Source organism: Rhinatrema bivittatum, chromosome 16 (assembly GCF_901001135.1).
Source record: "Rhinatrema bivittatum chromosome 16, aRhiBiv1.1, whole genome shotgun sequence".
Classification (NCBI taxonomy): Eukaryota; Metazoa; Chordata; class Amphibia; order Gymnophiona; family Rhinatrematidae; genus Rhinatrema; species Rhinatrema bivittatum.
Window position 1 is genome coordinate 27,871,021 of NC_042630.1, and position 71,068 is coordinate 27,942,088.

The 71,068-nt window shown below is 51.0% G+C and overlaps 2 protein-coding genes across 6 annotated transcripts in view; one reads left to right on the forward strand and one right to left on the reverse strand.

Moving 5' to 3' along the window:
• Nucleotides 1-4,794: 4,794 nt before the first annotated feature.
• TRIM46 (tripartite motif containing 46) lies at nucleotides 4,795-18,861 on the forward strand. 5 transcript variants are annotated; one of them, XM_029580972.1, is made up of 10 exons: nucleotides 4,795-4,951; nucleotides 10,512-10,767; nucleotides 10,963-11,306; nucleotides 11,888-12,031; nucleotides 12,276-12,371; nucleotides 12,535-12,788; nucleotides 12,933-13,054; nucleotides 14,990-15,289; nucleotides 15,602-15,899; nucleotides 16,441-18,861. In XM_029580972.1, the coding sequence occupies exons 1-10, from the start codon at nucleotides 4,886-4,888 to the stop codon at nucleotides 16,814-16,816; spliced, it is 2,256 nt and encodes a 751-aa protein (XP_029436832.1). In that variant the 5' UTR covers nucleotides 4,795-4,885; the 3' UTR covers nucleotides 16,817-18,861. The 5 variants fall into 5 exon arrangements, with proteins under 5 accessions (XP_029436832.1, XP_029436837.1, XP_029436833.1 ...); XM_029580973.1 differs by lacking the exon at nucleotides 4,795-4,951 and adding an exon at nucleotides 5,118-5,281; XM_029580974.1 differs by lacking the exon at nucleotides 4,795-4,951 and adding an exon at nucleotides 10,080-10,215.
• A 37,435-nt stretch (nucleotides 18,862-56,296) lies between these two features.
• The window catches only part of MUC1 (mucin 1, cell surface associated), an 18,839-nt gene continuing 4,067 nt past the window's right edge, over nucleotides 56,297-71,068 (reverse strand). The window contains exons 4-7 of the mRNA XM_029579772.1: nucleotides 67,410-67,552; nucleotides 66,825-66,967; nucleotides 66,500-66,646; nucleotides 56,297-56,498 (exon numbers count right to left, since the gene is read on the reverse strand). Of these exons, the coding sequence (XP_029435632.1) occupies nucleotides 56,430-56,498; nucleotides 66,500-66,646; nucleotides 66,825-66,967; nucleotides 67,410-67,552 (502 nt within the window). The 3' untranslated portion in view covers nucleotides 56,297-56,429. The remainder of the gene's footprint in view (nucleotides 56,499-66,499; nucleotides 66,647-66,824; nucleotides 66,968-67,409; nucleotides 67,553-71,068) is intronic.

Genomic DNA, 71,068 nt, shown 5'->3' on the forward strand with positions numbered 1-71,068 from the left:
CAAGCACCATGAGAAACACTAAATATACCCTATCTACCCAGCACCATCACCTCTACCCAAGCACCATGAGAAACACTAAATATACCCTATCTACCCAGCACCATCACCCCAACCTAGGACCATGAGAAACACTAAATATACCCTATCTACCCAGCACCATCACCCCAACCTAGCACCATGAGAAACACTAAATATACCCTATCTACCTAGCACCATCACCTCTACCCAAGCACCATGAGAAACACTAAATATACCCTATCTACCCAGCACCATCACCCCAACCTAGCACCATGAGAAACACTAAATATACCCTATCTACCTAGCACCATCACCTCTACCCAAGCACCATGAGAAACACTAAATATACCCTATCTACCCAGCACCATCACCCCAACCTAGCACCATGAGAAACACTAAATATACCCTATCTACCCAGCACCATCACCTCTACCCAAGCACCATGAGAAACACTAAATATACCCTATCTACCCAGCACCATCACCCCAACCTAGCACCATGAGAAACACTAAATATACCCTATCTACCTAGCACCATCACCTCTACCCAAGCACCATGAGAAACACTAAATATACCCTATCTACCCAGCACCATCACCCCAACCTAGCACCATGAGAAACACTAAATATACCCTATCTACCCAGCACCACCACCCCAACCTAGTACCATGAGAAAAAATGAATATATCCCACCCACACCAGCAGCATAATTTTCTCTAACCCATCATCATCACCCCCACCCCAGCACCAGGAGAAACCCTAAATATACCCCTATGCTATCACCATCACCTCTAATCCAGCACTATCACCCCTAATTCCTCATGGTGAGAAACACCAAGGATACCCCACCCCAGCACCACGAGAAACTAAATATACTTCATCCACCCACTATCTTCACCCCAATCCTGCCCCATCACTCCCAAGCCAGCACCCTGAGAAACACTAAATATACTTCATCCACTCACTATCTTCACCCCAATCCTGCCCCATCACTCCCAAGCCAGCACCCTGAGAAACACTAAATATACTTCATCCACTCACTATCTTCACCCCAATCCTGCCCCATCACTCCCAAGCCAGCACCCTGAGAAACACTAAATATACTTCATCCACTCACTATCTTCACCCCAATCCTGCCCCATCACTCCCAAGCCAGCACCCTGAGAAACACTAAATATACCCCAACAGCCTTGAAGCATCACCTCCGCTCCATCCCCATGAGGAACACCAAATGAGTGGAGAAGTAGCCTAGTGATTAGAGCAGCGGCCTTGAACCAGGGAAACCAGGGCTCAGATCTCACAGTTGATCCTTGTGACCTTGGGCAAGTCACTTTACCCTCTGTTGCCTCAGGTACAAAGTTAGATTGTAAGCCCTCTGGGGATAGGGAAATACCTACAGTACCTGAATGTAATCCACTTTGAAGTGCCGAAAAGCAGAATATAAGAAATCTTAAAAAAAAGAAAATAAATAAAATTGTGCCATCATCCCCACCCCCGAACTATGAGAAATACCTAATACACCCAGCACCCAGGAGAATCACCAAGTGTACCCCACCCACCCACCAACAACATCCAACCCCAGCACCGTGAGAAAAACTATGTGTGCCCCTCCCTCCCACTCACGCCCAATCCCTCACCATCATCCCCAGTCCTGCCTCATGAAAAACAATAAATATTTCCCACCCATCCAGGACCACGAGGAACACTAAAACTACCTCATCCACCCGTCACCCCCACACCAGCACTATGAGAAACACTACATCTACCCCACCTACCCAGCATCATCACCCCACACCAGCACTATGAGAAACACTACATCTACCCCACCTACCCAGCATCATCAACCCACACCAGCACTATGAGAAACACTACATCTACCCCACCCACCCAGCATCATCACCCCACACCAGCACTATGAGAAACACTACATCTACCCCACCTACCCAGCATCATCAACCCACACCAGCACTATGAGAAACACTACATCTACCCCACCCACCCAGCATCATCACCCCCACACCAGCACTATGAGAAACACTACATCTACCCCACCTACCCAGCATCATCACCCCCACACCAGCACTATGAGAAACACTACATCTACCCCACCTACCCAGCATCATCAACCCACACCAGCACATGAAAAACACTACATCTACCCCACGTACCCAGCATCATCACCCCCACACCAGCACTATGAGAAACACTACATCTACCCCACCTACCCAGCATCATCACCCCCCACACCAGCACTATGAGAAACACTACATCTACCCCACCTACCCAGCATCATCACCCCCACACCAGCACTATGAGAAACACTACATCTACCCCACCTACCCAGCATCATCACCCCCACACCAGCACTATGAGAAACACTACATCACCCCCACACCAGCACTATGAGAAACACTACATCTATCCCACCTACCCAGCATCATCACCCCCACACCAGCACTATGAGAAACACTACATCTACCCCACCTACCCAGCATCATCACCCCCACACCAGCACTATGAGAAACACTATATCTACCCCACCTACCCAGCATCATCACCCCCACACCAGCACTATGAGAAACACTACATCACCCCCACACCAGCACTATGAGAAACAATACATCTACCTCACCTACCCAGCATCATCACCTCCACACCAGTGCATGAGAAACACTACATCTACCCCACCTACCCAGCATCATCACCCCCACACCAGCACTATGAGAAACACTATATCTACCCCACCTACCCAGCATCATCACCCCCACACCAGCACTATGAGAAACACTACATCTACCCCACCTACCCAGCATCATCACCCCCACACCAGCACTATGAGAAACATTACATCTACCCCACCTACATCACCCCACACCAGCACTATGAGAAACAATACATCTACCCCACCTACCCAGCATCATCACCCCCACACCTGCACATGAGAAACACTATATCTACCCCACCTACCCAGCATCATCACCCCCACACCAGCACTATGAGAAACACCAAGTGTACGCCACCCACCCAGCAGTATCACCCCCACACCAGCACTATGAGAAACACTACATCTACCCCACCTACCCAGCATCATCACCCCCACACCAGCACTATGAGAAACACCAAGTGTACTCCACCCACCCAGCACCAGCACCACCACACCAGCACATGAGAAACACCAAGTGTACTCCACCCACCCAGCAGTATCACCCCCAAACCAGCACTATGAGAAACACTACATCTACCCCACCTACCCAGCATCATCACCCCCACACCAGCACTACGAGAAACACTACATCTACCCCACCTACCCAGCATCATCACCCCTACACCAGCACTATGAGAAACATTACATCTACCCCACCCACCCAGCATCATCACCCCCACACCAGCACTATGATAAACACTACATCTACCCCACCCACCCAGCATCATCACCCCCACACCAGCACTACGAGAAACACTACATCTACCCCACCTACCCAGCATCATCACCCCCACACCAGCACTACAAGAAACACTACATCTACCCCACCCACCCAGCATCATCACCCCCAAACCAGCACATGAGAAACACCAAGTGTACTCCACCCACCCAGCACCATCACCCCGACAGCAGCACTATGAGAACACTAGATACATCACACCCACCCAGCACCCAGGAGAAACACAAAGTGTTCCCCACCCATCCACCCTGAGAAATATTAAATGCACCATCACCCCCACCCCAGCACTATGAGAAACACCAAATATAGCCCCCTCACACACTCACCCAGCACCATCATGCTCAACCGAGCACCATGAGAAACACCAAGTGGACCCCACCCAGCCAGTATCAGAGCCCCCACCCCAGCACTCCCGAGAAACAAATGAGAAAAAAAAAAACGAGCAGGAAAAACTGTGTCTGATTCTGGAGGGAACAGCGGCCAGGAAGAATACTGACTGGCATCAGAGCCCCAGGAATTACCCTTGGGATTGTAGTATGGCTATATTTACCCTATCATCCCCGCAGCACCCCGAGAAACAACAACTGTATCCCCAACCCAGGCCCACAATAAACAGCAGTTATACCTATAGCCATGGGAAGGAGCAGGCAAGGCAGAGCTGCCTGGGGTGTCAGGATCAGGGGGGGGGGGGGAGAGGTGGGCACCTCCAGAACACGTCAGAATGACCCCCTCCCCAGCTCAGGGACCCCCCTCTAGGGCTGCCCAGGGTATCGTTTAGCCTGGCGAGGCTCCCGACTATACCCCTACCCAGCACCCGTGAGAGAAACCACTGCACCCCCACCTAGCACCCACCACCACTCATGAGAAATGTCCCCTGTAGTAGCCCACCCACCCAGCACCCCTGAGGAGCACCAACTGTACCCCCACCTCCTGAACCATAGCAAACACCAATTATACCCCCCTCCCAGTGGCACGGTACCCCACACGGCACCCATGACAAATAGCACCTCTATCACCCCCCCCCCCCTACCCAGCACCACGAGATACAATCCCCACACCCCCAACCCGGCACCCAAGAGAAGCATCAAGTGTGCACCCCCCCCCCCGAGGATCCACAACGCCCATCCATCACCCTGGAGGACCCACATCATCCACCCACCCGAAAGGACTTGACTGTAATGAACTTAAAGATCTTCAGCGCCGGCTCTGCCCGCGCGTTTCCGTCTTTGCGCGGATAGATTCTAGCTGGTCCGGATTTCACGCCATCCAAGCCTCTGAGCATGCTCGGCGAGCTCCCCTCCCCATCCCCCCACCCCCTTAATTGCACAAGCCTCTCCCTGCACCGTGGCCCCCCTCCCGTTTCCCAGCGCCGTAAAGAGAGGGCTTTCCAGCTGTTGCGGCAGGATCGGCGGTCCGGGGCCAGCCATGGCAGAAGGGGAGGAGGACCTGCAGACCTTCACCTCCATCATGGACGCCCTTGTCAGGATCAGCGTGAGTGGGGCTGCCCGGTGGGCGGGGGTGCCCGCCGCCGCCGCCGCTGGATGCGGAGGGCGCACATCTGGCCGGCTCCTTTCCTTTGTCTCCGGCCGCTGGATGCGAGGAGGAGGAGGGGGAGGACTGGAGCTAGGGACTGAGGCTGCTGCAGCTTTCGGGGGGGAGGGGTGCACAGACCGATTCCCCCCCCCCCCCAGCTGCAGGTGCTGCCCACCCCGGCCCCTCTTCGTCTGTGATGAAAAGCTCCCGTCATCCACCTCCCGCTTCTTAAATACCCCCCAGGTGGGAGGGGAGAGGGAAGCCATGGCAGCTAAGAAAGGCAGCAAGGTGAGTGCTCACCCCGGGGAGGGCAGACAATGAGCGCGACCCTGCAGAGCCCGGAGGGCAGATACACAATAGAGGGGGGAGAGGGCTGACTGCCAGGCTGAGGCTGCTTATCCTCCACCCCCTTCCTCTTTAAGCACTGGGGTGGGGGGAGTTGAAAGCCAGTGGTGTCCGTCTCCCCCCCACCGCCAGGCCCAGGACCTGCCCCGCAACCTTCCCTGTGCTCGGTGGGGGAGGGGGACTGATGCCTACGGTGCTGACTGCAGGACATTTCTCCCTACCCTGCAAATATTCACCAAAGTTTTGCTGGAGGAATTCTAAAAAAACCCCCCTGAAATCTTGGGGGGAGCAGAGCACGAACACCCCCCAATCCTGGCGGCCAGGGCGCTCAGACCTTCTCTGTAGCCTACACTTAAGGACTAGGGAACAAAGGGTGCAGCTCGGGATTTGCTGGGTTGAGCACCGGAGGTGGCAGCAGATTGACGCTGCCAAGGGAGGGGGGTGCTAGGTTGGCCTGCATTTTAGGTGACTGCTTTGTTATTTGTCAGGATTGCTTGGGATCTCTGCCTGTATTGCCCGATTGTTGTTGGATTGGGTTGTCCTTTGCTGAGAGCGTCTTTGGTTATTTTAGGTGAATATTATATGGAAGTAACATTAATCTACCATGGGTGGGCCTGGAATCCAGGCCTGGTATTAAATCTGCAGCAGGGGCCTGGTGCGCAGGGATTTTGGCGTGGTGGGTGGGGGGGGGGGAGAGCCTCGCTCACCTGCACAAAGCCGGGTTCACATGTGATGCGTCACACTCTGTGTCCCTGGAGGCGTCCGCGGCCCTGTCCTACTTCCATATGGGGGAGGGGGAAGTGTAGGGCGATGTCAGAGCTGAGCAAGAGAGGGTGTCCGATGATGAATATGTCCACGGGTTCCTGCCTTGTCAGCTTCCGCTGGCCCATTTCACGGTACAAACCAGCCCCTGCTCTGCAGACAATGAATAAACTGGGGTGTGATGGGAGGATGAGAACGGGGAAGCTTCTGTGAAGAAAGCAAAGGATGGAAAGAGGAGGTTCATGTGGACTAGGAAAATGCTTCACAAACCTGAACCTGTATCTGTCTCTGCTTGCCAACTCCATGACATCTATCCCATGGGAGATCCACAGGCTATACACAGAGGAAGTAATTGCACCGGGGTCACTGTGTCACCTGTACAAGGACACAGGGTATGGGATCTATTCCAAGGGAAATCCATAGGGTATACGCACAGGGAGTCATTGCACCAGGGTCACTGTGTCACCTGTACAAGGACACAGGGTATGGGATCTATTCCAAGGGAAATCCATAGGGTATACACACAGGGAGTCATTGCACCAGGGTCACTGTGTCACCTGTTCACAGGACACAGGATATGGGATCTATTCTAAGAGAAATCCATAGGGTATAAGCACAGGGAGTCATTGCACCAGGGTCACTGTTTCACCTGTTCACAGGACACAGGATATGGGATCTATTCTAAGAGAAATCCATAGGGTATACGCACAGGGAGTCATTGCACCAGGGTCACTGTTTCACCTGTACAAGGACACAGGGTATGGGATCTATTCCAAGGGAAATCCATAGGGTATACGCACAGGGAGTCATTGCACCAGGGTCACTGTGTCACCTGTTCACAGGACACAGGATATGGGATCTATTCCAAGAGAAATCCATAGGGTATACGCACAGGGAGTCATTGCACCAGGGTCACTGTTTCACCTGTACAAGGACACAGGGTATGGGATCTATTCCAAGGGAAATCCATAGGGTATACACACAGGGAGTCATTGCACCAGGGTCACTGTGTCACCTATTCACAGGACACAGGATATGGGATCTATTTCAAGGGAGATCCATAGGCTAAACACAGAGGAAGTTATTGCATCGGGGTCACTGTGTCATCTGTTCACAGGACACAGGATATGGGATCTATTCTAAGGGAAATCCATAGGGTATACGCACAGGGAGTCATTGCACCAGGGTCACTGTGTCATCTGTTCACAGGACACAGGGTATGGGATCTATTCCAAGAGAGATCCATAGGGTATACACACCAAGGAATCACCTCACCAGGGACATAGTATCACCTGTACATAAGTCCAGGGTGTGGGATCAGTTCCATGAGAGATCCATAGAGTGTCATTGCACCAGGGTCACTGTGTCACCTGTACACAGTACACAGGGTATGGGATCTATCCCATGGGAGATCCATAGGGTATACCCACCAGAGTCACCTCACTAGGGTTACAGTGTTGCCTACACACAGGCCCAGAGTATGGGACCTGTCCCGGGAGATCCATAGGTTATGTACACCAAAGAATCACCTCACCCGGGTCACTGTGTCACCTGTACACAGGACACAGGGTGTGGGATCTATCCCATGGGAGATCCATAGGTTATACACACAGGGAGTCATTGCGCCAGGATCACTGTGTCACCTGTACACAGGACACAGGGTATGGGATCTATCCCATGGGAGATCATAGGGTATACCCACCAGAGTCACCTCATTAGGGTCACAGTGTTGCCTACACTCAGGCCCAGAGTATGGGACCTGTCCCGGGAGATCCATAGGTTATATACACCAAAGAATCACCTCACCAGGGGCATTTTGTCACCTGTACACAGGACTCACGGTCTGGGATCTATCTCATGGGTGATCCATAGAGTATACATACCGAGGAATCCCCTCATCAAGGTCACTATTCCAGCTTTATAATGAAAGTCTGACCTGATGCCTATCCCCCAGAAAAGTGATTAATTTTCCCACCATTTGAAAGCCCTGTGCAGACATGCCAGATTTGGGAGCTTCAGCTCTTCCTGCCATCCATTCAGTGATCCGAGCTCCCACAAGTATCTGGTCTCCACATCCAGGCTGCAGACAGGAAGATGTGTGCAGGGCTGTCAGGGAGCTGTGAGCTCAGACAGACACTCTTCCTCTTGAGAAGGGTTTTACTCCATGTGGAAGATTTGAATGGCAGGGGTATTACAGACTAGGTAACAAGTTGGGGGAAGGGGGGCTAGAAGCTGGGTGAAACAGTACCAATTAATTCCCTTAAACAGCCACTAGATGCCACTGCTGCTCCACACTAGTGCACGTATGTGCAGCACTATGCCAATGACAGAGAGATTTGAGCTGCGGGTGGAAGATAATGGGCCTAGACATGTTAGGGTGTATTCTGGTCCTCCAAGCTCCCCTCTTTCTGACTCTGCACCGCCAATGAAACCACTTACTTATTTATTTATAACTTTTCTATACCGAAGTTCAAATAACAGAGTTAATTATCACTCCGGTTTACATTGCAACCATAAAACAGTGACAAAGTTGTCTTACATAGAACAGGGGGAGAGAAAAACCACTCCTACAATCTATAAAAGTGCTCCTGCTCTGGGCTACTCTGGTATGTCCCTTTAGGCTCACCCCTCTTCCCCTACCCCAAAACTCTGAATGATGCCGCAGCAGGAGGCTAGGAGTGCAGCAGCAGGGTCCTGCTGAGACAATTTGCCATGTTCCAGTAGGATAAGATCTCCCCAGTGTGTCAGACAGAAACATGACCCCCCCCCCCCCCCCCCCCACACACACACACACACTATAGTTACGCCTTCACGACAATAGCGGTAGAAGATATGCCTGCTCAGGTATCTGAGGTGGACCGAAAGTTTGAGAAGACCCACCATAAAAACATAAGATGTGCCAGGCTGGATCAGACCAAAGGTCCATGGAGACCAGCATCCTGTCTCAGACAGTGATCAGTCCGGGTCACGCGTTCCCATAAAGAAGAGATCCATTTCCTGTTGCCCACTCCCAGGAATTTATTTGGAAAGGAATGGAGAATAAAACAGAAGATCTCATAATGCCCGCTGCATAGATCTAGGCTATTGCACCTGGAGTATTGTGCCCAGCTGTGGTGCGCCCCATCTCCGGAAAGGCAGAGCAGAATACCTACAGTGCCTGAATGTAATCCGCTTTGAAGTGCCGAAAAAAAGAAAAAGTGCAAAAAGCGGAATATAAAGATCTAAATAAATAAAAAAAATAAAAACTAGAAAAAAGTGCAGAGGAGGGCGACAAAGAAATGATAAAGGGGTTGATACGGCTCCCTTATAAATGAGAGGCTAAACAGGTTAGGACCCTTCCGCTTGGAGAAGAGACGTCTGAGAGGGGATATGATGGACGTTTATAAAATTATGAGTGGGGTGGAATGGGTCAGTAAAGGATGAGTTACCTTTTCAAATAATGCTAAAACGAGGGGGCAGCCCATGAAACTTAACTTAACCAGCAGATTCAGAACGAATCGTAGGAATTACTTTTTCACTCACGAGGCGCAATCAAGTTGTGGAATCTGTTGCCGGAGGACATGGTCGGGGCGACGAGCGTAGCGGGGTTTAAAAAGAGGTTTGGACAGGGTCCTGGAGGAAAAGTCCGTAGCACCTTATTAGCCAGGTAGGCTTGCGAAAGCCACTGGCTATCTGCGAGAGTGATCAACAAGAACCGGATCTACTCTTTTTGGGATCTGCCGGGCAGTTCCTAACGACCCGGACTGCTTGCTGTCAGCGGTGGGAAGGCTGGGCCCAGTTAGTGGTGAGGCAGGAGGGTTCCAGAACCTCCCAAGACAGAAGCGGAGTCCTCCTCACGGGGGAGGTCTGATGAGCAGAGCGGATTGATTTGGGTCCGGGACTGCAGAGAGATGGGGTTGCTCGGATGTCTGCCGGGATCCTCGGCAAGCCGGGACACGAACTGCATTGCCGGGAGTGATGGTGATGAAGGAAGGGGAAGGGAGGCTTCCAGAGCCCGGGTGGGCGCGAATGACCTGGCTAGGAGCCCAGCCAGCATAGGAAAGGAGTTTAGGGCACCAGGGGGCAAGGACCGCGGCATTTCCAGAGGAATTACCTGGGCATGTTTTGGGGTAGGGGTAGGTTATATTGCACAAAAATTCTTTATATATGGCTGCTGCAGAGAAGACGTGGCTTGAGGGCCTCCCTCGCTCTATAGTTTCCCCCCATCACGCCCGGAGCGCTTTTTATCACGTGCGTGCCTGATGATAGATCCACAAGGACCCTGGTGCGCGTTGAGCGCCCAAAAGGAGTGGAAGGCTTTGCTGCCGTCTCGCCGAGTAAGGAGGGAGGGAGGGAAGGAGGGAGGGAGGGGTCCCCCGGTTCCCTGGCCACTCGCTGATCCTGCCGCCTTTCTCCCTCCTCGTCTCCTCAGACCAGCATGAAGAACATGGAGCGGGAGCTGCTGTGCCCCGTGTGCAAGCAGATGTACAAGCAGCCGCTCATCCTGCCCTGCCTGCACAACGTCTGCCACGTCTGCGCCAGCGAGGTGCTGCTGCAGCACGGGTACGTCTGCTGCGACCCCAGCTCCGAGCCCACCTCACCCGCCTCCTCGCCCGCCACCCGCAGTCCCCGCATGGGCCGCAGAGTGGTGCCCAAGCCCGACCGGCTGGACCGCCTCATCAAATCAGGTGCGCTGCCTCCCGGGGGTGCTGGTGGTGGTGGAGGGGGAGGGGGGGGGAGTTTTAACTCTTTGCCTGCCTGCAGGTCTTCCGTCCTCCTGGTGGCCTCGCATTCTCTTCTGGGCCCCCCCCCGCGAGGCTGCATTCGTGGCTGACCCGTCCTTCGCATTTCTTTCCTTGTCCCCCCTCCCCTGACCGCTGCAGGCTTCGGTACCTACCCCGGCCGGAAACGGGGCACCGCCCACGCCCAGACCATCCTGTTCCCGTGCCCCTGTTGCCAGCGGGATGTGGACCTCGGGGAGCGGGGCCTGGGCAATCTGTTCCGGAACCTGACCCTGGAGCGGGTGGTGGAGCGCTACCGGCAGAGCGTGAACATCAGCGCCGCCATCATGTGCCAGTTCTGCAAACCGCCCCAGCAGGAGGCGAGCAAGGGCTGCACGGAGTGCCGCTCCAGCTTCTGCAACGAGTGCTTCAAGCTCTACCACCCCTGGGGGACGCAGAAGGCTCAGCATGAGCCCACTCCGCCCACGCTGATCTTCCGGCCAAAGGTGAGACTCCTGGAGGGGAGGGACTGGCACCATGACTCCCAGGCAGACCGGGCTCCCACCTCACACAGGTCAACCTGGAGAGGTTGACCCAGTCTTGGGATCTGCCGAGGGCGCTGAAGGCTTGGGTTTTGCTAGGAACAGAGAGGGCGAGGCGGTGACCCTGTCCGTATGTAAGAGAAGCGTCAGGCGCCGTATTAACAATACCTGGTGCAGGCAGACTGAAGGTCCGTCCAGTGGCCCTTTACTGTCGACGTGACCCGTGTTTTGGTCATAAAATGTAATACTCCATATGTTTGCCAGGCAGTGAGCTTCATCCTTCGGCACGGGCTCCCGACAGGGATCCATCCTGCAAGCTAAGGCTCCCATCGGTGGAACTCGGTAATAATTTCCACAGTTTAACATGAAAAATAAAAATCCGCAAGACGTGAACGTCAGAGACGCCCCAAGGGGCGTCTCCCCGAGCCCGCTGCTAGTTCCCTGTTATATGTTTACTGGTGCCCATCGCTGTGCTCCCATGGCCACTGACTCCCCCCTTGCCTGCCATTACTGACCCCCCCCTCCCCCGCCCTTCTCTGACCCAGGCTTTGATGTGTCCGGAGCACAAGGAGGAAGTGTCCCACTACTGCAAGAGCTGCCAGAGGCTGGTGTGCCAGCTGTGCCGAGTCCGGAGGACGCACACGGGGCATAAGATCACCCCTGTCGTCAGCGCCTACCAGGCCCTGAAGGTAAGGGAGGGAGCTGCGGCTAGCGCGGTGCTGAGGGAGGCCCTGGCCCGTCAACTGCATAAGCTCGGACACGAATGAGCTTTCAAGTAAGGAGACCTTTTAAAAGCAGCTGGGCTGGAGGAGGGAGGGGGGGGAGGAGATGAATACGGGCAGTGGTCCCGGTGTTCACATCGCCGCTCGTGCTAGACATCGCCTGAAGGCGGTGCTTACTTCCCACCCCCACCCCTGTGCTCTGTCTCTGCAGGATAAACTGACCAAGAGTATCGCCTACATCCTGGGGAACCAGCATACGGTGCAGAGCCAGATCAGCGCACTGGAGGAGACGCTGAGGGAGACTGAGGTGAGAGAGGAGCGCGCGCGGTGCTTCCCGCTGGTCCCACGGTAAAAGGGTTTCAGGGGTCAGTGCCAGCGACCTCTGTGGTCAGGGTGAAGGGGGTGGTCCCCGTCCCGTCCCCCCCCTAGGAAGACTCGGCACCCGTGACGGCTGCGTTTCTCCTCCCCAGGTGAACGGCTCCAAAGCTCGAGAGGACCTGCTGCAGCTAATCCGAAGCCTGAGGTCCGTGCTGGAGGAGAAGCAGGTGTCGCTGCTCGCGGCCATCGAGGACTGCCAGCGGGAGCAGCTGGACAGCCTCCATGCACAGGTGCAGGAACACCAGGGCATGCTGGAGAACTCGGGCATGGTGGGCTATGCCCAGGAGGTGCTGAAGGAGACGGACCACGCCTGCTTTGTGCAGGCAGCCAAGCAGCTGCACTACAGGTACGCGCCCGGGGAGTTCGGGCAACGTCCAGAGGTTGGGTGGTGGTGGGGGTTAGGAAGACGCACCTAAGAAGACATGAGGACGCCGCTCTCGTGCTGATTCCCCCAGCGGGTCTGTTTTGTTTTCTGTTTTCCCTGGACTAGGATTGTGAAGGCCACGGAGTCGCTGCAGGGCTTCCATCCCACCACCAACGCGTCTTTCGGTCACCTGCAGCTGGATGTCAGCAGGGAGCTGAAGCTGCTGACAGACCTCAACTTTGTCAGAGGTAAGGAGCCCCCCCGGAGCCGTTAGTGCACGTGATCCATGGACTTACCACAGCACCGTTTAACACTGCCCGCTCCTTAGGGACATGACGGGCCAGTACTGAAATGGTACGTCTGGTTTCCGGTACTGAAGCCAGACAGACCCCACACTCTGATCACCTCCACGCTCTCTGGCTAAGTAGCTAGCTCGATAAAACTTAGGCATTGTGGGGCAGAATTAAGTTAGCCAGATAAGTTATCTTCCCGGAGAGCGGCCTTATCCAACTAACTAGCACGTTATCCGGCTATATTAAATGAAGTGCCCAATCGGCAGCAATCTGCTGAATATCCTGGACTAGTTATCTAGCCAACTTTAACCAGATAACTTGTCCACTCCCCACACTGAATATCGGACTCACAGTGTTTAATTTACCAGTGCAAGGTGCACAGTGCCAGAGAGAGGAGTCCTCAGTCACAGATAGTGTGAGAGCGGGACAGCAGTGTCAGGGGGATGAGTCCTCAGTCACAGATAGTGTGAGAGCGGGACAGCAGTGTCAGGGGGATGAGTCCTCAGTCACAGATAGTGTGAGAGCGGGACAGCAGTGTCAGGGGGATGAGTCCTCAGTCACAGATAGTGTGAGAGCGGGACAGCAGTGTCAGGGGGATGAGTCCTCAGTCACAGATAGTGTGAGAGCGGGACAGCAGTGTCAGGGGGATGAGTCCTCAGTCACAGATAGTGTGAGAGCGGGACAGCAGTGTCAGGGGGATGAGTCCTCAGTCACAGATAGTGTGAGAGCGGGACAGCAGTGTCAGGGGGATGAGTCCTCAGTCACAGATAGTGTGAGAGCGGGACAGCAGTGTCAGGGGGATGAGTCCTCAGTCATAGATAGTGTGAGAGTGGGACAGCAGTGTCAGGGAGAAGAGTCCTCAGCCACAAAGTGAGGGTGGGACAGCAGTGTGAAGGAGATGATTCCTTAGTCTCAGACAGTATGAGGTTGGGTCAGCAGTGTTGGGGGGATGAGTCCTCAGCCACAGATAATGTGAGAGTGGGACAGCAGTGTCAGGGAGATGATTCTTCAGCCACAAAGTGAGAGTGGGACAGCAGTGTGAAGGAGATGAGTCACAGCGAGAGAATGGGACGGCAGTGTCAGGGAGATGAGCTGTCAGTTCCAGTTACAGCCTAGTGCAGAGAGTGGAGGAGGTGGGGGGCGCTGTGTCCCAGCTCCAAGCAGTAGGCAGGGTGGGGTGGAGGGAGACTGGGTCAGAGTTCCCGGCAGGAGGTGAGGACATGCTGGAAGGTTCTTCCTGGGCAGGTTATTTTGACCTCTTTTAGATCCCTTTTGCCTCTTTATTTATAGGATACAGTCGCAGCTGATGCTTCAGTGAAGTACCATAAGAGGCAAGTCAGTGGCCGAGCTCCAGTCCTCAGCCCCTAACCCTCTCTCCACTTCTCTCCTACCTTCTCTCTTTCACTTTACTGCCCCCTCCTCCTTTGCCTCTCTGTATGCCTTCCTTTTCCACTCTCACTACCCTCTCCCTTTATTGCTCCCTCCTCTCCCCCTTGCCTCTACTGTTTCCAGCCTCCATTAAGTTTCTCTGGCTCTTCCCTTTACTGCCCTCCCCCCCCCCCTTCCTTACCCTCACTTCTCCTTATTAATCCCTTCTGCCCTGCACATCTCCTCTTCCATTCTCTCTTTCTTGCCCCTCTGGCAGGGCCCTCAGTAAGCTCCTGTGTGCCTGCCTGTCTTCCCTCACTGGCCCAGGCGGGACCTGTACTAATGAAACGTCTGTCTCTCTCCCTCCCGTCCTCCTCTCTGCCATGACACCCCGAGGACCTGTGACCTCTGTGTCTCCTGCTGTCCCATGGAATGCCTTTCTTGTCCTGTCCCTGCCACCCGAGCCTTCCCGCTCTTGCCTCCTGTTCTCCTCAGCGGCTTTTCTCTTGCCTTCTTCCCCAGCGCCTGAAGCTCCAGTCATCGACACCCAGCGCACCTATGCCTATGACCAGATCTTCCTGTGCTGGCGTCTGCCGCAGGATTCAGCCCCTGCCTGGCACTACGCGGTGGAGTACCGCAAGACCGACGCGAGGGCGAAAGCCCTGAAGCTCTGGCAGCGGCGGGAGGAGGTGAAAGGCTTCAGCACGTTGGTGGAGTATCCAGACATGGACAGTGTCTACGTCCTGCGGGTGAAAGGCTACAACAAAGCCGGCTTCGGAGAGTACAGTGAGGATATCTACCTTCACACACCACCCGCACCAGGTAAACAGGCGCCTGCCTTCTTCCAGGTGCGGAGTCATCCTTGTAGGCGTTCAGTCATTGTTACCTGCACCAAGCAGATAACACATCCCCCATCTGTGCCTGTTCGCCAGAATTGGATGTCCTTTCACCACACCTCCTCTGCCGTTACCTGCTCCTGGATTCCGTCTGTCACGTCTTAACGCAGGTCCTTAGACACTCTGCACTTCCTATCCTCGTATTCCTTCATAATCATCCTCTCTCTCTCTCTCATGCTCTGCCCATCCTGCACTTTCTTTGACTTCTCTCTCTCTCTCTCCTCCTTTCCCTTCCCAGTTCTAAACTTCTTCCTAGACAACAGGTGGGGCTTTAACCGGGAGCGACTGGCCATCAGTAAGGACCAGCGAGCTGTGCGCAGTGTGCCCGGGATCCCCCTGCTGTTTGCAACGGAGCGTCTCATGACCAGCTGTCACCTGTCTGTCGATCTGGTCATCGGAGATGTGGCCATTACTCAAGGGAAGCATTACTGGGCATGCTGCGTGGACCCTAGTTCCTACTTAGTGAAGGTTGGCGTGGGACTGGAAAGCAAACTGCAGGAATGGTTCCAGGTGCCCCAGGATGTAGTCAGTCCCAGGTAAGGCCCATTCCTTGAATGCAGAGATGATGGTGAAAGAGAGGCAGAGTCTTGCACCTCAGAGCCATAGTCTCTCAGTTCACGTTTTATGGTAGCCAAGGCCAACCAACCCAAACCAAAAGTGGGTCAACTTATCTCAGATCAGCCAGTCCAAGCTATAATGGGATGGGCCACCTCAGCTCAACCAATCCAAGCCAAAATGGGATGGGCCACTTCAGGTCAATCAATTCCAGCCAAAGTGAGACTGGCCAGCTTGTGTGTCCATACTGTGTGCGATGGAGTGCTTCAGGTCAACCAGTCCTGTCCAGCTCTGAAGAAGAGAACTTAGTGTTATGTCAGGTATCGGTGAAAAGTTTTGAGTGAGCTGGCCTGCGTGAGTAGTGACCGCCAGCACTGGCCCGATCTACAAATCTTGGACTTCATCTTTCTCCTACTGGTTCAGCTAGAAGTGTGATGATGTCTTTCATGATGTCCATCAATGTGAGGTCTACATTCTGGCCTCAGTCTGTTTGCCCTGACCCTTCTCTTTTTTTTTTTTTAGGTACGACCCTGATAGTGGTCACGACAGTGGCGCAGAAGATGCTACACTCGATGCTTCCCCCCCATTCTCCTTCTTGACTATCGGCATGGGCAAGATTCTGCTGCCCCACGGTTCGTCCCTGACATCCCGCGACCCCACCAGCTGCACCGTGCCCTTGCCTCCTCGCGTCGGCGTCTGCCTGAACTATGAGAGCGGAAAGGTGGGCTTCTACGACGCAGTCTCCTTCCGAAGCCTGTGGGAGTGCAGCGTGGACTGCTCGGGCCCCGTCTGCCCTGCTTTCTGCTTCATCGGCGGCGGGGCCCTCCACCTGCAGGAGCTGGTGACAAACAAGCATGAGCGCAAAGTGACTATCGGGGGCCTTTCCAAAACAGACTGACACCCCGGTGCACGCTGTACACCCCCCCAACCACCCCATCCACACACAAGCAGCGACGCCGCACCTCTCACGTGGACTGCTGGGGGGCCCCTGACAGATGGGAGGGGTCCCTCTTTCTTGCAGGGATGGGATAGGGGGGAGATGTTTGTTTTCCGGTTGTGTTCACAAGGGGAAGGTCTTCTCTGGGACGGCTGCCGATGACGGAACCAGCAGTCGGAAATTCTCCTGCTGAGTATCGGAGCCAAGAGAGTGTTGTGTTTGTTGAAGTTGTATAAAGGGGGGGTTAGACCTCCCTGCACCATCCAGATTGCTGTCCGAGGTTGGTTACCTCCTTGCTGGTTGCTGTGGCTGGGTCAGGGCACCAGAGACTTGCCAGCAGGAATGGTGTGGCAGTTCATGGCCGAGACATCCTACCTCGGTCCCACTGGCATCTCCCAAGAGACCCTGCCGAGGGAGTGGAGGAGGGTTGCTGCGGGAGCCCCAGACTCTGCTGCTTGCCTCTCTCTACGGGATCACAGCCTTCAGATCACGCTTGAAATGCCTCTTTGGGCAGGAATTCTTGTCTGCGAGCAGTACTTTGAAGAGGATCACGTTTCTCTGTGCAGTCCCAAAGCGGGTGATGGGTCTGACACCGGCACGGGTCCCCCGTGCCCCTCGAGGAGGACGCTTCCTGGGCTGAGGGGCTGGGTACAGGGCAAGTCCAGTACAGCCATCTCGATCATCTCCCTTTTCCATAAATGATAAAACCGAGGGAGACCCTCCCTGACTGACATTTAACACAGACCATGGGAGTCCCTGCTCCCAAGCTTTTTGCCTGTCAGGAGCGCACCCTGGTGGCAGGGTTATAGAGTGAATATACAATTTATAATAAGTAGTATTGACAGGCACCGCTTTCACTGGTGCGTCCATGAGGCCCGATGTGGGTTCATTAAGCAGGGCCTCGCATTTGTATCATGTGCGACGCTCAGACCTGCCACGTTTATTGTTCGCCAGGGTCTGGAAATGAGAATTTTAAAATCAAGCTGCAAATTTAACGAGAGCTGTCGACTTGATGCTTAGAGCTGGTCCCCTGCGCTTCTGTAACTGAACCTGCCCACAGGAGGGTGAACGAGCCCGGCTAATGGATGAGGGAGATCTGTACGGCGAATCGCCAGGCAGCGCCGTCGTGTGACCGCGCCCCGCCCTCCTGACATAGTCGGGGCAAGCTGGGCAACTACCAGTGGCGAGGCAGCTTTGCCATCGCATAGTGGTCCCTTAGACAGACGGTAGGAGAGCGCCCCCCCAGGCCGCACATCGTAGCCCTTTCACCTGGAGGTCCTTCAAGGTCCCTCTCTGTTCTCTGACCATCTCCGGCCCTGTAATTCCAATGTCGCTAAGGTGCTCCGAGGGGAGGAACCAGGCCTCGTTCACCCCGACTCTGGTACAGCGGGCAGGAGCAATGAATTGGGGACCTCTGCCAGGGCACTGGTGGACCCGCCCAGCGATGCTTTTTGTGCAGGTGGTGCAGTGTCACTCTCCCATCATACCAGCCCCACGGCACGAAACCCTGACCTGCAAATGCCCAGAGCCGGAAGGAGGGTTCCCTGGGTGGGGGGTGCTGGGTGCCGGCTGCCCCCTCCACACAAAGGACCCATGGTCGTGGCCTCTGGAAGCAGCGCTCAGTGCCACCTGTATGAAATGATCCTGAATGCCGGTGAGAGCGTCTTAAGTGCCCAGCTCAGTTGCAAATCAGACAGAAGAGGGGAAAACCCAGCAGACGAGGCAGGAGTCTCTGTATTTCACCCTTTTTAGATCCGGCAGAGAAACCCTCCCTCACTGTCCGCGGCAGCATGCACTCACCAGCCTGGGAGCCTTACGGTCGTTCATTTCTCACTGCTGAGCTCCTACTTGAACAACACCAGAAAAACAAAGATCTGCTTGATATGTGCTTGGAGAGCTGATGTACCCCAGCAGCACCCAGGGCAGCAGCTTGGCTTGCAGCAGGAGCCTTCGTCGTTCCCCCTTGCATGCCCGCTGTGAGCTCGCAGACTGAAGGCTTTTTTTTTTTCTTCCCCCGTTTCTGTGTCGACGGGGCAGATGCTCGGTACCCTCGTGGGGGAGGTCAGAAAGAGCAGAGGTCAGCGGGGCTCTTGCTTGCGCAGGCAGGGGCCATCCCTGGACAGGACGGCGCCAAGGGCAAGGTTTGCTTCAGGCAACCCCCCCTTCCCTTTTGGGCTCGTGTGCTCGCAGACCGGCTCAACAGCTTGGCATGATGCCCCAGCGGTTCACCCCTTCTTATCTGCCCCCTTCCCACAGCCCCGTGAGCAGGCCCCCTTCCCCTCCAAGTTTTCCGAGCCAAAGCTCTGTGTTGGCGGCTTGCACAGAGAAGTTCTCCCGCCTCCCCAGCCAGCTCCGTAATTAGGACAGGATTCACCCCCCCCTGTAGGGCTGCGCCAGCAGCATGCCAAGTCAAGTAACCTTCTGCATTCTGTTACCCTGCATCCCGGTAAGCAAGCTTAGCTCATCATACTGAGAAGAACCTCCACACTTTTTAATGCAACTTTAAAATAATGTAAATCTGAAAATGACCATGTTTAAAAAGAAAAAAAAAAAGTCCTCTTTGGGGTTTTTTTTTTTAAATACTTTTGTGCAATGTGCCAAACAGCCCCTTGGTCAGAGGTGCAGAGGGCAGATGAACGCTGGTGTGTAACAGCCAGCACGGGCTCACGTCTTTCCCCCTTTGGGATCCTGTAAGATAAAGTGCATTTGACTGGTTTCTATCAATAAATTGATTGCATCCCATTGCAGCTGATGGTTCCTGACCAACTCTGTGGCCCCTCTCTCTTCCTGGGAGGCTCAAGGTTGCTTGTCCATTTATTTATTTAATGGTTTTATATACCGACATTCATCAAAGATATCACATCAGTAAACAGTAAACTACACTTAAGATGCATTTGACATGAAACAGGCGAAAAAATATATGCATTATAATAAACTACGCTTAAGTTGCGTTGTGAACTATATACATTGCACTGTCCATGCAGGGATGAATGGCGTGCCCCCCCCCCCCCCCAAAACAGTAGCACGATTCAGGAAAGCCCAGCGCAGTGGTGTAGAGGTGAGGGAATCGAGGTCAACCACCAAAGTTACAGGTGAGATCCTTTTATGAGATCTGCAATTAGCTTTAGAGAGCTAAGAAGTGTGGGGAAAGCCAGGGATCACTGCCACCAGGAAGTAAACTGGACGCACTATCTTAGGTCAAGAGGGGAACTGGTTCCATTCTTTTTTTTCCAGCACAGACCGATCTGGTCCTGATTTTAGTTCTTGCTTTTCTGAGGAAAATAAGAACCAGAAGTCCATGCATATAGGGAAAAATAACCCATGCTATAGTTACACAATGTTAGGTTCCATATTAGGTGCTACAACCTAAGAAAGAGATCTAGGCGTCATAGTGGATAACACATTGAAATCGATGGTGCAGTGTGCTGCGGCAGTCAAAAAAGCAAACAGAATGATGGGAATTATTAGAAAGGGAATGGTGAATAAAACGGAAAATGTCATAATGCCTCTGTATCGCTCCATGGTGAGACCGCACCTTGAATACTGTGTACAATTCTGGTCGCCGCATCTCAAAAAAGATATAATTGCGATGGAGAAGGTACAGAGAAGGGCGACCAAAATGATAAAGGGGATGGAACAGCTCCCCTATGAGGAAAGACTAAAGAGGTTAGGACTTTTCAGCTTGGAGAAGAGACGGCTGAGGGGGGATATGATAGAGGTGTTTAAAATCATGAGAGGTCTAGAACGGGTAGATGTGAATCGCTTATTTACTCTTTCAGATAATAGAAAGACTAGGGGGCACTCCATGAAGTTAGCATGTGGTACATTTAAAACGAATCTGAGAAAGTTCTTTTTCACTCAACGCACAATTAAACTCTGGAATTTGTTGCCAGAGGATGTGGTTAGTGCAGTTAGTATAGCTGTGTTTAAAAAAGGATTGGATAAGTTCTTGGAGAAGTCCATTACCTGCTATTTATTTAGTTGACTTAGAAAATAACCACTGCTATTATTTATTTATTTATGTTCTTTTTTTATACCGACGTTCATGGCACAAGTCATATTGCATCGGTTTACATCAAACGAAGGTTTACATCGAACGAGATAGATTACATCAAACAGGGATGGATTAACCAAAAAACTAGTCCGTTAACGACGGAACGAAGAACGAGGGGGTTATAACTAGGAATTAGAAGTACAAAAATTGAGAAACATATCAACATGATACATTAGCATTCGTTATAGTGTCTGCCGAGTAACATACATAACATGGTACGGTAACACTTGACAATTGTGGGGTATCAAATTAGATATGATTAGGTTGGGTATCTAAAGATGTTTGAGATGTTAGGGAAAGGCTCGAGTGAACAGTCAGGTCTTAAGTTTTTTCTTGAAGGACAGTGGGCAGCTTTCCTGGCGGAGGTCGGGGGGGCATGTCGTTCCAAAGGGCTGGTCCGGCTATGGAGAAGGCCCGTTTGTTAGTGTGGGAGTACATAGTGGATTTGATGGGGGGGGTTGTGTGGAGGGTTTGTTTATAGGCCTCTCTAACCAGTCTATTTGAGGTGTGGAATCGGAGTGGGAATTTTAGTGTGAGTGAGTGCTGATTGTGGATAGTTTTGTGTATGATCGTAAGGGACTTATAGATGATTCTGAAGCTTATGGGGAGCCAATGTAAATTCTTAAGTATGGGAGTGATGTGGTTTGTTAGGATTCTAGCGGAGGATTCTAGCGGAGGCATTCAGTAGTATCTGTAGGGGTTTTGTGGTGCTTGCAGGGAGGCCCAGGAGGAGGGAGATGCAGTAGTCAATTTTTGAGAATACGGTAGCTTGGAGGACTGTCCGGAAGTCCCAGAAGTGGAGGAGAGGTCTGAGCTTTTTCAGTATTTGAAGTTTACAGAAGCATTCTTGACGAATTTCTTTAAGTTCAAGTGGTTATCCAGTGTAACGCCTAGGTCTCTCACTTGGGCACCTGTAGCTGTAATAGGGCTGGTTGGGGGAAGAGTATTGGGGTTAGAGGAGATGAGGAGGAGTTCTGTCTTGGAGGTGTTGACTAGGTTGAGGCTAGTAAGTAGGTGGTTGATGGAGTGTAGGCAGCTGTCCCAGAATTTGAGGGGTTTTGATATGGATTCTGTTATGGGGATGAGTATCTGCACATCGTCTGTGTAAATGAAGTGAGTTAGATTGAGGTTTGAGAGGAGCTGGCAGAGGGGTAGAAGATAGATATTGAAGAGGGTCGGGGAGAGGGATGAGCCTTGGGGTACTCCAAAGGTGGAGCTGATAGGGGGGGATTCTTTGTTGTTTATTCTTTGTAGCATCTGTTACTGAGGAAGGACTTGAACCATCTGAGGACTATACCAGTGATGCCTATGTCTGCAAAGCAGTTGAGGAGGATGGAGTGGTTTACAGTGTTGAACGCCGAGGAAATATCGAGTAGCGCCAGTAGGTGAGGTTGTCCCTTATCTATTTCCATGAGAAGGTTGTCTGTGAGGGAAATTAGGAGGGATTCTGTGTTTAGTGATTTGCGGAATCTGAACTGGGCGGGAAATAGTAACTTGTGGTTTTCTAGAAATTCGGAGAGTTGTGTGTTGACTAGTCTCTCCATGAGTTTAGAGATGCATGGCAGATTGGAGATGGAGCAGAAATTCGATAGGTCTTCTGGGTCGAGGTTGGGTTTCTTCAATAGGGGTTTAAGGGAGGCTAGTTTTAACGAGTCTGGTACTATTCCTTGGGATAAGGAGCAGTTGATAATTTCTGCCAGGGCTTTGGAAATGGAAGTGGGAATGGTGAGTAGCAGTTTTGAAGGGATGTGGTCGGAGGGGTGGGAAGAGAGTTTCATTTTTTTGAGGATGGATTCGATTTTGAGGGATGAGGTTAGTTCGAAGGACTCGAAATTGGCCTTTGGGTAGATGGGAGTGGAATAGGGCGGAGAGGGCAGGTGGTTGGAGGAGATGATGGGGGCTAAGAGGTTAGTGATTTTTTTCTGGAAATAAGACACCAGTTCATTTGACTTAGTTTGGGCTGGTCGTTGGGGATGGAGGGGGGGGGGGGGGGTGGATTTGGTAAGTGCTGAGACGTAGGTGAACAATGCTTTAGCGTCGTAGAAGAAATTGTGGATTTTTCTGGCGTAGTCTCTTTTTGGCCGGAGTATGGTGGATCTGTAGCTGTGCATGGCGGTAACATGGAATAGACTTTGTTTTTGGGTACTTGCCAGATTCTTATGGCCTGGATTGGCCACTGTTGGAAACAGGATGCTGTGCTTGATGGTTTGACCCAGTATGGCATGTTCTTATGACCTGACCAGTCTGTCCTGAAAAAAACCCCCACGAAGTCAGTTGATGACCCCTGAGCGGCCCCTGGCTCTCTCTGCTGCTGCTATCAATCCTGGAAAACCTCCTTGGCCCCATCAGGCCGCATCCCATAGGGGGCTAAGGCTGGGGGATACACAGTTTAGTAAATGTGATTATTTCGCCTTTCATACAGCACATCAAAACGATTTACAATTAAAAATGACATTAACATGCATCCAGTTCAAAAACATACAAAGCACTAAAAGGCATCACTAAATAACAGTGAGACATGAAAGCACCAACTGCAAGCAGCACGAAAACATCAAAGACAAACGATAAGTGAAATCCCGGATCCTCTTTTTTTTTAAACAGAGAAGTAAGACTGCTAACTCTTAACTCGCAGTCCAATGCAGAAAGGTGCGTTCAGCCCATCGCACCTTTCTGCCTGCACTCGAACGCACATTTTCTCTGCGCAGAACTTACTGCCCGTGCAGCAGTTAGTAAGGCGTGCACACGGGGGCCGATGCAATAAAAGTGCGCCCAGCCTAGTGCGCGGGTTTACGTGTTTTGGTCGCGTGTTTTGGGTGCATTACACTACCACTCGATGCAATAAGGTAGATTAGCGCACCCAAACAAACGCAAGGCACGTTAGCGCTCGTCCCATGTAAATTCCACGTGGATGAGGCTCTTACGCCCCGAAACAGAAAATCCCCGGGCGTCCAATGCACATATTTTAACCCGGCAAATTTAACGCAGGCCCTGGAGGTGCCGTAAAGTCAATCCGCGAGTCAGGGGCTCATGAGAAATTAAATATTAGGGTCCTCTGTGATTCCTCCTACGTAATATCGTTGTGACACTTTTATTTACTGCTTGAGGTGGAGAAAAACAAATGTATATTGGCTTGATAAAAAAAAAATTTCTTATGGCCGCGCAATTTAGACGCCCATAGCAAGGGGCACTTAAGCTATGGGCGTCTTCAGCCAACCTCGGCAAAATAACAGACAAATCAGACTGAAGAAGCGGGAGAAAAGCGGACGCTTGTATTGAGCGCCCACTGCAATTGTGGGTGCCCAATGCATTTGAGTTCTAGGCACGATTCTCCCCTAGCGTGCCCTTTTTTTTTTTTTTACGCAGCCCCTCATTTAAATACTGCGTCGGGCTGCTTGCGCGTTAGGAAACCGGAGGGGCTCAATACGAGCGCCCATTTTCAGCGCGCATCTTATTGCATCGGCCCCCATAATGTGCACCCCTGGCATGGAAATCTCCATGCAAATGAGGGCATCGAGCAGGGCTCCCCGAGGCAGAGAGAACTGCGTCGGGCCAGCGCGCCTTTCTCGGTGCTGGAAACTTAACTCCTGGGTCAGGGCTGGAGCTTACGTTTCCAGTGCAATGAAACCAAAAAAGATTTTAAAAAAAAAAAAGTCCGGAATTCTCCTGGTTCGTGCCGGCAGCTGCCGCTTAGCCAGGTAAATACGGATTCCTAGGGCTATCTGGCAGTGGGGTTTTAAACTCCCGATGCATTTGCATAGCATCGGCTTACTGCATTGGGAGTTACAAAATATTTGAAGTTGAACGTTAAAACCGTGCGCTGAAATCACGCGATGTGTTTTAGCGCTCAGCTACCTGCATGGTGAACCTTAATCCTGCAGTTAGTAACTAGAGCCGGATTCTTCCACCAATGACCACCAGGGGTCAGCATCAGCCAAGCAATGCCTTGAAGGTTCCCCTGCCGGCTCCAGGCACATTCGCCACCCTGACCATGGTCTCCTTTTTAGAAATGAGAGCAATTGATTTGGCATTTTATCCGGGCTTTAAGACATGACCCTCAGTCCTGTTACATGTCCCAAGATAGCCCTCAAAAAAAGCAGTTTTCAAAGTCATTCCCCCTCTCCCCACCCCCAGATTTAAGGACTGAGGCTGAAGACGGACAGACAAGAAAAGGAGACCTGAGAACTAGGCCAGGCTCTTTGCTTTTGCTTTATTTTATAGACAAGACATGGATCTGATTCAGCTCCACCTGTTTGGGGGTCTTCTTGGATCAGAAGGTATCCTTTATGGCAATTTGGGGCCAGGTGAGAATGGATCTTGGCTAGAACAGCTTTCTGCGGGCACTTTCTAAAGCTTTCACTGATTTAAGGAAAGAGAGTCCCAGCTCAGCCACCGAGAACGAGCCACAGTCACCCCTGAAATTCTCCACCTCTGAACATCCATCCCCTCACCCACCTCCGGTGCTAACCCTTCACCTCATGCAATGGCCTGTCCCTAATCCTATTCCCACCTCCACACTCCCAGCCGAACATAAGCCACAGCAGAATTCACTTATACAAGAGGAGAGGGTCTGGAAGTACTAAGATGTCCCTATTAAATCCCTTTCTGGATATTTTTTTTTTTTTTACAGTGTTCAATCATTTTAAAATCCAACACAGTGGAACTTAATAGGGTCCTTGGTTTTCTCACTCAGTACAAGACAAAGTTCTCCTGCAAGCTGTAACATCTGCAGTCTGTCCCTTTCTGCAAATGCATCCCACCCCTGCTCCAAAATGCTTGTACTTTATAACTCTTTATACCTTAGGAAAAAAAAAACCCTCCCCCAGTGTGAGTAGCCCGGGAATGCTTAGTATATTCCTGTAAAGTCATCCTTAGCTCATTCTGATGGGGCAGAAGTCTGGGGAACTCATCGCATGTGCAGTAGGTTAGTCCAATAAAAGGGTCTCCCTTGCAGCTTGTGGGTTGTCCAGCGCTGGGACGTTGCTTTGGGATAAAAGGTCTGAGCTTTCTACCATGACCAAGCTCCATGTTTAACCCACCCCGGAATCTGCTTCTCAGGGCTCTGCTCACTAGCCTGAGAAAAGCAGGAACTACAACTCCCTGCATGCACTGGGGCAGCCCCGCCCCTCCGCAGGAAACTCTGGCTGGGGAGGAGCTGGAGCCGGAGGCAGTGGCTCGCACCATTCGATTTCCCTCTTATCAGGGCTTCGTAAGGCTGCAGGAGGTTTATCCCACGTGCTTTATCGCACCTCTTTCCGTTTTGCCTCTGCTAAATGGAAAGGCCCAGCCCACCAGGTTAACCAGCAACACAGGTGCGTATTTGCAGAGCTCAAAACAGCAATCAAGAAGGCCCAGGGCAACTCCCACGTCCAGCCTGCTCGCCCCCCGACTCTCCCCTGCGGGCAGCCACCTATTCCACCCTCTTTCTTGTGCATCCACGCCCGCAGTTTGCTGCATGTCAGGTACCATGACATTTAAAATCTATTAAGTTCTGATTCATTTTGGATGGCAAAGCAGCCCGTGCGATGAATTTACGGTCTACCCCTCATCTCCCCTCCAGCTTTGGGATTATACGGGACCCAGAGAACCGCCAACGTGGGGCTGAACGAGCTCTGAAGAAAGCTAGCACTGGCAGGGCACTGCTGGGAGGGTGCTGGCAGCCGTGAAAGCGTCCCAGGCAGGAGAGATCCTGCATGGCTCCTCCAGGATTTCCCTAAAGCGGGCCGGGCTGGGACTTAGGCAGCCAGCGGCAGAGCGAGGGCACAAGCTCCGGGCCAGCTGAGAAAGCCCCGACTTCCATCCTCTTGTTCACCGCTGACCCAGGGCTCCCAGACATTTGCAGTTTTAAGGCACCAGTTAAGCAGAACATTCAGGGAATTGCTTGGTTTGCAGCGGGGGGGCCCTGGAAAGCGTGAGGGAGGCCCATAACCTGTGTGGCATGGCTGGGGCAGAGCCGGGCGTGGAAGGTGGCAGCGGGCGCTTGTCTTTGGATTGCAGAGGCCGCCGGCTGCCCGCCTTTCCCAGTCGTGTGGAAAAAAAAAAAAAAAAAAGGGAAGGCTACCAATTGTGTCTGGGAATTCACCCCCAAGCCCTGGCTGGGAGTGGGGAGCTCCTTTGCCCAGCACTGCTGGAATAGCCTGTGCCCTTCCTGGAACCCGCTGGCTAGGAGTGGAAGGTTCTGTGACTGGGGCACGGCAGGAAACAAAGACAGAGCTCTGTTTGTCCAAGTCAAATAATTTGGCACAAAAAAAACCAAAAAACCCGGAGCCCGTGACGTGGGCACATGTGGCACACAGCACCTGAACTCCACCCACCCATGGAGCAAGGAAGGCCACATCCAGCCCTCATCTCTGCCGGGTCCATCACGGGCTGCGGCCAGGAGAGCTTTGGGGGGGGTTAAAGATGTGCGCTGGCCGTGTTAGCCCCCCCCCTTGAGGGCACTGAATTACTGCCAAGTCCGGGGTCCCTGAATGCTCCCCATTCTTTTCCTTTTGAGTTTCCTGACGGTGCAGGGATCTGTTCCAGGCTGGGTCAGACCGTGGAGCCCAGCGTCCTGCCTCCTCCAGCAGTGGCCGGCCTCTGATTCAGTTTCTGGTGGTGGTCGGGGGAGGGCTCCCTGAGCCACCTGGTTAAATAACTGGTTGTGGGCTTTTTCTTCCAGGAAATGGTCCAGGCCCTGTTTAAACCCAGCATTGCCCTGCTCCTCTCTGTCACGTGGGATTGAGTCGATTTATTTATTTAAAAATTTTTATATACCGACATTCACTGTGAGTATCACATCGGTTTACATTAAACATGAACTTGGCTAATAAATGCTTTACAGGGCACTTTTTGACCTATGAGGATAATGTATGATATTTAAATAACGTAAACAACACATGAACATAAATTCTTGCCTCGGTCTTTCGGCCTGGCTCATCCTAATCTGTTCCTCACTGGAGGAGGAGGAGCTGGATAGGGTCCTCTTGAGCTGAATGACTTCCCCATGTGGGTAACTGCCGGGGGGGGGGGGGGGGGGGGGGGGGGGGGGGGGGTCCTGTGATCCGTGCTGGAAGAGTTTGCAGCCTCCTGCATGGCAGGGATATCTGCCAGTTCTGAGCTGAGCTCCCGGGGACATGACATGGGGTAGGGGGTGCTACCTGACCACCACCCAGAAGGGGCGCCCTTTCTCCTTTCAATGCCCAGGCTTGCCCTCGCATGCTTAGTTGATCTGATCAGACTCCGGGCTGTCTGTCTCCACCACCCCCCCCCCCAGCCCATTAGCGGGTCCTTGGGGAGAACCAGACCACCCCGAGCAGCAGGGCAGGGGGAGGAGGCGGGAGGTGCATCAGGGAAGGGAGATGAGAAGGTGACAGGTGGAAGGTGAACCTCCCCCTCTAACCTCCCTCCAGGCCCCAGCCCTGACTGCATCCCCTTCACGTGCAAGGGGTTTGCTGAAGCAGCGTCGGAGGAGTCTGACCCCCACCCTCAGCTCAGCTGCTTCCACGGACACGAGATAAGGCTGAGTGTTAGCGAATCGGGCCAGTATTACAAAGAAACCCTTTGCACAGCGCGCGGTGTCCCCGAGGCCCTGTCGGGGTGGTTTGGGGGGGCAGCTGAAGGCCGGGAACCTTGCTTTGGGCTCCTCTGACCAGGACCCAGGATGACCTGCTCTGTCGGTTTATAAAGGGACGGGAGGGAGGTCAGCAGATAAGGACCCGGTGATCCAGGCATATTCTGTCCAGAAAATTGTTCGGTAACAACTACTGCTCCGCGCAAGCCCCCCCCCCCCAGGGCCGGTGCTTCCATTAGGCAAACTAAGCGGATGCCGGGAGCTCGGGTGGCAAAATCCCACCAGCGCAAGGCCCAGAGGGAGAGAGCGCTGCCATCAATAGCTAAGCTGGGGAGGGGGAGGGGGTGTGTGTGTGCAGGACCAAAGGATCCCCTAGGGTGCCAAATACTCGTGCACCGGCCCTGACCCCCATATTCTCTTTACTCTCTCTCTTGCAATCTGGTTGCCCTCACAAGCCACAGGCCAGGGAGCAGTCGGAGGGGGGGGGGGGGTCTCGGCCCGCAGCATCGCCGTGAATTCAGAATGCACCGATTGCTTTCCTTCCATTTGCCCTCTGGTTACCACGAGGTACCAATGAATGGTTCCTTTGAAACCCCATTGCCTTTGTAGTCGGCCACAAGCGAGAGTGGAGACTTTCATGCCAGAGGCGCACGTGCGTCGCATGCCCACGTGCCCGCAGAGAGAGTTCCTGGAGAAAAAGCAGGGTTCGAGCTTTTAAGTTTCTCACGGCGCAGTTAAAAGCCAAAGGCCAGCGGCTCCGTCTCGGCTCTTTTGGTGCCTCAGCGTGAGGGGAGGGCTCGGACACAGGCTCGTCTGCTCAGGGCCCCAGTTTCTGGGGCCCCCTGATGCAGTCCTGGTTTACCCCGGGGCACGCAGGGGGGGGGGACGGGGACATAATTCTCTTGTCCCTAAGAAGAGCAGGAATACAAGTCCCTGCATGCAATGGGAGGAAAGGCAGGGCTGCCTCATCCGTGCCTGAAACATGGAGCCAGCTGCTCCGCTCACACCGTGTGATGCAAGGATTCCCCAGTTTCTGCTGCGGCGCATTCTGGGCGCTGTAGTGCCGGCTTTTGATTTTAGAGAAAGGGAAGATTTACACCTGCTGGATAAGAGACGAGGAATGCCAGGCCTGGCTCAGCCTCTCTGGACTGGGTCTCTCAATACCTTGTAACAAGGGTCAGAGTTCACCTCTGCACCACTGGCCCCGCCCTCCCTGTGGGAGTGCAGACACGTGCACCCATCCTCCCCGTGGGACGGTGGACACCTCCCCACCGCTCACACCGACATTTCCGCCTCCCAGCAGGCACAGCAAAACAAAACATCTTTGTACAGGCTGCCAGGGCCGGGCCCCTGGACACTTCACTGCCTCTTATCTATTGTCCTTTATGACTCCTGGCACCCAAAAATAGCCGTCACGTCACAAGATTTATATTAAATCCCAATACGCCAAAAATAGACAATTCTCCCTTTACCTCCACTCCCCTCCCTCCCTCCCCAGTCCTACTTAAAACCTGGATCCCTGCCCTGCTTCTTGTGCCTGCAGTCAAAATGTTCTCATTAAATACACAGTAATCCTTCCTCCTACCCTACCTGCAGCTTTGCATGTGTTTGCACAATCCTCTTGCACAAATAACTTTCCCTCCACTCTCTTCCTCAACCTGGAGGAGAGCCTGGCGCCTTTCCACGGCCAGCGGCTCCTGTCAGATGCGCTCGCAGGCATCCAGGAGGTGAGGATAGGGCTGCAGGACCATGGCTGTGCCCGGTCTTCTCCCTTCTGCCCGTGCATGGCACCTAACCTGCCCCCCCCCCCCCCGCCCCCCGGGGCCCTCCGATCCTCCACCTCAGCCTCTGCCCATGCTTCAGGAGGAAGCAGGGTTGCGCCCACAGAGCCTGAGTGAAAGAGGCAAGGGATGAGGGGGGGCGCAGGTCGGGGGCAAAGCTCCTGTGAGAGCTACAGAAAAGGGATGCGCCCCCCCTCCCAGACCGAAAGGAACCGGGTCTGGTTTCAGCAACTAGAATGCTGCTAGACCAAGGTCAGGAGGTCTCATGATCCTAACGTCACCCTGGGAGGGGGGCTCCAGGTCTTGGATTGCCCGGGAACTTGCAAGAGGAAGGGGACGGGCAGTGGAGCTGGCGGCAGAGGCCACCAGCAGGGCAAGGGGATTTGAACCCAGCTTGGGACAGATATAACAGGCAGGGGTGGGAACAGACGAGAGGTCACGGGAGAAACATGGTGTGGGGGTAATTATGGCACTTTTTTTTATGGGCACCTACCCAAAGTGATAGAGAACCAGAGAGGAAGTCAATTGCATGAGAGTGGGGGTGCATAAGAACATAAGAAATTGCCATACTGGGCCAGACCAAGGGCCCATCAAGCCCAGCATCCTGTTTCCAACAGAGGCCAATCCAGGCCACAAGAACCTGGCAAGTACCCAAACATTAAATAGATGCCAATCTACTAATGCCGACAATAAGCAGTGCCTATTCACTATTGGGGGAGGGCAACCAGAGGCAGCTTTAAACTTTTATGATATTTACACATAAAGCTATAAAACTTCCACAACACACAGAATAAATATTGTAAACCAGACGGCTCCAAAATGCTTCCTCTCTTCCCTATCTCCTTTCAGGAGCTGCTGCGTTCTGCTCTTAGCCCGGTGTCGGCACCCTCGGGCCATCGCAAGCCCACCCCGGACTTTTCCCCGTGGAAAGAAAACCAGGACCTCATAACGCAATGCAAGTCCCCCAATCCCTTAAAAAAAAAATTGCCCCTTCAGATTCCCCCCCCCCCCCTCCACCCTCAAAGGTCTCCCCAAAGTCTTCCGAAGCAGAGCCAGCAGGAGGACAGGAGCCGCGCCCCATCCCAGCCGGACAAAACGAGGTGCCCAGCCTCGCAGGAAAGCCGGCAGGCGGGCTGAGAACTTTTGCCTCTGGCTAAAAGTGTCCACTCCTTCCACCTTTACTTAGGGCTCTTCCCTCCCCCTGTGCCTTGGCTCCTGGGGGGGGGGGGGAGAGACAGGATCCTGAGGTGGGAAGGAGATTATCCTGCAGGAGAGGCCTGCAGATGAAAGGGCTCCATTCACTCTGCAACTCAATCTGCCCGGCAGGCAGACAATCAGAGCCTTTCAGGTGCTTGTTGTTGTTGTTGGTTGTTTTTTTTTTTTTTTTATTTGCTCCGTTTTCAACCTTGTTTTTTATTTCCTAACTTCTGAAACCCGAGGACGACGGGTAGGGCCACAGAAGCAGGCTGCTGCCTGCTGGGCGGACACATCCCGGGCAGGGTGACTCGATGGCCCAGGAGGGGGCCTCCTCCAGCGGGCACCGCAGAACTGGCTCCTGCATCAACTTGCCAAGCACTGCCAGGGCAGTTTCTAGGAAAGGCACGGGGGGGGGGGTGGGGGGGGATCCTTACCTGGATCTAGGAAAAGGTTTCACAACCGCCCAGTGGGAATGGGTAAGAGAGGCAGTGAATCTCCCCCCCCCCCCCCCCGCCCTCCTTACAGTGCCTGCTCACGGGGCGGGGCGAGAGAGTCACCCTCCCAACCCTTGATGTGATCCTGGTAAATGTCAGACTTGCCCATTATTTGCAAATCTCATTTGCCAGTGACTCAGAGTTATCAGGGCATCACGGGAGATGATGTCTCTGATATGGAGCGAATGACCCACCCTTGACTGCTCAGCCGCCGTGCTCCCTGGCTCTCTGCCTCTTCCCACAGATTTAGCATTCAATTTCCCTAATGACGGCACCACCGGCTCCTCCCTTTATCCCCCCACACCACGTCTTACCCTCTCTCTATCTGTTCAGTGCGGGCCTTCGCCACCTCCGCAGGGCCTGGCCCCGGTACTTCATCCCGCCAACCCCAGGCCCTCTCCCACGCCTTCCCACCAAGCTCTGCAACATTCCCGACCACCACAAAACCTAGTGAGAGGCTTGTTGGGCGATAAGCTGACTGACGACCCAGTGCAGGTGAGCCCAGCGGGTCCTCAGCTCTGGGGCACAGGAGAAACCCCCTACCACCCCACCCCCTTCCTCCTCCAGTCCACCCTACGCTTGTGCACAGGAGTTCGGGCACCCCTGGTCACATCGCACGTTTCATTGATTCTCTAACCGAACCGAAGCTGACACAATCTCTGCCTGGTACAAAACTAAGCACCGTATCTCCCTGCAAATCTTAATGAACCGTTACTATTAATAACAGTTTGAAATGAACAAAACGGTGAATACTGCATTCGGGTTTCCAAACAGGTGGAGATGCTGTGTACTGTCTTCGCTGATGGGGTTTTCGCCCATGCGACTCTTGTTACTGCTCCTCACCATTAGAAAAAAAACACAGAAACGGAGAATATAAGAGCAGGTAAGGACCCCATCGGGTCCACCCAGTTTACTTCCTGCCTCGGTGCCACAGGGCTCAGTTGATCCCTGGCTTCCCCTTTCACATTTTTTTCCAATTAATGATGCTCTCAACTTGCCCCTACCCTCTCTCCCCGGGGAGGCCGGTCCCATGCGCCCACCATCCTTTCCCATGACGAAATATTTCCTGATGTTACTCCCGAGTCTTCCCCATTGGAGCCTCGTACCACGATCACGAGCTCCCAAACTTATTCAGTCTGGTTTTGCTTTTACCATCCCAGGGACAAAACTATTGTTTTGTAAAAAAAAAATAAAAAAATGTTAGGCCTCTGGACTGAAGCCTATGAAAGTGACACAAAAATAAACGCATCCAACGCACGCTCAATATGGAGTAACGACCAGGGTGCGCGCCGCGTTGTATAATCGCGGGGTGGGGGTGGGGCATCGGATGCTAATGCTGCAGCTGGGGGGGGGGGGAGGGCTACAAACGGCACGTGACCCGTCATTTGAGCCCTGCCTCTGTTTTTATTACTGAAACAGTACCCCCCCCCCAAAAAAAAACAAACAAACCCCCATACAGCCTAGGAAAGTTCAGAACAGTGGGCAGCCCGGAGCTGCACGTGCAAGACATTGGACACCCTCCCAGTTGAGTTGTCACCGATTATTTTTGAAAAGGTGTTAATAAGACCCAAAACGTTGATCAGCTCCTTAGGGCTAGTGAAAGTGGAGGGGGGGGGGGGGGGGAGGAGGGAACAATCGCAACCTGAAAGGTCAGAAGGGTCAGCAGTATTTTGTTCTTCACCCGAGCATCTAAGGAGTGGATCAATGATTTGGCTCTTATTAACAACTTTTTAAGATAAGTGGTCATGAGTCACCTGGAAGGGCGTCCAAACCTCCTTCCGTTCCATGGTCACTTTATTATTATTTTCAATCTTTAAAATCAGCAACTAAATAAGTCATTTTGCATTAAAAAAAATTGCAGAAACCTGTTGCGTTTAACTTTGCACCATGCAGAGGGTGTGGCGGCTTCTGTCCAGTTAGAGATTCATTGAGTTTTACCAGGGGGCCTGAAAGTATGTAACAGTATATTTAAAAAATGTCACTGCCCCGAAAGCTGAAGGGAAGAGCCTTTCCCCGTCCTCAACCGATTGGCAGACTGATACGGGATGCTGCCATCACCCTCTCTTGCATTTTGGCAGATCCCATGTCTTCTGGACAGGGTTTGACAAGGGAGATGAGGTTGGTCCCTCCGCGATTGGTCCATGGGGCCAGATTTACGCCATCGGAGCTCGCTGACAGCTGCTACACTGTCACTCGGCTCCAGTTTAAGTCCCTGCGAGAAGCAGAACCCAAGGCTAGAACCCAAGAAATCTGCTGACTCCCCATCCCGGACTCTGGCTGGGAGGCTCCACGTTATGTCTCTCTCTTGTGGTTTTTCACGGTCCCCACTTCCACTGTGTCCTGCTTCGCTTGAGGGTCACCCATCAGCCTTGGCATTTGATTGGTCCCTCGTCACGGCTGAGAATCTCTCCAGTGGCTTAAGTGCACTGGGGAAAGGGGCCACCAAGAACACATCCAGGGTACAGGCACCTGACCGGGCTGGCAGGGAATGTGTCAAGCAGCAGGAAATCAAACTGTTACCTTAAACCCTCTTTTCTCCTGAAGTCCTCCACCCATGCAATCTCTGGCTCTTGCAAAATTCCACATTCTCCAGCTGTGACTCAGCTAAAGTTTGTTGTTTTACCCCTTCTGCATTCAAGGAGGTGAGCTGCAGGTCTCCTGGAAACCCAAGAACAATTGCGACCTTCCAGGGATGGGCACAACAAGTGGAGCTTATCCAGTTCAAATGCCATGCAGTTGCTAGGATGGGCCCTGACATCAGCAGTGAATGAGACACAGAATGGGGGCTCTGCACGTGTGCTTCTCCCAGTATTAGATTCTCAAGGGACGCTACAAGTCAGGAATGAGGTGCCTGCTTTTTGGGCGAGTGGGGTCTCTGTACTGGAATAGCAGAGAGTGCTGCAGGGCAGGAGTGAAGGGCATTGGCAGAGCTGTGTGTGTGGGGTCTCTGTACTGGAATAGCAGGGGGTGCTGCAGGGCAGGAGTGAGGTGCATTGGCAGAGCTGTGTGTGGGGGGTCTCAGTACTGGATCAGTAGGGGGTGCTGCAGGGGAGGAGTGAGGTGCATTAGCAGAGCTGTGTGTGGGGTCTCAGTACTGGAATAGCAGGGGCTGCTGCAGGGCAGGAGTGAGGGGCAATGGCAGAGCTGTGTGTGGGGTCTCAGTACTGGAATAGCAGGAGGTGCTGCAGGGGAGGAGTGAGGTGCATTGGCAGAGTTGTGTGTGGGGTCTCAGTACTGGAATAGCAGGAGGTGCTGCAGGGGAGGAGTGAGGTGCATTGGCAGAGCTGTGTGTGGGGGGTCTCAGTATTGGAATAGCAGGGGTGCTGCAGGGCAGGAGTGAGGTGCACTGGCAGAGCTGTGTGTGGGGGTCTCAGTACTGGAATAGCAGGGGGTGCTGCAGGGCAGGAAATAGGTGTGTTATTGGATCTAATAGTTGCATGTGAAATATGGGGAAAAAAAGGCAATATTAAGCTATGTACATTAATGCTCATAGTATGGGAAATAAAGTCCCGGATATGGAGGCAGTCATGAAAGAAACTGATTTAGATGCAGCAGCTGTGTTCTGGGTTCAGATCGTGCACACTGGCATTCTTCTTAGGGGCTCTGACCTGGGGGCTAATCTCACTGGGGTCTACGCTGGGAATGACCTGAGGGGCTTGTCACCTGCATACAGGCTGTCACGGATATGTGGTACACAGAAAACCATAACTGGGGATATAGCTATACCAGGCTACAATCTATTCAGGAAGGACCATGCAGAGGAGGAAGGGAGGAGGAGTGGAATTCTATATAAAGAGCAGTATTAAAGCAACAGGAAGAGGCACTGTGGGTTAATCTGGAAAGAGGGAATGGAACATCTATTTATATTGGTGTAATATACAGACCTCCATCACAGACAGAGGAGATGGATTCTCTGGATTGCTGTGAAAGGAGAGGTGCTTCCAGATGTTGATTGGGACTGCAGTATCTTCTAGAAGCAGGGAGCTCCTGGATTCTCTGCAAGGAGAACTCTCCTGTCAACTGGTAACAGAACCCACATGGGAGGGGGCGATACTGGACCTGGTGATTACCCACAGGGACAGTAATCCTGATGTTGTAGTGAATGATCATCTGAGACCCAGTGACCATCGGATAGTGTGGTTCAATATTAGGACACAAGAGATGAAGGTTCATTCTAAGGCGAAGGTCAAAGACTTCAGGAAAACTAACTTTCTCATATTGGGGGAGCACCTCAAGGAGTCGTTAGCTGGATGGGAAAATCTAGGGGAAGTAGAAGGGCAGTGGGCAAAACCAAAAGGAGATATTATAAGGGCAACTAATCTTTTTGTTAGGAAAGTAAATAAAGGGAAGAGGAAAAGGAGACCATTATGGTTTTCTAAAGAAGTAGCTGTAAAGGTGAGGGAGAAAAGTTCGCATTCATAAACTACAAGAGATCGCAGAAAGAGGAAGACAGGCAACAATATCTGGAAAAGCTAAGAGAAGCTGGGAAGGTAGTCAGGAATGCAAAAATTCAAATAGAAGAAAAAATAACAAATACAGGGGGAGACAAGACTTTCTTTTAGTAGTAGAAGGAAGTGCAAAAGTGGCATTGTGAGACTCGGAGGTGAAGGAGAGGACCATGTAGAAGATGATGAGGAAAAAGCAGAATTAATTAACAAATATTTCTCTTTGGTGTTCACTGTGGAAGGGCCTGGAGAAGGACAACATAAAGCAAACACAAATAAGATTGAAAGTGAGGTAAACCTCAATCAATTTTCAGAATAGTGTGTTCGTGAGGAACCAACTAAACTTAAAGCAGATAAGGTGATGGGGCCAGATGGGATACATCCGAGGGTACTAGGAAAACTTAGAGATGTCCTGGCGGTTCTGCTGGCTGACCTTTTCAATGCTTAGAGTCTGGAGTAGTCCTGTTGGACTGGAAAAGGGCAGATATTGGTTCCTATTCATAAAAGTGAAAGTAAGGAGGAGGCTGGGAAGTACAGGACAGTTAGTCTGACCTCTGTGGTGAATAAACTAATAGAATCGCTGCTAAAACAGAGGATCGTGAATTTTCTGGAATCCAATAGATTGCAAAGTCTGAGGCAGCATAGTGTTACCAGAGGTAAATCTTGTCAGATGAATCTGATCAATGTCTTTGATTGGGTGTCCAGAGAGTTGGATCATGGGAGAGCACTAGATGTAGTGTTCTTGGATTTCAGCGAGGCCTTTGAAACAGTCCCACACAGAAAACTTATAAATAAATTATGCACCCTTGGTATGGATCCTAGAGTGACTGACTGGGTTAGAAACTGGCTGAGTGGGAGGTGACAAAGGGGAGTGGTAAGTGGAGTTTTCTCTGAGGAGGGGGTTGTTACTGGTGATGCGCCTCAGGGTTCAGTCCTTGGACTGGTTCTTTTCAACATTTTTGTAAGCAACATAATGGAAGAGTTGTCAGGAAAGGTTTGCCTTTTTGCCAATGCTACCAAAATCTGTAACAGGGTGGACAGTCAGAAAGGAGTGGAGAACATGAGGAGGAATCTAGTGAAGCTTGAGGAATTGTCTATGGTCTGGCAGCTAAGATTTAATGTTAAAAATGCAGATTCATGCATTTAGGATGCAAAATCCCAAGGAAAAGGTGCAGTATTGGAGGTGAAACTCTTCTAAGCACAAAGGAAGAGCAGGATCTGGGGGTGATTGTATCTGATGATCTTAAGGTGGCCAAACAGGTGGATAAAGCGATGGTAAAAGCCAGAAAGATGCTTGACTGCATAAGAGAGGAATGGTCAGCAGAAAAAGGGAGGTGATATTGCCCCCTGTATAGGTCCTTGGTGAGACCTCACTTGGAATACTGTGACCAATGCTGGAGACCGCACCTTCATAAGGATATAAACAGGATGGAGTCTTTCCAGGGGGTGGCTACTGAAATGGGCAGTGGTCTTCATTTTAAAGAATATGGGGATAGACAAACATCTAAACCTGTAAGCTCTGGAGGAAAGGCGAGATGGGGAGATATGATAAGAGACATTCAAATATCTCAAAGGTTTCCATGCACAGGAGGTGAGCCTCTTTCAATGGAGAGGAGACTCTAGATGGGGGTAGACTCAGGAGTAATCTTAGGAAATATTTCTTTACATAGAGGGTAGTGGATGCATGGAAGAGTCTCCCAGTGGAAGTGGTGGAGACTAAAACAGTATCTGAATTCAGGAAAGCATGGGCTAAATGCAGGGGATCTCTAAGGAAGAGATAAGAATTATAATGCTAAATTAATTGAACAGATGAGCAGACCAAATGGTCCTCTGGTCTTTTTCTGCCATCTTGTTTCTAAGTTTCTATTCCCGTGTTTTGTCACACTGATAGCATGTCAAGGTGTTGAAGCAGATTGCTCTTTGATCGTATATTTACTTTAAACAAGGCGTCATATGGGTGATGCTATCAGGTGGGAATGTATCAGCTCTCCACACCTCCTTTGTCAACATTTTGAAAAATCTTAGTGCTAATTTGGATCAGTAAAAGTTGTTATAATTGAAGAGAAAGCTGTAATACATTGGTATCGGGCATCCCCTCCTCACATATGCAATGTAATTTTACATAAGGACAGGATAGGATCGGTCCAGAGAAAGGCGACCAAAATGGTGTGGGGTCTGCATCAAAAGGCATACGAGATGAGGCTGAAGAACCTGAATATGTATACCTTGGAGGAGAGGAGGTTCAGGGGAGATATAAAAGGTATTAATGATGCACAAGCCTCCACCTTTTTCCACTGGAAAGGAAACGGTAGAACTAGGGGTCACGTTATGAAACTCAGAGGGGGATGACTCAGAACCAACATCAAGAAATATTTCTTCAGAGAGGGTGGTGGATGCCCTCCCGAAAGAGGTGGTGAAGACGAGAACAGTGGTGGAATTCAAAAGGGCATGGGACAAACTCAGAGGATCCCTAAAAGATGGAAATGAAAGAGTACTTGTGTAAACTGGAGTAACCTGCATGGAGCAGCAGTTACTACCATAAGCCACTTGCTGAGCAGACTGGATGGACCGTTTGGTCGTTATCTGCCATTATTACTATGAAACTGTGTTAAGAGGTATCATGCTAGGTCAGTCCAAGAGTCCATCAATCCTGGATGCTGTCTCCAACAGTGACTAGTCCAGATCACTTGGAAGGACCTAGCAGATCCCAAAGGGTAGATCCATTCCTTGATGATCACTCCTGTGGATCACTGGTAACTTTCCCAAGTCTACCTAGCTATTAAGATGTTATGGACTTTTCCTCCAGGAACTTGTCCAAACCTCTTTTAAACTCCGCTATGCTCGTCGCCTTGCCCATGTCCTCTGGCAACAGATTCCACAGCCTGATTGTCCCTTCAGCGACAAAGTGCTTTCTACGATCCATTTTTGAATCTGCTGGTTGTTAGTTTCATGGAATTTGAAAGGACAAATAATCGTCCTTTGTTTACCCATTCCACACCACTCATGATTTTATAAACTTCTATCCTGTCCCCCTCTCAGCCATCTCTTCTCCAAGCTGAAGAGCACCAGCCTGCATCACCTCTCATCATATGGGAGATGCTCCACCCCTTTATATTTTTTGTCACCCTCCTCTGCACTTTTTCTAGTTCTGCTCTGAGATGGGGCAACCAGAGCTCCACACAATACTCAGGGTTTGGATAAGTTCCTGGAGGAGAAGTCCATTAACGGCTATTAATCAAGGTGTCTTAGGAAATAGCCACTGCTATTAATTGCATCAGTGGCATAGGATCTACTTAGTGTCTGGGTAATTGCCAGGTTCTTATGGCCTGAATTGGCCACTGTTGGAAACAGGATGCGGGGCTTGATGGACCCTTAGCCTGACCCAGTATGGCAACTTCTTATGAAGTCAATATTCAGCCACTGAGTGGCTCAGCTAGTTAGCCAGATAAACACACAATCATGCCGCTGAATATATCCGGCTATCTTAAAATTAGCCGCATATGTTTATGCGGCTAATTTTAGGACAGTCCTATGGCACAACCAGAGTTAGCCGCATAGGTTAAGCGGCTAACTGAATATCAGATTTTTAGATTCTGCTTTTTGGCACTTCAAAGTGTACATCAAAGCAGATTACATTCAGGTACTATAGGTATTTCATAGGAACTTATGCGGCTAACACTTGCTCCTCCCAGAAATGCATCCTGCTCGCCCCCGGCATGCCCTCGACTAATGCTGCTAAATTCTAGCCGCATACAGCTTTTAATATTGCCGGTTAGCCATTAAATGCCTAAATGGCTTTTGGTTTTGTTTTTTTTAACTGTTTATTTTACACACACATAACAAAGTAGGTTCATCACACATTACAACCTCCCAGTTAATACCAGTATCCCAAATCATATTGATACTGCCAAATAACCATTTGACCTTTACATACTTTACACCCCGTCCCTTCTGCTCTTAAGAACACGCTTCAAGCCCTCTACAGACCCAATAAGGCCCCCAATCTCTTTCATAAATGCCCATTTTATCCTCTAACTGGGACATAAGCTTTTCCATCCAGGCAATTCCTGTAACCTTGGCTCTCCAACAGTGGAGTGAAGGGATCCCCCTTCCACATCTGAGCCACGGTCAGGCCTGCCGCCTGTAGAAGGCGTCCCGCCAGTCTCCGAAAACCTCGCATGCTTGACTGATTAGGACCATCGTCCCGGTAAATATAATGCTGGACCAGGCTCCAGCGGTTGAGAGCGTATGACTGATCTGTACTCTGTCACTTCTGCCCAGAAAGCCTGTACCGTCCGACGCCTCCACCACGGATGGAAGTCCGTTCCCGCCTGTCCGTACTCCTGCCAACACTCCTCCCCACACTGGCTAGATTTGGAGGGGAAAAACCCCAAACCCACCAGGAGTGCGATACATTCTGCATACTAACTTACACAGCAGCTCTTGCCCTTTACAACAAATCGTTATTCTTCAAGATTGTTTCCAGATGGACTTCCAGTCCTTACTATCCCAAACTTTATTTAAATCTGCATTCCATTGTTGCATCAGGCACGAGGAGGTCTCCAAACCACCCGATTTAGTTCTAATTGAGACACGTGGTACCGAAATCAGAGGCCGGGCCCTTGGTTTGCGACATAGCACCCCCTCCGCGCCCACACGCTCATCCCGAACCAAATTGATTGGTATCGACCGTGTGAGATCTCTACGCAACTGCAGATATAAATATATCGAGTGGAAGGAGGGATTCTAAATGGCTTTTTGGATATCGACCTCAGTGTTATGTACTTAAGGTGCAGTTGCACCAAGGCTTGATGCAGACACAATATGATATTTTCTGCTTTATTTTCCATTCTTTGCCGGATGAATTCTTTGCATTCTCTTTGCTTTATTGACCACCAGCACAAACTGAGCCGAGGTTTTCAAAATACTGTCAACAAGGTCTCCAAGGTCCTTTTCCTGGGTGTAGACTGCTAATACATAACCCGGCACTGTGCACCTGTAGTTGGGATTATTTTTCCCTCTGTGCGCGTCTCTGCACGTCCACATTAAACTGTATCCTTCTGCCGTTCAGAAGCCCAGGCTCCCAGTCTCCCCGAGGTCCTTCTGCAGCTCCTTGTGATCCACTGCTGTTTTAACAACTTTGAATAATTTTGTGCAAACTGCAAATTTGATTTAACTGGTCATTCCCTTTTCCACACCATGAATGAATATGCTAAACATCAGAGATGCCAGTAACTGTCCCTGTGGGACTCCACTAACAACCTTTCTCCCTTTGGAAAACTGACCTTTTTAATCCTATCTCTGTTTCCAGCCTTTTAACCAGTTACCAGTCCACAATAGGACACTGCCTCCTATCCCATGACTTTGTGATTTCCTGAGGAGTCTCTTATGGGGATTCTGTTAAACACCTTCTGAAAATCCAAATACACTAAATCCACCAGCTCACCTTTCTCCAAATGCTTATTTATGCCTTCAAAAAATCTAGAAGACTGGTAAGAAAAGACTTCCTCTTGCTAAAACCATGTTGACTTTTCCATGTGTTTTATTGAAGTTTTTAGTTTAGTTTTATTGATGTTGTTATGTATTACATTAATTTTTATTGATTTGTTTTTTGTTACTTTATGTTCAACACTTTGATTTATGCTGAAAGGTGATCCAAGAAATAAATGATCTATACTAAACTAAAATATATGGCCAATGATGTTTGCTTTTAAGAATAGCATTTATCATTTTGCCCAGCACTGATGCCAGGCTCACCAGTCTATAATTTCCCAGATCATCCTGGAAGCCTTTTTAAAAATTGGTGTTATGTTGGCCACCCTCCAGTCTTCAGGTACAATGGCTGTTTTAAATGATAGGTTACAGATTACTAGTAGCTGCTTTGCAATTTAGTGTATGAGTTCTCTCAAGACTCTGGAGAGGATACCATCTGGTCCTGGTGATTGTTACTCTTTAGTTTGTTATTTTGATCTATTACATCTTCCATTATCATACAGATTTGCATTAGTTGCTCAGAATCTCCACCATCATCAAAGGATTTTTTCAGTGTGAGTTTGTTCCCAACATTTTCCTCAATAAAGATCAATGCAAAGAATTAATTCAGTTCTGCTATTTCTTTGTTCTCCTTGAGCACCACTTCTACCCTTCGGTCATCTAATGGCTCAACTGATTCCCTCACAGGCTTTTTGCTTCAAATGTATGTGTAAAAGGTTTTATTATTAGTTTTTGCCTCTCTGTCAAGCTTCTCAATTTTCTCTTGGCCTGTCTAACTTACAGTTTTACATCTAACTTGCCAGTACTTATGCTCCTGCCTTGTATTTACCTCATTTGGGTCTGCTTTCCAGTTTTTGAAAGATGCCCTTTTAGCTGTGATGCATTTGTCCACTGATTTTCTTTATAGAGATGTTTGTAAATGGCCATTGTCAACTGAGGCTGTACCTGCCAAAAAATTAACTCTGACCATCAGAAGAAACAAGTCAGTACTCAAACTGAATCTTTCAAACAAAAAAGGCTCTTACCCTATAGCCAGAATCAAGAAAAAGGCGTCTTCACTCAGAACACCATGAGAAAATGGACCACAATACAAGGAGAAGAGACACGCAGAGCAGAGAAGGTACCGCACGTGGTAACATAGGACCCAGAGCTAGAAAAAGTGAGACAATGAAAGACTTACAGCCACTACTACTGCAACACATGCAAAGGGACTTTAATAAGGACAGCGGTTTCCTCCCTTATTGCCGGACACAGTCCTCCTGCAGCTGTAACTTCTGCAGTCTGCCCCTTCTGTTTTCTCATCCTTCTGAAAATACATTCTCCATCCCCTCTCCCCCTCATCGGACATGCTTTTGCCTTATGAGCTTTGAAAACAAACACCACCACCTTAACACCTCTTTCCACCCAGACGTGGCTAGTGGACAAAAATCCATTGATCAGACAGCCAGAATTCACGCCACAATGGCTAATAACAAGAACAATCCTCCTTCCAAAGGGAGATCCAGATAACATCTCCTAAAGTTATAGACCAATATTGAGCCTGCGTAGAATCTAGGAGCTGTTCACTGGAATAGATGCAAATGGAATATATGATCACATGGACTCTAATAGCATCTTGGCAACGGGAGCCCTATGGAACCGAAGATCAGTTGATGCCGAATAAAGCCATTATGGACACTTGTATAAATACTTGAAAACTAAGTGTAGCATGGACTGGCTATGAGAAAGCTTTTAATACCATTCCACATTCATGAATAATAGACTGCCTTGAAATGTATAAAGTGAATCCCGCATTGATGAAGCATATCAAGTTCGCCATGAAAACGTGGCAGACCACACTCCATCTGAATTGTGAGAATGGACAGTAAGTCATCTCTAATATTAAGATTCAGCAAGGAATATTTCAGAGACATTCCTTGTCACCACTTTTGTTTTGTCTGGCATTAAATGCACTGAATACTCTAATTAACAGTTTGGGCTTTGGAATTAGCCTTAATCCTAAAACTACCGAATTCAAAACAACCACATCTCACCTAATGTTTGTAGATGACTTGAAACTTTATAGCACCTGTGATGTTCATTTAGCAGAACAACCCCAGAGCAGTGAAGAGTTTTTCAGATGACATCACGATGACCTTCACTTTGGACACATGTGCTACAGTGACCTTCCTTAACGGAAAATTAGGCAAAACTGAAAATATCTCCCTGACTGAGGACTGCAATATGAAGGAATTGGAGTAGGGGAAGGTAGAAAAATGCGACATAAATTGCTGAGAGAAAAGGTTAGCAAAGAGTACTTCAGGAAACTGAAACATATCAAAAAGTGCTTTATCCACACGGAATAAAATACATGTTATTAACCAGCTTGCAATCCCTGCAATTTCATACAGTTTTGGAATAGTAGACTTGCCCCACAGAGACTTGAAAAATTGGATGTAAAAACAAGAAAGCTTTTTTTTTTTAAATTTAATTTTTATTAATTTCAAAATTAATAACAAAGCATTAACATCTTTGTACAGGAATGAGAGAAACAAAACATTAGCAGCAAAAAAAAGACATGAAGAAAATATGTGTATATTTATATAGACCACAAATCAAACAGTAGGGGAGGAATATTTTAAGGAGCCCAACAAAGGAAGCATTAATATTTAGAGAAGAAAGGGCAATAACATGTCAATCCTACCCCTGATATGCCTAAGATTTAGTACGCTCTAAGGGGGAGGAGATAGATAATAACTTTTTCCGAGAATCAAGAAACAATTTAAGTTGTTCAGGAACAAAAAAATATAAATGTATCATTGTTTAACTTAATGATACATTTACATGGGTAACTTAACTGAAAAGATGCTCCGAGGGACTGAGATTCTTGTCGCAAAGACAAAAAGCTTTTTCTCCTCTCGAGTGGCTTTTGCTAAATCAGGAAAAATTTGAACAAACTGACCCATGAAATTAACTCCCATATTTTGGAAATAATTACGCACAACTAAGCCTAGATCCTGCTCATATAAAAAAAAAGAGACCAAAACTGTAGCTCTTTCAAAGATCTCGGTTGTAGAAGATTCTAGGAACTCCGTTAAGTTCTCAAAGTCCACTTGATGTTGTGCCTCAGCCTCTCTTGATCTTGAAAACAGAAGAAAAATATACTTTGTTGAATGAGGGAATATCTTCTGAGGAAATTTTTAATATCTCAGAAGCGGAACACGAGCCAGTTCTCCCATTATCCTCGGAAAGCTTAAAAGTCTTTGGTTTAGATGTCTTTCAACAAATTCAACTTTCCTATTTAAAGCTGTACTTTCTTGAATTATTGACGACTGCACCTTCTGGACATTTTTTCACTTTTTCTTCCAAACTCTGGATCCTATTTAAGCGACCTGTAAATTGAGAGTTGTCCTCAAGTGTCACAGCGTCCAACTTTAGAGAGAGCCGAGTTCTTTAAGAAGAACAGCCCTGAAATGCGGGGCCCAACGGAGGCACAATTTCCACAAAGAGAGTCTAAAGCCACCACGGCTGGCTTTGGGGGCGGGGGTAACAACGATAGATGGGCCCAAAGTTGTAGCTGGATACATTCAGTGTGGAAGTTGAAATAAGCTCGCCTCTGCCGGAATGATCTAGGCGGGGAGCAGCAATGGCAGCCTCCAAGCTCACACTCGCTGCCATCAGGGTTGAATGCCCGACCACACCCTCCACGGCAGCTCCCTCAGTAGCAGGTCCCGTACTAACCAAAGTCGGGCCTGCAAGCACCGCGTCCAGAGGGAGGAAGGGAGAAAGCACCCACAGTGTCCTTAGGGGTGGGAGGGCTTAGGGATATCTCCCCAGACGAAGCAGAGGCTCTTCTTCCGGATCTGTTAGCGGGGATTACCGCTTCCAACGGGTAGGTTGTAGCAAGTTCTCGGATGGTTCATTGCGGGGGGGGGGGGGGGGTGAGGATGGGTGCCAAGGGAATACCCGAACTTTCCCCTTCTGCTTGGGAGGCATATCGTCTGCGGGAATAGCAATAATCAAAATCAGAACTCCAGGCGAGGTGAACTAAAGCTGCGGACTTGCCGCCATCTTAATTCCTCCCCCCTAAAATCACAACGAGAAAGCTCTTTAATGCTCATGAGGTAATCTATAAGAACCAGTGCATGCCAAGGTATCCCTAGAGCTGAGGATAGTATGAGCTACCTTCATAAGCCTTCAGGCACATATAATGGCATCAACAGGCCGAAATGCCCAGAATGCTGACGTATGAAGGCAAATAAGCAGTCCTTAAGCTTGGAGAATCGCGAATAGAAGGAATGACTCATTTGTTGATTTACAGCTATGGAATGTTGCTTCTGTAAACCGTTGTGATCTTTTTACGTGGAACGGCGGTATGTGAAATGTCTAAATAAATAAACGACTGAGAATCCACCAGTGCACAAGGGGAAAGAAGCACGAGAAGGAGCAAAACAAGAGAAAAAAAAAAAAGCTTTCTAAAGAACCAGAACAGCAAACGAGAGATAACGGGCAGAGGCACAAATATAGTGGGGCGGGTGGGTAAAGGGGTTACTTCAACGACCCCACGTAGATCAAAGTGTGACGCAGTAGTGGTTAAGGAGAGGTGAATGGGAACCTAGAGATGAGAGACTGGTCGTTGCAGCGCAGGATGACTACAGACAAGATGGCTCTCAGCCAGCACAGAAAAGGTTGGTAAAATGGACGGTTGCAGATTCCGCGGAGCAGAACTGGAAACGCTTATGCATCTCATTACTGGATGTGACGTGCTGATGCCAGAAGGCCTGCACGCAGACAAGCACAACAAGGTGGCACGGCTTATTCATTAGAAACTGTGCAAACATAACATCGATTTAGCAAACAAACATTGGCACTACAACCCTAATAGAATAGAAAAGAAAGAAGAAGTTGAGATCACCTGGGACACTCCTGTTCCCAAGGATAGGAAGATCAATGCTAGAAAACCAGATATGGTGCTGAAGGAAAACACAAGAAAGGCATTGCCCATAGAGGGGTCAGCAACCCAGCGATTATTCTGTGGACCCTATGGAAAAAGAAAAGATCCTTAAGTAGCAAGGGATAGGGCTGGTGCATCCCATTAGGCGAACTAGGCGGTCGCCTAGGGCGCCAACCATTAGGGAGCGCTGAAGAGCAGCCCCCCTAGAATATACTTAATATGATAATTTGGCTAAACTATTAAAAACATTTCTGTCCCACACTGTCTAAAACACAGGCAGGTTACAATAAAATAATATACACAATAGTTAAACATAACAAAACCAACCATCCTCTAAATCTCAAATATAGGGGATTCCCCAAATAATGTGCAAAGGTCACACGTTACAAAACAATTTGTTCTGTAATTGTTAACCACTGAAAGTATGGACAAACAAGGGACTCTAACTTTTTCCTGAAACTTTATATACTGATCTTTGCTCTTAAATTCTTAGGTTATTGGTTCCACATTAAAAGGCCATGCAACCGCAAGGGGAGGCGCTGAGGCAGTGACTCTCTAACAGGTCAATACAGTAAAGTGCGGCCGCGGTTACCCTGCTCCTATCCCGCTTTCTACTCACGGACCGCGGCGGAGACGGACCGCGGCTCCCCTGCCTCCCGGAGGCAGCTGCCGGCGAAGATGGATGCCTGCACGGGCGAAAGCGGCCCCCTGTGCGTGCAATTTGGCCGCTCAAGGCGTGACGTCACGACGTTTGGCGTCACGGCATGTGACGTCACGTCTTCAGCGGCCAAATTGCACGCACAGGGGCCGCTTTCGCCCGTGCAGGCATCCATCTTCGCCGGCGGGGCCGCTTTCGCCGCCGGCTGCCCCCCCGGGAGGCAGGGGAGCCGCGGTCCGTCTCCGGAGGAGGGCTGCAAGAAAAGTAAGTCGCTTCGTTGCTTTACACTTTACATGTCGTTTCACCAGTCCTCTCTCCCCCCCTCCCTGCGCCTTGCTTCGGGAGGAGGGGAGAGAGGACTGGCAATCCCGAGCATAGGAGAACCGTCCACTTCCTGGTATCTGTCATTTCAAATGACATTTGAAATGACAGGTACCAGTGTGTCCGTGAAGCGTTAGGCCAGCGCACCCAGGATACTGTATAGCGCTCTATACAGTAAAATGGGTTGCTCGGGCCTAACGCATCACGGACGCTTCTTGGACGCAGCTTGCATTTGCATGACATTTCAATATGGTATCAAGCGGTAGGTGAGCCGGACTGTGCGTGCGGCAACTGCGGGTGCGCCCGGCACTAACGCAGCTCTTCCTACTGCTCCTTACTGTATTGGCCTGTTTTGTAAACAGAGCAGCGCAGAGAAGAGCCCTGTACTCTAGGAAGCAGGTGAGGGTGAGGAGTGGGCAGGAGAGGAGAGGCTGAGGCAGTGACTCTCTACGTAAACAGAGCACAGCAGAGAAGAGCCCTGTACTCTAGGAAGCAGGTGGGGATGAGTAATGGGCAGGAGAGGAGGGGCTGAGGCAGTGACTCTCTAAGGAAACAGAGCACAGCAGAGAAGAGCCCTGTACTCTAGGAAGCAGGTGGGGGTGAGTAATGGGCAGGAGAGGAGGGGCTGAGGCAGTGACTCTCTAAGGAAACAGAGCACAGCAGAGAAGAGCCCTGTACTCTAGGAAGCAGGTGGGGGTGAGTACTGGGCAGGAGAGGAGGGGCTGAGGCAGTGACTCTCTAAGTAAACAGAGCACAGCAGAGAAGAGCCCTGTACTCTAGGAAGCAGGTGGGGGTGAGTAGTGGGCAGGAGAGGAGGGGCTGAGGCAGTGACTCTCTAAGGAAACAGAGCACAGCAGAGAAGAGCCCTGTACTCTAGGAAGCAGGTGGGGGTGAGTAATGGGTAGGAGAGGAGGGGCTGAGGCAGTGACTCTCTAAGGAAACAGAGCAGCGCAGAGAAGAGCCCTGTACTCTAGGAAGCAGGTGGGGGTGAGTAGTGGGCAGGAGAGGAGGGGCTGAGGCAGTGATGCTCTAAGTAAACAGAGCACAGCAGAGAAGAGCCCTGTACTCTAGGAAGCAGGTGGGGAGTGGGCAGGAGAGGAGGGGCTGGGGCAGTGACTCTCTAAGGAAACAGAGCACAGCAGAGAAGAGCCCTGTACTCTAGGAAGCAGGTGGGGAGTGGGCAGGAGAGGAGGGGCTGGGGCAGTGACTCTCTAAGGAAACAGAGCACAGCAGAGAAGAGCCCTATGCTCCAGGCAGCAGGTCGGGGAGGGAATGGGTTGGATCAGGGATCGAGGCTCTTCTTTACCATTACCTGCTACAATGTGGGCTCCCTACTCCTGCCCCTCCTCTTCTGATCTTCCACAGTGCTGTCTGGTCACTGTGGAAGCAGGAGGACAGGTGCTGGAGCAAGACGCAGGAGACGTGGGGGTCATACTGTAGCTTCCAGTACTGAGCATTCTCAAGGCACTGGCTGGGAAGCTCTGCGCTAGACGTGCACAGTAACTGGCTAAAAGTTGGTATCTCCAGCAAATGTCTATCCTGTGACTGTAACGGCTATCTTGGAATATGCAGTTTTTAAGGCCAAACACCTGCATAATGGTAAATCAACATGTAGTATTTTAAATATCAATAACAACGGGGGAACCAAAATGGCCATTCCTAAGCAGACACGTTTCTGCTTAGGAATGGCCGATACTTTCTCCGTTTTTCTTATTGCAATTACTTTGAACCTTTCATGTTCGATGGGGAAACGAAAAGGAACCACAAATGACGGCTTCCCTTCGGCAGACCACGATGCCGGAACACGCTCATACCTTTGTATCAGAGGTTGAAGCTGACTTGGCTGGATCTGGGGACGCCAGCCTGTTGGCGGCAGAAGTTTCCTTAAGCCCCGACTGCCGTTCCACTCCGCCAGCAACTACCACCGCTTCTCTTGGGGGCTTTCAGATTCTCGGAGGGCACTCTTTTGCCTCTTGCTCCTGCTCATTCTGCCAATTTAAGGCAGATTCGGCGGCAGAGTTAAGAGCTTCTGGAAACGTTGGCTGAAGCAGACAGAACAGCTCTTCACTTAACCTCGCTGGCCGGATTACCTGAAGTAAGTTCTAAGGAATCTATGTTGCCTTCGTTGGCCCCTTCTTCGGAATTTCTTGATTCTGCTTCCCTGGTGAAACCTGCAGTAACAACTTTGGGCAGTCTTTGGGCTGCAATGATGTCCATCAACAAGTCCTTTTCATCTTTAGTCTCTTTCACAACAGACTTGCATAAGAACTCTGAAATCCAAGAACTTTGTTTAAGTTCAATGGAGAAGAAAGTCTCTGAAGGAGAGTCATCTTTAAATAAGATCCAAGATGTGCAGGTCAACATAATTAAAGATCCAACGTCTACTTTGCGTAGAATTGAGAAGACCGAGAACTCTCTCAGATCTTTGAATCTGAGAATACTTAATTTCCCTCAGATTCTTTCGAGGACACCTGCTGAGCTTTTTGCTTCTTATATGAAAGAAGTTTTGTCTGTCCCAGAGAATGCATTGCTACCTATCGAGAAGATCTATTTGCCTGTTTCTAAGAGATCTGTGGATAATGTCTTAACGGATGTGCCCACCAATTTGACTGATTTTTCTGGAGAATCCCAAAGAAGAAAATGTTGCTGGTCGGTGACCTTTGTTTTTGTGCAAGACCAGAATAATATTTTTTGTCTTTATTTTTGTAATAAAGCTGTTTTGTTCAGAGGTCAAAAAAATCTGGATGTTTCTGTACTTATCCAGAACCAAGCAGGAGCATAGAAAGAAGTTTTTGGCCATGAAACCTGAAATTCTTTCTTTAGGGGCCAAAAAAATGTGGTCCAACCACAGGGTCTCCCCTACAGCTTGTTGGCTGAGCCTTATTTTCCACATATCCAAGGGGACAAACACTGCCACGGCACAACTTTATTCATAGGACCATCGAACATGATCCCTGATAAGGAAGGCAATGGCTGGCCAGCCTGCCTATCACAAAGCCTGTGCCACCTCCGGCTTTCCACTCACATCCTCATGCCTAAGGATCCTCGGTGCCTGTCCCCAGCTTTCCTGAATTCTGTTACTCTGTTTGTCTCCCTCCCCTCCCCTCCCCTGGGAGGCCGTTCCAAACATCCACTGCCCTTTCCGGGGAGAAATATTTTCAGATGTTGCTCCTGCATGTGCCCCTCTGCTGCCTCAGACCCTAGAACATTCTACATTACTTGTACCTTCGAGGTATTTGAATATTTCTATTATATCCCCAGCTCTCTCCTGTCCTCTAGGGCAGTAGGCCCCAAGCCTGTCCTGAAGTATCCCCAAGCCAGTCTGGTTTTCAGGATATCCCCAATTAATATGCATACAACAGCGGCCACGTATGCAAATATGTCTCACGCATATTTATTGAGTATACATCAAGGGTGAGTGATCCAGAATCTCTCTATGAGTGTATGCAAATCAACCTCATGCATATGCAATAGGGATTTCCTGAAAACCTGATTGGTTAGTGGCCCTCGAACACCTGAATATCCCACCCCTGGTCCTAAAGCCTCAGCTCATCAGACTTTGCAGCAGTTAGGGAGTCCTCTGGACCGTCTAATTTATGGATGTTCTTGGTGTGATCTTTTTTCTCCTGTGCTAGCGAATCTGCGTTGCCTTCCGGTACATTAATTGGCGTATTAGGTTTAAGACTCTGGTTTTAATGTTTACATCGTTGCATGGCCTTGCTCCTTCTTGCTCTTCTGCCGATGTAAGTGTATATTGTCCATCTGGTCCCTTGCACTCGTCCGCTAAGTGTTTGTTGAATGCACCTTTCTTCAAGCATTTAAAAGAATCGCGCACGCATACTTTTGGGGTGGCAGTTCCGGCTCCCAGAATCCCTGAAAGCAGTCCAAGATCTGCTCAGTTCCAGGAAACGGCTGAAACCTCACCTTTTTCTCTGTGGCTTTTGCTGATTTTTGGCATACTGGGGTCTTAGAGTTTGGTGGTGTTAAAGGGATAAACTTTCAGGCTCCAAGGCTCCTGCAGCACAGGGAACACAGGAAGAAGGTTGCAAGTAGCTTTATTAGAGGTGCAAGCATAACCATAGACAGCCTCTTGCCTTACACACTGCAGGTAATATAAAGAATATTCTCGGGAAAGGAGAAGGTTTATATCTAGTCCAAGGCTAGGGGCCAGGTCTTTTACCAGTAGAATCCTTCCAGAGCAGCACAACACAAGATGTAGACAATCAGCTTCACAATTCAGACTCACATCAATACATAGCTTGTAAAGAACTCACAGGTCTCCTCGGGGGTCCCACACTTCTCTGTGGCGTCTGTGCTATCTAGATCCTGGGAACACCTGAGAGTTGTCCCAGAGCTCCTTTAAGAGTCCCCTGAGGATCAATCCGGTTCCTCAGGGGCGGGGCCATATAGGAGGCTCTAAGCTGACTGTGCCTTTCTCCAAGCCCTTCCGTGGCTCAGTACACAGCACAAAAATCCCGACAGTCAGTCACCCAGTCAATCTTTTACCTGTTATTTAAGTGCAATAATTTACTAATTTTAAAGTTTTTTTTTAATTTTTTAGTTTTGTAGGACCTCCAAGTCAACAGTGATTACACTGTCTCCACCTTTAAGTCCAACTTTATTTTATTTTATTATATCACTCTTTAAAACTCCCCCAGATTTAGGGATTTTAACTTGCATTATTCATTGTTCAGATTTCTGCATTCACGGAGGTCAATAGTAGAACAGTCTCAATCACAGCACAGTAATGAGAGCTTATTTTTCACTTCTCTTTACTGTTAACATCATTGCCCCAGAGGTCACTAGTAGAGCAGTCTCAATCACAGCACAGTCTTAGTAATGAGAGCTTATTTAAAAATTTAAAAAAACTTTAAAATTGGTAAATTTTTGCACTTAAATAATGAGTAAAAGATTGACTGGGTGACTTGATTGAGTTCTGGGTGAGGATTTTGGCTCAGTACACAGCACACACCTTTCTCTCTGACGTTCAGGCCAATGCAATACCGTGCGCTGGCCGCAGTGCACAGCTCAACATGCGACTGGACGTGCATCCATAACCCTCATGCAAAATGGGGGTTAGCGTGTCCGAAACGCGCGTCTAAGCAAGTGTGTAGCTAATAGCACTCATCACATGTAAATTCATGTGGATGAGGTATTAGCTATTTCTCCCGATGCACAAAAAAAAAAATTTGTGCACCCGACGCGCACATTTTTACCTTAAAAAATTAACTCCTGCCCCAGAGTAGGCATTGCCGGCAGTCAGGACAGGAAAAGGGACATTCAATTAACGAGCATCCCTTTTCCTAACCCACTGACAGCCACCTCTCCCGGGCGCACAATTTCCCCTTCTCCTCCTTTTTTTATCGCAGCGGCCCATTTAAATATTAAATTGGGCGCCCGGGAGAGGTGGTCGGGCGCGCGTTAGGAGAGCGGGACGCTCAGTCACGGGCGCGCATTTTCCGCACACCGGTTTTGCCTCGGCCTGATAGTATCCTGCACTGCGAGGGGCAATGGACCTCGACAGGTGTGGCTTCCGTTCAGTTTGGGCTTTTATTGTGATTTGTATACGCTGGATCACATTATGCTTGTGCATATGATGCGTGCGTGGTTGTTGCCCGCTGAGATTTGTGCATCAGCGGGTTATATATTTTATAAATAAATCTTTCCAGAGGCTTCCAGAACTGGATATAATGCTCCACGTGAGGTTTCACTAATGCCTCCTTTTTCCTGCCTGTTACGCCTCTCTCTATGCGCCCTAGGGTTCTTCCGGCTCTGGTCCCTGCTACCTTGAGGTCATCAGGCAGGGTCACTCAGGTCTGTCTACATAGCAGCACCTCACCCCCCCCCCCCCCCCATCACGGGGCAGCGTTGCTGCAAATTGCTGATGAGGAATCTCACTCCGTGTCTGCCAGTATTTAAGAGAAAGGGGCAGTCATGAAACCCCCGAATCCCCACGTGCAAAGAAGACAGACGACGACTTCATTACAAATAATTTTATTTCGAAAGTTATAACAGAAATATTAAAATTATGTAACCTTTCCCTCCCCCTCCCCTGACTCAGTAGAAGGGGAAATTGAGAAATAGACGTGGCACGGCGAGCCTAACTCCCGTATCCTCCCGAGATTCCTGGCCACTCCCACATCTCATACACCTTGGCAGGCCAGGCTGGGGCGCGCTCTCCGGCAAACCAAACCTATGGGGCCCATTGCCATATTAACGCAACGCCAAGGGCCCACGCACACTGGTAAGCAACTCGGCCCGGATTCCAAACGGACACCGCACAGGAGGGTCTGGGACATCAGAGGCAGGCCAAACCGGACCCAGTTTTAAAACCAGAACTACGGATCCCTAGATGCAAGGAAAGGCACCAGGACTGGCCCCACCCACCCACCCCCATCCCCATTGGCCTACCACACCCGTGGGATGGAGGTGGTGTCAGAGGAGGAAAAAGGGCAATGTGTTGGAGGGTCAAAGCTTGCAGCATGGAGAAGGCAAAGACTGGACAAGTTAGTTTGGTCACACATGACATGCAGACCTGAGACAAAGCAGGTCCTCCAAACCATATACATGTGTGAGGAGTTTACAAACTTAGTTTTACATATACATATATGTGTGTGTGTGTATATATATATATATATTTACTGTCCCGTATATCATACATTACAAAAATAAAGTTCCTGAACACATTAACAATAAATACAAGGGAAGGCATGCAGCCGCATATCTTCCGTACAATTCAGATCACCACCTCCCCCAGGTCACCCCCGAGGAGGCAAGGACCGGATCAGCACCTCCAGTGGGTGACCCAGGGACTAAGATCAACGACCCCACATGCAATCCTGAAAACATGGCAGGAGACTCTGCCGGTGCTCCCTCGACACAAAATAAAACAAAGATTGCCAACATTTGTGGGGAAGTGGGGATTGCACTCCTCGACCGGTCCTTGTATATATTTATCCTTTGTCCTTGTAGTTTTCAATGTAACTTTCCAATCTTTCTGGGAGTTCTGGTTTTGTTTAGTCAAGAGAAGAAACAGGACTACATATCCCAAAAGGCTCTGGCATAAGCATTTAAGCCCCTCCCCCTTGATTGGCTAAAACATGTCCTACTTGAATGTGCAGCCCACATCCAACATGGCTCCGGCATTTTGCCTCTATGCTTTGTGCTTTTCTATTGGAATCTCCAGAGGTTTTGGCACCTGAGCTTCCTGGAGAAACAATGCCTGCAGCGCTGTCTTCTGGAGACCCTGGGAGGATCACAGCGCTTGGATGGCGTTTCCTCCAGGTCCAGAGGTGCTCAGCAAGGTTTCCTTGCTTTCAGGATCCTGCAGAGTCCACGGTGTGTAGCCCAGGGTCCCAAAAGCCACTTATGTCTTGCAAACTCCGGGACTGGTCACAGCCTCTGCCCTGCGCTCCAAAAGCTCAACGCTGAGATATGGCCTTTGGCCAATCGTCCAGGAGTGCCTCACCACTCCAACACCACTCTTTTTACGCCCTTTATCTATCAGTCATACTGCTTCTTCAGATTAAACTATAAGGTACCTCTTCCTCCAGCCAGATGAAGATGACAGCAGGTTCCTTCATGCACCCCGCTTGGAGGCTCCAGGGGTTTCTCCAGATCCCTGCCCTCATTCTGAAGAAGAAACCAGAACTCCCAGTTGACCCTTCTAAGGAGGATCAGGTCACGGTTGGTCATTGTTTTTACAAGGACACAGGTATGTTTCTGCTGTCAGCCCAGTCCAAAGGCCACGTCCCTCACAGATACCCGAGGGTGCCATTTGAAAGAATCTGGTGAAGGTCATGGAAACGGGAGAGAACTGTAAGATATCTCTCCCCAAGGTCTGCTTCACCCTTGAAAATGTGTCTTTCTCTCTCAAGTCCTGAAATGCAATCAGTCCCGGTATAAAAGAGAAGCTGTTGTGAGACGTATACAACATTCAAAAGAAAAAGCACAGCGAGACATCAAAAGGGTGGCAAGATAGGAAGGAAGGCGAGACCATTGCCTTACTTCCTATGAAGGGTCAGGCCTGACCCTTCCAAATAAAGGGTCAGGTTATCGATGCTCTGAGCCAACAGTGGGGACTCCCTTCAGATCAACACGTCAGGACTCTTACGGTCAACAAGGGTCCATGGTGGTGAACGGCTGACCTGAACCAGAGAAGCCTTCAGGCTGAGGGGCTTTTTGGGAGGTCCGCAGCTCTCGCAAAGTTGATCACAAAACTCCAGGTCATAATGGGCAGGATTAGCCGACCCAGGCTTTATCCCATTCCATGGAGGGTTACAGCTTAGAGAAAGGCTTGGTTCCTTATTGCTTAAAGACATAGTAACCAAGGTGAGGGTTGTTGGGGGGATCTTGATGGATGAAGAGGATTTTAAGGACTAGATTCATGATAGAAGAGCCCACAGATGAGTGGAGTACTGGTCCATAAATCCATTAGTCATGGATCACGTGGCATTTCACCCCCCCCCCCCCCCCCCATAGATTTGAAGAGATAAACACTGTTAGTGTGCATTCATCTGCTGGTAGATCACGTCCATGGGGGGAGGGGGAAGCAGTTTCTGCACAAGTCCGGTGTGTCAGACGCCCATGTGGGTCTCCCAGTATCAACTCCTTGCAGGGCACTTGATGGGCTCTTCTCTCCAGCTCTTTCTACAGATTGTTGGTGTCCATGGCCGGGTTGGTGTAGGAGAATTTGCCGTTGCCACCGTTGCCTGAAATCTGAGAAAGACAGAGAGGTGAGCACTGTTGTCGTGACTGTCTTGCCACACCTGCTTTTGCTTTTTCCCTTTCTCAGGAGCAATCATGCCGACATGGGAAGGGGTTCTGAATCATTGAGGGTGGGGAAAGGGCTGTCATAGCGATAGACTACGACATGGGGATCAGGCCTCCTTCGTCATCTCTTGGCCTGGGACTGCCTCCTTTCCTTCTCCTGTAGTGTCTTACAAAGGTGGGGGATACACACACATACACCCCTCCTGAAGTACGCTCACCCTCCATCTCACCCTCACCCATCCCACTGATGCACTCCAACAGGGTTAAGGATGAAAGAGGGAGTGTGGAGACTCCTTCCTGACACAGGACAGAAAGATTACTGAAGAGAACCACAGGCAGGAAAAGAACTGCTTCCAGGATCAACAGCTCTCTCCATACCTGACTATCGCCTCAGGATCTGCCTGACGTCATTGCTTACCACTCACGAGTTTAAAGTTTAACTCCTAACACCGTCAAAAATTTGTCTTGGAGCCCTTCCAACACAACCAGAAATACCTCAAACAGAGGAGTGTTAGCTGGCTATATCTTACCCAGTCACAGCAACAAGAACAGTATCCCTGGAGTCACGAGGAGGGAGGGCTGAGGCAGGGGGGAGATCAGGGACATAGTGAATCTCTCCCACTCAGATCCTTCAATTACCCTTCCCTCCATCAACCCAACCCAAATGATGAATAATGCAACACAGTGTAATCTTCCGTAATAATCATATTCAGGGAAGAGGGGGGAGAGGGGAGTAGAGCTCAGGTTACAGGGACACGGGGGAACTCCCCTAGTGTTACAGTATAGGGGAGAGACGGGGAGCAGAGCTCAGGAGGTTACAGGGACACAGGGGAACTCCTCTTGTGTTACAGTATAGGGGGGAGAGGGGGAGCAGAGCCCAGGAGGTTACAGGGACACAGGGGAACTCCTCTAGTGTTACAGTATAGGGGGGGGAGGGGAGCAGAGCTCAGGAGGTTACAGGGACACAGGGGACCTCCTCTAGTGTTACAGTATAGGGGGGAGAGGGGAGCAGAGCTCAGGAGGTTACAGGGACACGGGGGAACTCCTCTAGTGTTACAGTATAGGGGGGAGAGGGGAGCAGAGCTCAGGAGGTTACAGGGACACAGGGGACCTCCTCTAGTGTTACAGGATGGTAGGAGAGGGAGCAGAGCTCAGGAGGTTACAGGGACACAGGGGAACTCCTCTAGTGTGTTATATAGGGGGGAGAGGGGGAGCAGAGCCCAGGAGGTTACAGGGACACAGGGGACCTCCTCTAGTGTTACAGTATAGGGGGGAGAGGGGAGCAGAGCTCAGGAGGTTACAGGGACACAGGGGAACTCCTCTTGTGTTACAGTATAGGGGGAGAGGGGGGCAGAGCTCAGGAGGTTACAGGGACACAGGGGACCTCCTCTAGTGTTACAGTATAGGGGGGAGAGGGGAGCAGAGCTCAGGAGGTTACAGGGACACAGGGGAACTCCTCTAGTGTTACAGTATAGGGGGGAGAGGGGAGCAGAGCTCAGGAGGTTACAGGGACACGGGGGAACTCCTCTAGTGTTACAGTATAGGGGGGAGAGGGGAGCAGAGCTCAGGAGGTTACAGGGACATGGGGGAACTCCTCTAGTGTTACAGTATAGGGGGGAAGAGGGGAGCAGAGCTCAGGAGGTTACAGGGACACAGGGGAACTCCTCTAGTGTTACAGTATAGGGGGGAGAGGGGATCAGAGCCCAGGAGGTTACAGGGACACGGGGGGAACTCCTCTAGTGTTACAGAGCTCAGGAGGTTACAGGGAGACAGGGGAACTCCTCTAGTGTTACAGTATAGGGGGGAGAGGGGGAACAGAGCTCAGGAGGTTACAGGGACACAGGGGAACTCCTCTAGTGTTACAGTATAGGGGGGGAAGAGGGGAGCAGAGCTCAGGAGGTTACAGGGACACGGGGGAACTCCTCTAGTGTTACAGTATAGGGGGGAGAGAGGGGAGCAGAGCTCAGGAGGTTACAGGGACACGGGGGAACTCCTCTAATGTTACAGTATAGGAGAGAGAGGGGAGCAGAGCTCAGGAGGTTACCGGGACACAGGGGAACTGCTCTACAGGATGGGGGAGAGGGGGATAGCTGGAAATTCACTTTTTGCCTCCACGTCCTTTGCCACATCATGGAGTTTCCTGAGTGAACTGGATCCTTTTTCTTGGTGATCTGCCAGCCTCCCCCTAACCCCAGCACACCATACACATACGCCAACCCATGCCTGCCCTTACCCTGTCCCCCAGGTGACTTTCCTTTTGCCTGGTGTATCATCAACTCTCCCTAACCACCTCTGGCCAGTTTCTTCTATCAGGAGGACACCGTGTTCCTCGTTTCTGTGCAAGACACCACGCCCGGGACCCATCCACCAGCAGAACCCAGCGTGAGACTGCAGAGGTGGGGGGAGGGGGGGAGGGAAATCGCACCTGACAGAGGGGGTGCAGGAACCCCGGACGGGAGGTTCAGGGTAGGAATCTCCTTTCTCAAAACTCCCTGGGGTTTCCCGTGGCACTCAGAGAAAGGCGGTTTAAAGGTCACGCGGTCCGGCCATGCCACCCCTGGCTTGGACGTCATTGGCAGTTTGCCTTCAGAAGCTTATAGCCCCCCCTAAAGGACAGGTGTGCCCCCTCCACCCCTGGACCCCGACCTCTGATCTACCGGACGCACTCGGGGGATGGTCTGAAGTAGTCTTGGCGAGCATCAGGTGCCAGCATGGGTCAGCGGGAGCCGAGCCGGTGAATTCCCGCCGCCAGGTTTGCTAGCAGAGCCAGGGTGAGCCGGTGCTGGTTCTGCTCCCCAGGGCACACACAGGGAGTTGTAGAAACTGGGAGTAGAAGTCCATGGGCACTGGGGATAAATCCTGGACCAGCCCAGCCTGACCCCCAAAGACCTGGCGCTCGTTGGCCATCCTTGTCCTACCAGTCTCTTGCTGTCCTTGGCACCTTCCCTGCTCGTCCGGGCAAAAAATACGTTTCTACAAGCTTAGTCCAGATCCTGCCCGCCCTGGGTCTGCATTCTTGCAAAACCGCACCTATCTGGGGAGGGATTTCTAATGCCTCCCCTGACCAGGAGCAGGAGGGCCTCGGGTCTCCTGGAGGTTGCACGGAGGGGTCTGGCAGCTATTTTGGTCTTTGCAGCTCATCTCCACCTATCTGCGGGAAGAGCAGCTCCAGAGAAGGATAATTTCGCTTGCAAAACTATTGCCTGTGTGGCTAGGGAGGGAGGATACTGCCTTGCTTAGAGAGGGAGGGGGGGGGGGGTGTCTTGGTAATGATTAATAATAGCAGTGCTGAAGCGCTGACAGCGAATACAGCACAGCCCAAGGTTAGCAACAGGGTTACAGGGTCCCTTCCCCAAAATTCTCCCCGAGAAGGGAAGGAGGCAGAGACGGCCCTGCAGGTCACCCGGAGAAACGCCAGCAAAAGAGCTGAACATGACGGAGGGGCAGCTGGGACGGTTCAGACCAGGTGGCTGCCTGAACCGTCCCAGCTCCTGGGTGAGGACAGGCTGCAGCCCTGCTCCCACCACCTTCCTACCCACTACTCACCCCGTCTCTCCTCTCCTCCCTCACCGTCAAGCCTCTCCCTCCTTTCTGGTCCCTTCTCTCTCTCTCTGTCTAGCCCACAGGTCCCTCCCCATGCCCTTGAGGTGGGCCTGACCCCCAGCTGCTCCTGCCCGCCATGCTGGCCGGGGCCTTGCTGTCCTTCACACGTCAGGGGCTTTCCTGAAACCACAGCTTACGCTGCCCCTGAACAAGGAACATTTAGGCTTTACTGAAGGTTTCCCTGCAGACAGGGGCCTGGGTCCTGCCGGGCTCCAGCGGTGCAGAACTCTTTGGGCCGTGATAAAGATGGAAATAGCCAGGAGGAGGGCAGAGGAAGATTTGTTCAGGAAGAGTTGAACTTTATTCCCACTGTGGTGTCTGTGATGTGACTGGGAGCAAGTCTGGAGGCTGGAAAGGTAAAAGGGGGGTGGGGGGGGAAGGGAATGAACAGTCGCCTGGGAATGGGCTGGAAGAGCGGGAAGAGGGAGAGGTACTGGAGAAATGAAGAGGAGAGAAGTTGTCATGATGCAGTTGTGCTCAGGTGATGGGAGGGGGTGGGGCAGGCTGCAGACAACTCCAGCTGTGCACGGGTAATGGGAGGGGGTGGGGCAGGCTGCAGAGAGCTCCAGCTGTGCTCAGGTAATGGGGGGGGCAGACTGCAGCCAGGTCCAGCTGTGCACGGGTAATGGGAGGGTGTGGGGCAGGCTGCAGAGAGCTCCAGCTGTGCTCAGGTAATGGGGGGGGGGCAGGCTGCAGAGAGCTCCAGCTGTGCACAGGTAATGGGGGGGGCAGGCTGCAGAGAGCTCCAGCTGTGCTCAGGTAATGGGGGGGGCAGGCTGCGGAGAGCTCCAGCTGTGCTCAGGTAATGGGGGGGTGGGGCAGGCTGCAGAGAGCTCCAGCTGTGCTCAGGTAATGGGGGGGGGCAGGCTGCAGAGAGCTCCAGCTGTGCTCAGGTAATGGGGGGGTGGGGCAGGCTGCAGAGAGCTCCAGCTGTGCTCAGGTAATGGGGGGGGGGGGCAGGCTGCGGAGAGCTCCAGCTGTGCTCAGGTAATGGGGGGGTGGGGCAGGCTGCGGAGAGCTCCAGCTGTGCTCAGGTAATGGGGGGGTGGGGCAGGCTGCAGAGAGCTCCAGCTGTGCTCAGGTAATGGGGGGGGGCAGGCTGCAGAGAGCTCCAGCTGTGCTCAGGTAATGGGGGGGGGGGGCAGGCTGCAGAGAGCTCCAGCTGTGCTCAGGTAATGGGGGGGGGGCAGGCTGCAGAGAGCTCCAGCTGTGCTCAGGTAATGGGGGGGGGGGCAGGCTGCAGAGAGCTCCAGCTGTGCTCAGGTAATGGGGGGGGCAGGCTGCAGAGAGCTCCAGCTGTGCTCAGGTAATGGGGGGGGCAGGCTGCAGAGAGCTCCAGCTGTGCTCAGGTAATGGGGGGGGCAGGCTGCAGAGAGCTCCAGCTGTGCTCAGGTAATGGGGGGGAGGGCAGGGCTGCAGAGAGCTCCAGCTGTGCTCAGGTAATGGGGGGGCAGGCTGCAGAGAGCTCCAGCTGTGCACAGGTAATGGGGGGGGGGGCAGGCTGCAGAGAGCTCCAGCTGTGCTCAGGTAATGGGGGGGTGGGGCAGGCTGCAGATAGCTCCAGCTGTGCACAAGTAATGGGGGGGGGTGGGGCAGGCTGCAGAGAGCTCCAGCTGTGCTCAGGTAATGGGAGGGGGGCAGGCTGCAGAGAGCTCCAGCTGTGCTCAGGTAATGGGGGGGGCAGGCTGCAGAGAGCTCCAGCTGTGCTCAGGTAATGGGGGTGGGGCAGACTGCAGAGAGCTCCAGCTGTGCACAGGTAATGGGGGGGGGCAGGCTGCAGAGAGCTCCAGCTGTGCACAGGTAATGGGGGGGGCAGGCTGCAGAGAGCTCCAGCTGTGCACAGGTAATGGGGGGGGGCAGGCTGCAGAGAGCTCAGCTGTGCACAGGTAATGGGGGGGGCAGGCTGCAGAGAGCTCCAGCTGTGCACAGGTAATGGGGGGGGGCAGGCTGCAGAGAGCTCCAGCTGTGCTCAGGTAATGGGGGGGGCAGGCTGCAGAGAGCTCCAGCTGTGCACTGTGCATTCACCTCTTTCCAGTTCAAGCTCCTCGGTCAAGCAATGGCACAAGAAAGAGCTGTAAAGCCCTCCCCTCTGTCCTGCCAGGAAGGCTGAAGAATGCCAGCTACCCTCATTCAGGAAGGGGATCGGTAAAGAGCTAAGGGTGAGGGGCGTCAGCCAGAGAAAGAGCAGAGTGGGGCGTGGAAGAGCAGGGGCAGGATTCAGGGGTGCAGGATCCTCGGCACTTCCCAGAATAAAGGGGTTCTCTCTTTTCTGGCGTGAGAATCTGATTTCATTTTATTATGCAAACAGCCTGCATGCAAATGAGGACTCTAAAAATACCTGCAGCCTGCCTTCCTGCTTAAACCGGAAAGCAAAGGCAGGGCAAGAGGAGGATATTGCTCCAGTCGACAGGCAGCAGTCTGATAAAAAAAAAAAAAAGACCCGGAACAGTCCCGGGCCTGGTCCCTGTGCTCTGGAGCTGGAATGCTTAAGAAAAAAAAAAGATATTTGCGGAAGAGAGGGGGTGAAATAAACCCTGGGGGCAGGAGGAACTTGAGAAACAGGAGGAGAGGCTAAAATGGTGGAAGGCCAGAGCCCGCCCCTCGTACTCTTGTGCGCGCCTCTCTCCTCCTGATGGTGGAACTGGGACCCAACCCATGAGGTCCTGTGTGAGGCACTGGGACATCCCTTGGAGATCTGTGTCTGTCCGGGGCCGGATAAAGACGCACTGAGGCCCTAAGCTGTATCCTAGATAGCTTGTGCCTAAATCCGGCATTAGATATGGCTGTGTGCCTCTCTCTCTCTCTCTGCCTGGTTTTCTGCTTTGTAAATAAACCGGTTCCTGCCATCCAGGCCAAACCGAGAAAGACAGACAATACTGTGGAACCAGTCCCTGCTGGGGGAGCACCAGCCAAGGGCCTGAGGCGAGGTCCAAATGAAAAAAAAAAAAAAAAAAAGACACAGAGAGAGAACAGGCGAAGGAGTGAGAGACAGAGAGAACAAGCCTGCCACCGCCATAACAGCGCTAACTCCCTGTTCCGACAGCCCTGCCCATGGCGCAGCAGCTCCAGAGCCGCCTCCCACCCCCGCACGCCTCCTCTGGGGCAAAGAGAGAGAGGAAGGCCTCAGACGCCTCCGCGCCAGCAGAATCCCTCACCTCAGTCACCAGCGACAGAACAAAGGCCTAGCAAAGGGGCAGGCAAGGAAACCCCCCCAAGGAGCGGTAGGGATGCGCGACCCTCCCGTGCGCACTTCCCAGAGCGGAGAGAGAAAACGGAAGCCGTCTCTCAGGAGGAGGAGGAATGGTCAGGGCAGCGGGGCCGAGAACCGGGGAGGGTTCAAAGCCCACAGCCACTCCCTTGTGACCTTGGGCAAGTCTGGGGGACAGGGAAACGCCTACAGGGCCTGAATGTAATCGCTTGACACGTCACAAAAAAATGGAAGAGAGAGGATAGAGAAAGAGAGAGAGATAGGTAGATAGAGATATTAGTAAAGCGTATATATATAAATGAAGAGAATATAAAGTATCTATATATAGAGAGATTTAGAAGAGAGAATGATAGGATATAGTAGATAGTTATATATATATTTATTATAATATATATAAATTTAAAGATATATTTATTATTTAAATATATATATATATATATATATATATATTATATTTATATAATAGTTTCACGTAAACCGGCATGATTGCATTTAATGCAAGAATGTCGGTATATAAAAGTTAAAAATAAAAAATAAAAAAATATATATATATATATATATATAAATATATATATATATATATATATATAAATATATATATATAAAGCAGCTCCTTGGGGGGTAAAGAGGAGAAACAGCAAACCCGGTGGCATCCTGGTCGCCTAGGCCAGAAGTGAAACCTGCCCAGGGATATCTCCGACCGGCACCAGAACCCAGGAGCTGCCCCTTCTGGACCTCACTATTTCGTTTTATCACTCCGAGAAGGGTTCTCAAAGCCTTTTGCCCACGAGCACGTGAGACCCAATCGCTGCTCCCAGTCATAAACTGGCAAAGAGGGAAGGCCCCCCCCCCCCCACCCCGGAAATCCCCAGGAAGTAAGATCCCCGTCAACTGGATTGCAACCTCCCGACGAGGCCAATCCGAGCCAAGGGCGAGAGAGTCTCGGACGCAGAGCCAAGGAAAGGAGAACGGAAAGGAGTCCGAAATGGGAAACCACCCCCAGCTCCGGCGCCCCCCGCCCTCCCTCCCCCTTCTCAGCAAGAGATACCCTGGTACGCGCAAACCCGTATCCCGACGGCACTGCCCCGTCCTGTACGAGAAACCGCTAGGGTCCCTGATCCAGAAGTGCACGGAAGGGGCATCAGCAGCGGCAGATTCACGAGGTCGGAGCGGCCCGGGTATTCGCTCTGTCACGGCCGCGCACGGCAGACCACGTGACTGGAGCGATCGGCCCACCGGGGGATGCCCCATCCCCCGATAGGCCAATCCGCCCCTGGGCATCAGCTCAGAACCACAGGGACCAGAGTGGGTCAAAGGCGCACGGCTTTCTCGTAGAATAAAACCATGAATGGGAATTCTTTTCTAATGAATATTTTATAACCCGACAAACAGAATTCATTTTAAAAAGTCATATAGTCAGGAAAAAACCAGCCTGGCTTAATATTTCCCATCCTTGCCCCAGGACGTGCGCCTCCATGGCGCCCGTTCTGTTTGCCTGATTGTGAAGAGGCATTTTCCAGGGGAGACGAAACCCTGCCCCGGCATTTGATTTTCAGAATTACGCCCGCGATGCCACCCCCCCCCCCAGCCCACAGCCCTCCATGACCCCCCCCCCCCCCCCCCCCCCGGCTCGGCCACCAGCACAAACAGCTGGAGCTCCTGTCTTAGGCTGGCCATTAAGCACATGCTCAAAAAACTGCCACGAACTTAGCAACTTATGCATCAATTTGGCAAGGCATGGAGAAACCATCAGGCCAGGAGAGTTTCCTGAACCTGCATCTGAAAGAGAATGGGAGAGATAAGGAATGAGCACGACGGGGAGGGAAATATTCCTGCAGCAGGTGTGAGAGTTTGCATGTTGTAATGTGCATATGGACGCAGACAGATACCCAGAAACCCCCCTCCTCCACCCCCACCTTTGCAGATTCAGAGAGATAATCCTCCCTCCTCCTGCCCCCCCCCCCCCCCATCACAGATGAATTAGCCGCAGCTTCTGCCAAGCTCATGTGTTTTTTGGGCTGCGAGAATTTGCCTGGGTCCTGGACCCCTGATTTTACCCGCCCCTCTCCCACCTGACTCTTCCCCCCTCCCTGTAAATGGCTGTTTCTGGCCTGTCCCCCTCTCCTCATCAACACTGGCCAGGGCCGAAAGGAAGATCTGCCTGCTCTCCCCCGCTGAAGCTGGAAGGAGGGGAAGGAGGAGGAGGAGGAAGAGGGGAGTGGTGGTGCCCTGGCCTCATCTTCATCCTCTGCCACCGAGAGCAGGGGCATCGTGTTGGGCCCAAGCCCAGCCCTCCAGCTCTGGGTGGCAGAGGAGGCAATGGCAGGCCAAGGCCCCGCTGCTCGCCATCTCCTTACCAGCTCCGTTCGGTGAGCGCAGGGTTGAGCTCTGGAGGGAGGACCGGATTGGGGGAGAAGACATTTGAGAAGGGAGGATCAGTGGGGAGAGTATGTGTGTGTGTGTGGGGGGCCTGAAAGATAGGAACATGACGGCAGAGGGAGACCGGACAGCCTTCCTAGTCTTCCCATCCACCCCACTAATTAGGCTCTACAATTCCTCCCACTCCCTCAGAGATCCCCTGCGTGTATCCCCTGCTTTCTTGTATTCAGACTCTGTCCTTGTTTCCACCTCCTCCACTGGGAGGCCGTTCCGTGCATCCACCACCCTCTCTGTAAAGAAACATTTCCTTAGATTACTCCTGAGTCTGCCCCCTTTCACCCCCCCCCCCCTGGCTATGGGAGCAGGGGGGGAGGGAGAGGGTGAGAGAGAGCAGAGAAGGTTCATGTAAGCCATTCCCCCCCCCCCTCTCCCTTCCCTACCCCCTACTAATCTAAATGAATCTTAGGGGGAGCAGATCTTCAGGACCGGGTTAGGCACCAGCTCAGGCTGTTAAGGTGCAGGGAGCCACCAGGGAGAAGGAGAGCTCAGAGAATGAGGTCCCTGGCGGACCCTTCTGTGCCCCTTTACCTCTCTCTTTCCTTCCGGCTGTTGTTTTCCCCCACCAGCTGCCAGCGGCCTTTCCTGTCCTCTCGGGACTTTTAATGATTAACTCAAGGAAGAACAAAAAAGCCGAGAAACAGGGCACACGATCGAAGGACGCTGGTTACAGGTCTGTACGACTCTGCTTGCCTCTCACCTCGTTGTAAGGGTTGGGTTTGCTGATTGGCGCCATGTACCTTCCATGGGTGTGGTAGGTGGGGTAGTCGCTCATTGGGTGGTAGGACCCTCGGGAGTTGAAGATCTCCAGGTTCCCTTGGTTCCTCCGCCGGCATGCCAAGATTATCTGAAAGGGGTGAAGTGGGGGGAAAGCATGAGCCCCGAACAGCCCGGCGGTGCGGGGGAGCAGAACTGTACCTGGAGGCTCGGGGGGGGGGGGGGGGGGAGGGACACACGCAGAGAGACGGGGGGGGGGGGGGAAGACTTGAGAGTGAAGGAGGCGTGAGGGACAGCAGCTTTCTTACCAGTATGATGACCAAGATGAGGAGGAGGAGGAGGATAACGCAGGCCAGGACCAGCAGAGCTACCCCCCAGCCGGGCACCAGGGATTCGGACGGCGGCGCTGGAGCGGGTGACAGTGGGGTGGGTGACAGTGGGGTAGATGACACTGAAAGGTAAAAGTTGGTAGAGGATGTCACTGGGGGAGGATAGAAAAGGGGCTGAAATTGTCACCTGCCCCAACCCAGTCCTGGTGTTCTCCCATTGCATGCTGGCACTTGTGCTTCTAATTTCTCTAGGAAAGGCAGGAATGGGGAAAAAAAATCAAAGTGGAAGCCTCACAGACTCCCGTCCCTCTGGGTCATCAGCCTTGGGTTTTCAACTCTAATTGCAAAGCAGCCTGGGAGTTCCTGGATGTGAAAAATCCAGCGGATTCTCAGGACCTGGAGCCCGCTGGGCACTAAGCCATGGAGAGGGAAGGGAACACCTGATGGCATCCCCAGACCTCCAGCGAGGAAGCACAGACCCCCCTCCTACCCTCCTTCTCTCATCAGGTCCCCCAAACCAGCAGCGAAGCCTGAAGCTCAGATCATAGACAGGGTGCAGCTTACCTCTGGGGTTAGTCACATTCAGGCCGTTTATGATATCATTGCTATCCGTGAGACTCTTCACAAACTGGTCCTGAAGACTCTGAGCTGTTACACTGCTGCTTTTGCTGAAACCGAGTTTGACGTCTGTGATGACCGATCCGTTGCTGCAATTTAGAGCAAAACGCCTCGCGTTACAGACCTGCCACGTTCCCCCCACATGGCAGCCTAGCATCGTTCAGGGTTAACGGGAGACCTGTCACGGTCCCTACACCGGTGCTGAAGTGTCTACCTCCACCCAAAAAAACACTCACGACCTCATCTGCTCTCATTGTAGGAGCACGCTTCTCCCATACAGCCCCCTCCTGTGATCCACAGACCAGCCACATTATGCCACGGATACTGGCCTCCCTTCCAAATCCTTGTCCTGTGTGCACATTATGTGGATTGCTGTGGGTGCCGTTACTCCTGCTGTGGCGATACCGTCTGGGCTGCACAGTGTATAAGAACATAAGTGCCATGCTGGGCCAGCATCCTGTCTCCTTCCGTGGCCCATCCCAAAACGCAGATCCAGTTCACTCCCAGTAACAAGTAATGGGTTTCCCCGAGTCACTTGGTTAATCACCGTTTATGGATTTTTCCTCCAGGAACTTGTCCAAGCCCCTTTTAAACCCTGCTATGCTCGCTGCCTTGACCACATCCTAAACATAGAAGCACAGAAACACAGAAGTGACGGCAGAAAGGGACCAGTCTGCCCAGCAAACTTATGCCAGTATCTGCTGCACTGTGCAGGATACCCCCATGCTTATCATTTAGCAGACCGTAAAAGTCAGGGCCCTCGGATGCTGTTTGAATCCAATTTCCCTTTTCCCACTGCTGTTGGAAGCAGAGATCAATGATGGAGTTGCATTAACAGTATCAAGGCTCATTTGTTAAGGGTAGCAACTGTCACACCAGCAAGTTACCCCCAGTTACCCCCATGCATTCTTTTCTTTATTTCCAACCTCTGGCCTTTAGGGACCCACAGTGCTTATCCCAAGCCCCTTTGAATTCCCTGACTGCTTTCGTCTTCACCACCTCATCCGGAAGGGCACTCGAGACATCCACCACTTTCTCCGTGAAGAAAGGTTTCCTGACATTTGGTTCTGAGTCGTCCTCCCTGGAGTTTCATTTCATGACCCCTGGTTCTATTGATTTCTTTCCAACAGAAAAGGTTTGACGTTTGTGCAACATTAAAGCCTTTCAGGTATCTGAAGGTCTGTACCCTATCTCCCCCGCACCTCCTCTCCTCCAGGGTGTATTCAGATCCTTCAGCCTCTCCTCAGAAGTCTTCCGATGCTGACCCCTCACCAATTTGGTCGCTCTTCTTTTGACTGCCTCTATCCTGGCTTTATCCTTTTTGAGATACGGACACCAGTACTGACTATTTGTTTTAAATCTGCTGTCCAATAGTTGCATGGAGTTTCCCCTAGTGTTATTTGAAAGGGTGAATAACCGTTCCCTGTGTTCCTGTTCCATGCCACTCATCATTTTATAAACGTCTATGATACCCCCTCCCAGTTACCTCCAGGTTGAAGAGTCCTAACCTGCGTAGCCTCTTATCAAAGAGGAATTGTTCCTTTCTCTGTACCTTTTCTAATTCTGCTATATCTTTCTTGAGATGTGGTGCCCAGAACTGAACACAATACTCAAGATGAGGTCGCACCATGGAGGGATACAGAGGCGTTATGATATTCTCTGTTTTATTCTCCATTCCTAATAATCCCTAGCTTTCTATTTACTTTCTTGGCTGCTGCTGCTGCACACTGAGCTGAGGATTTCAACTTATTGTCCACGATGATTCCAAAATCCTTTTCCTGGGTGGAGATGCCTAATATGCAACCCAGCATCGTGAACCTGTAGTTGGGATTATTTTTCTCTCTATGTATCACATTGCGCCTGACCACATTAAATTGCATCTGCCATTCAGATCCCCAGTGTCGCCAAGTCCTTCTGCAGTACTCAGTGCTCCCTTTTACCACTGCATCTTGCACAGCTGTTCACCCACACTTCCCCCTGCCCAACCCAGGACACCCAGCCCAGTCAGGCTGCAGAAAGCCCCAATCTGCTGACGTTGCTGCCTGGCACAGGTCACCTCCGTGACCAATTTTTCCAAAAGCGGTGATTTTGGAAGGATCTAAAAAAAAGGGCACTGTGTGATCTGTAAAAGCTTTCTACTGCCCCTTCTTGTCTGTCAAGCCAAAGAAAGGTTATCACGGCTTGCACAGGCTCCAGTACTCAACGTAAAATCATTCTCATGCTGTCCTGAAGCTACGAGCATCGTTCCTCCATGCTAATGACCTTTCTTGGATCAGGGTGGAACCCAACCTGATCATGCTGGGTTCTCTCATTCTATGTCTCTGGGGAAACATTTGTTATAAGAGAGACTGTAAAGTGTTTATTTCAGGTGGGGGCTGCCATGGGCAGACTGGATGGGCCAAGTGCTCTTTATCTATTGTCATGTTCTATATTTCTATAAAGTGTCCCATTCTTTGCCCCTTATTTTGGTTAAAAAATAATTATTGCTCTGCAACAGAATTATTCAACTCAATGCCATGAAATTGGACGCTAAGATATGTCTTCTATGCCTGTGATACACAGAGAGGCACACAACTGCAAAGCAATACAGTGGAAGATCCTACCAGAAGTCCCAAAATAACCTCAGTGTTAAGGGTTTTGTCACTCAAACCCAGAACCTCATGAGACTTTTGAGAAAATTAAAAAGTAATGGAATAGGAGGCAATATCCTGTTGTGAATTGCAAACTGGTTAAAAGACAGGAAACAGAGTAGGATTAAATGGTCAGTTTTCATAGTGGAAAAAGGTAAACAATGGAGTGCCTCCGGGATCTGTACTTGGACCGGTACTTTTTAATATAATTATAAATGATCTGGAAAGGAGTGCGATGCGTGAGGTAATCATATTTGCAGATGATACAAAATTATTCAGAATAGTTAAATCACAAGCGGATTGTGATAAATTGCAGGAGGACCTTGTGAGACATTGGGCATCCAAATGGCAGATGAAATTTAATGTGGACAAGTGCAAAGTGATGCATATAGGGAAAAATAACCCAAGCTATAGTTACACAATGTTAGGTTCCTTATTAGGAGTTACCACCCAGGAAAAAGATCTGGGCGTCATAGTTGATAATACATTGAAATTGTTGGCTCAGTGTGTTGTGGCAGTCAAAAAAGCAAACAGAATGTTAGGAATTATTAGGAAGGGAATGGTTAATAAAATGGAAAATGTCATAATGCCTCTGTATCGCTCCATGGTAAGACTGCACCTTGAATACTGTGAACAATTCTGGTCACCGCATCTCAAAAAAGATATAGTTGCGATGGAGAAGGTACAGATAAGGGGAATGGAACAGTTCCCCTATGAGGAAAGACTAAAGAGGTTAGGGCTGTTCAGCTTGGAGAAGAGATGGCTGAGGGGGGATATAACAAAGGCCTATTAAAATCATGAGTAAATGGGTAAATGTGAATCGGTTATTTACTCTTTCAAAAAAATACAAAAACTAGGGGGCACGCCATGAAGTTAGCAACTAACAAATCAGAGAAAATTATTTTTCACTCAATGCCAACTAATCTCTGAAATTCATTGCCAGAGGATGTAGTAAAGGCAGTTAGTTTAGTTGGG

Coding starts and splice junctions, on each gene's coding strand:
- TRIM46 (XM_029580972.1), top strand. CDS start 4,886: ATGGCAGAAGGGGAGGAGGACCTGCAGACCTTCACCTCCATCATGGAC. Junction 10,768..10,962: donor GGACCGCCTCATCAAATCAG/GTGCGCTGCCTC, acceptor TGACCGCTGCAG/GCTTCGGTACCTACCCCGGC. Junction 12,789..12,932: donor GCCAAGCAGCTGCACTACAG/GTACGCGCCCGG, acceptor TCCCTGGACTAG/GATTGTGAAGGCCACGGAGT.